Below are 72,089 nucleotides of genomic sequence, written 5' to 3'. Positions count from 1 at the left end.
AGTTTTATCTAAACCACGTTTCTCTAATTCTTCACGAAGATCTGATACACGTAAATCATTCAAGTTACGACTAGTGTTATCTGACGCCATTTTATATTTTTATAAAGATTTTACCTTGAATTATCACTTTCATTGAAAATATTTTTTGTCATACTAATGTGTTGAAACGTATGTATTGTTCTCCACAATAAAAAATAATCCAATGAACGATTTAGTAAATCTATGAATTCTTTTGTTTCAACGCAAAACGTTTTTAAAGTCGAGTTAAATCAAAACCAAAAGCCAAAAGCTTTCAAAGGGCGTATTTACTTCGAACTGACTTCGAACAAAACAGCGACCGGTTAAGTATTTCGTGTGTCACACACGCAGCGCTAGTGTGCCGATGTAAAATCCTAAAATCCATTGCCTTATCTATGGATCGATAGTTACGATATGATTACGATATCGATAAGTTTATGAACAACAAAAAAACTTCTTTTATCGAGCTCGATTGGCTCGATTTGGCTCGATTCCTGTATGCAGAAATCGATATTATGTGCAAAGTTTTTAATCTGTCAAATAAGGGATAGGATATGGGACTTCTTAGTTTAAAACATTATTTGATAAAATATGACAAATTGATAGATATAATTTGTTAAAATGAATAAATAAATGGAGTGGAAAGTTTGTATCAAGCATGTTATTGTAAGTCAATCAATTTTGTGAAAATGGTAAGTGTTTTAATTATAAAAAATTGCACAATACATTTAATTAGTATTAATTATAAAAGAGCAATAAATGATTATTTTTATTGCAGCTCACTTTAAATTCAATTTGTAAGCTGATGGTGAATGGTTCTAATACAAAATGTAGTTAAGTCAACATAAATTATATGGTGGTGGGATTTTATTTCTTGTAGAGATCACTTTGCATTCGCATGATCTAATATGTTAGAACAGCTTAAATATATGATCAACATTCTAGTCTTTTATGCCAAATTTATACATTGAATAACTCTTGCCTAAAATTTTTGCATTTACTATTTGAATAAGTTTAACAATGACTAAAGCCAAAGAAAAGTCTCGACCATATGAGTGTGGTGATTGTGGTAAACGATTTTTAGGAAAAAATGATTTGCGCAAACATAGTAGAACTCATTCAGGTGAACGACCCTTTGCTTGCAATGATTGTGGTCGCAGGTTTAGACAGGCAGTAGCTTTAAGAAATCATATAACTTGCCATCATTCTAGTAGTTTGGACGAGAAAACTGAACTATTTATTTGTGAATATTGTAAAAAGATTTTTCCTTTAAAAGAAAGACTTCGTTTACATCTCCGAGTCCATACTGGTCACAAACCTTATCAGTGTCCTAATTGCCCTATGCGTTTTGCTCGTGGTGGTCAACTCAAACAGCATTCTTATACTCACTCAGGTCTGAGGCCTTATAAATGTAAACATTGTGCTGCTACATTTACTACTTCGGGTAATTTAAAGCTCCATGTTAACAGACATTTAGAAGTTCGAGATTATACTTGCCATCAGTGCGGGAAAAGCTTTATAAGGCCAGATGCACTGAGAAAGCATTTGACTTGTTTTCATGAAAATGTTAAGACATTTCATTGTGATATTTGTAATAAAGAATTCAAAGGGCATCTTCCACAGCATTTACGTACACATTTTCAAGAGAAACCACATGGCTGTTCTGCTTGTGGAGCTACATTTGCTCAAAGATCTCATCTCATAGTTCATCAAAGAACTCACTCTGGAGAGAAGCCCTATCGATGTCAGGTTTGTTGGAAAGCATTTGCACATTCAACAGCTTTGCGTTTGCATATTCGCAGACACACTGGTGAAAAACCTTACAGGTGCAAATTGTGTAAAGAGAATACTGTAGCATTTTCACAATTGCCCCATTTGAAAAAGCACATGCTTTGTATTCACAAGACTAATAAACCATATGTTTGTGATAACTGTGAAGGATTTTTTCGTACCAAAATTGATTTGAATGAACATGCTTCAGAATGTAAAAAAGAAGAATCAATAGATGAAGATTTAGACCCTGCTGAGGCTATAGATCGTGCACTGCGTGAGCGCCACAAGCCTGTAGAACCCCTATGGCCTTAGAAAAAATGCGCTTGCTTTTATCTATTTTACTACAAAGGATATCATCACCAGACAAATTGCAAAAACTAGGTTTCAATAAAAATTTAATTGATGATGTCCTTATAGCTTCTATAAAGTCTTCAGGTCGAGAGCCTTGCATTGAATCAAATATCAGCCAGGCTGAACGTTTGAAACGTAATGTACAAATTTTACTAGATTGGACAGTTCCTAAACAATACATGGAGGAATTTCGAAAACAACAACGAAGTACTGAAGAATTACTACAGGAACTTACCAGTTGAATTCATAAGATTTGCAATATTTAATATGGGAAGCTGCAAAATGAATATAATCAAACTTTTTCATCATTAAAAGATTTGAATGTTATAAAAGTGTGTCTTAAAGGTATACACCATTAATGTGATGATTGCAACTTTGATTTATTTGGAGTTGGCTTTAATAATTCTAAAACCACATTTGTAAAATAACTATAGTTTTTAAATATGATAACTGTCACTCAAAAATAAAGGCTGGGTAACTTTATATTGGGGTGAAAATAAGTTTCATAGGATTTTAGTTATTTAAATGCTTTTGTATTCTAATTATATTCACATTTGAAATATTAATATTTGTAATTAGCTCTCTAATTCATCATTATAATAAAGATATGCATGTCATGGTTTATTGATGAGAGTTTATAACTGGTTAAAATTCTTATTTTATATGATACTAAATAGACCATCTATTGTTTAAATTTAAACACTCTGATTGCGTAGTGGTTGTGGCCATTCTTAACTACAAATGTTGTTAGATAAAACATCACGTTCTTTAATGTTTGTAAGCACAATGGAATATAAAATGCTTCAAAAATGAATAATGCTTCTCATTCACATTATTTATTGAATCTATTTATTATCTAAATATAAATTTTATAATACAATGTATCAATATATTCATCATTTGAACACGAAAATTTCATTTAAGATCCGTTTTGAACTAAGTTCATATCTCGCTGCAATGTTGATAGAATATGTGCTCTTTGTTGAGCTTTGAAGGCTGTCTGATTATTTTGTACTTTATTGAAATGTTCTAGTAGGTTTTTAAAATCTACTTTTGAGTCAAGAGAATCTTCTTCAATTCTGAAAATATTTTTTATTCATAAGTTTAAGGAAAATCAATGATAATATTATAAAATTCGTAATATATCAGAATTACCTTTTATCTTTATTGGGCAGGCAACATATGTTTAAAGCCGGTACACAATCTAATCGTGCTTTCAGGATATGAAACGATTTTGTCTGTGGCAGAAGCATTAAAATTCCATATAATGCGGATAATAGTGGTGCTCCACGCGAACTACTCAACAATTCAAGTCGCAAAACTGTAAAATAAATTATTGCAAAATTATGATTAAATATTAATATTATAGAAAAATTAAAATATGATTGCATTACTCTTGAAACGACATAAATTACATTAACTGTATCACACAACTTGATAAAAGGAATAATTTAATTTTTTTTTTTTTAATTTATTTAGCTGTGATCTTGAAAAGGTTGCCTTTCAACTAATTTTTGAACATTAAAAGTGAGCATAGTGATGCTATATTAATTGTTTGGGTAAAAACCAACCAGGTCTGGCAGATATGTTAATTATTTTACTAATTCATTTTAGCCATTTTATTAAATGTTGAAATTCCTAACTATAAAAATTTATATGCAATCTGGCAAGTTCTTTTTGATAATCCCTAATCATGCTACCCAATAATTTGTTTTTTTTTAACAGTTCTTTCTGAAAATCTTTTTATTTTTAATGAAAGTAGATATAGTTCTCAAATTAGAATTATTCCATTTGTTCATTTTTTGTTAACTGGCTTCAAATAAGATTATTAATTGTAGCTCAAGGTATAATTTTAAGTGAATGTACAACTTGATTTTTCAGGATTTTGAAAATAAAAACTGAATTCTTTATATTTTTGAATAATTAAAAACATTTAGTTTATTTTTATTTTTTGATACTTTCTGAAGAAGTGGCATATACTCAAAAAGTTGGATAAAATAAATGACAAATTTAAATTTTTTTTTCAGGAAAAGAAAACTTCTAGCACAGAAAAATAAATCTGTGTCCAAAATTTATCAACAATTTCATTGAACATTAATATACAATGTGAACTTACATGCAAATATTGGCGATTCTATAAGTTGTATCAGTTTATCCATTTCTATCAATAAATCAACTGTTAACTCCAAATTACCGCTATATAGAAAGTAAAAAAAATATACGTATTAAAATTTCATCTAAACGAAATTGTTTTTAAAGGATACAATAATTTAACCAGGACGCTGACATGTTGATAGTTCTGAGACAATAAGCATAGGGCAATAGTAGATACGGGACTGTGGGCCCAACACTTATAAAGACATACAAACAATGAAATGCTTTCCTTAAAAATAAATCTGATTAAAAATGAATTGCATTATCACTAAATTTATGTACATTCATTCAATACCAACCTTTGATTTCAAATTTTTCAAAATATTTCGAAGTGTATATAATTCACTCGCAGTCAACAGTAGCATATTCAGTATTTCAACCATTGTGGAAGTGAATTTCAAATTTGTTTCATGTAGAAGAATATTAGCTAAAGTTCTATAAATATCTTCCGCGTTCAGAAGTACACATAAATGTCTAGAAATGGTTAATTAATATTAACATAATATAATTATTATACTAATGCTTAAGCATTATGAAACATGTTAGTGTAACTATAAATCAGACCTTAGAATAAAAGAACCACGCTCATCTAGAAGCTGCTTGTCAGACCTAAATAAATCTAGCAAACACTTCAAAAAGTGTTCATAATGCAAGTCTCGCTCCTCGTGTGTTACAACTGCCAATAAAATGAAAATATTGCGATTAAATCATTATTTAATATAAACTGTAATATTATTACTTTTCCGAATTTGGTCTCATTTGATTCAAAATGACTTGAAACGTTGAGAAAACATAAAATAGGCATTTAGCAAATTGGACTTTTTTGCAAAAACATTTTCACCTTCGGCGAGTTAATAAATATTTCATTATAACCAAAATCTATTTACTGACAATATTTTATAAACAAATATTTGCTTGAATATTTAAGTTTGAATAAAGTACCAAAATAGTTTAAACAATTACCAGAGAGAACTTTTTGATTGACAGGCTTCTTAGCAACTCCTTCAGCTAAGACAAGAAGGCATGGAACAACAACCTCATCTGACTTGTCTGAGAGTACTTTAAGTAATGCTGGAAATATGGATGTACTGGTATAAGTTTCCATCTGCATAAAACAAATATTTTCAATAATTATTACATGGTAGTTATTACGATTATTATATTACCCGCAATGGCATTTGTGTATACAGATGATGAATCCACTCAAGAACAGCTACTTTAGTTTGCACAGATTCATTTATCAGATTATTTAATAATACTTCAATCACAGATGCCATATTAATATCGGTTTCCGATTTTCCTTCTATGTGATGAAAATATTGTTAACTTGGTAATTTCTAAATATTAATATATTCTCACCTCGACTACAATTATCACCAGCTTCAATGGCAACTAATTTTAGAAGACTTAAATTCAATGCAGTTGCTGTCTCCTTTATATCTAAAGTAAAAATAACAAAATATAAAATATGTATCATTTTAAAAATTATTTTAGAAATTAAATATTACTTCTCCTGGAATCTGATTCATATGCTAAGCACGGTAATATTACACCTATGATTCCTGACAGAAATGGTAGCATACATCGACCAGACAGTTGAACAAATTCTTTAATCCATGTTATAGCTATAAACTGAAGTAAGAACAGTTCTTCAATTTTTAGTTTTCTGGATTTTTTAATCTAATATGTACCTGAGTTATAAGCTGCTGTTGTTGAATAGGACCATTCATTGAGCATTCAGCTTGCATAATCACAATATTTGCAAATTCGGTGAAATTAACTCTATTTGGATTTTTTTTAATACTTCGAAGAAATTGGTCCAATACTGTTTCGCACCTATTGTCATTAGTAAATTAAAAGTAGCAAATAATTTAATGTTAATTGGTTATAATCTAATAGCATACATCTTTCTAATTTCTGGTTTATTATCTTGTAGCATTGCAAATAAACCATCCAATATATCTGGTAAGTACATTACTAAATCAATATCAGGCACAGCATCAAGAACTGATATCCATGATATTATGAAAGCATGTTCATGACTGCTTGTTCCATACATATGTTCCCTGATTAGTGGCATAAATGAAACTAAGTCAAATGGCATGCCTTCAGTCACTATATCCTAGTTATATTATATCTCTAATTAATGCATAAATTTAATTATAAAAATAATTGTAATTCAATTAATTACCTTTAATAAACGATCTAATAGTTCACTTGCATTTTTAACTTGAAAATCAGGGTCTGTCACTAGTTTACTCATTGAGCTGAAAATTTTATTGAACTGAGGAAGGATAGCACATCTCGCGGACTAAGGAAATCAATTTTCAATAAATATGTTAGTGTAAATTAATAAGTTAAATTGTTTTCTTACCTTAACTACATTATATAAAGACTCGCAAGCATAGTAGCGGACCTTTTGATCTTGATCTTTAAAACAACTAAGAATAGGATCAATAAGTTTATCTATATATAAGGCGGAATCCTGAAACAAAAATATTTACATTAAAATTAAATTAAATAGTATTATATATTGTTGCTACAAACATTATTTAGCGACACAGCTGCTGCAGCAAGGCCAATCAATGCTCCTTTTTTAGCATGTGCATTTGGAGTACTAGCAAAATCTTCTAATACCTTTAATAATTTTCTAATTTGTGCACTGTTATTGCTGGCATGAAATTCTTTAACCATTCTGCAGTAAATTTTTAATAAAAATATATATTAAATATATGTAAGAATAATATAAACAATAAACAAATTGTATGAATATGTACTTTTCTATTTCTGATGCGGCTTGCTTTCTTTTGTCATATGTTTTATCAATTAGAGCGCGAGCACAGGCAATGCTTAAAGGAGCATGATCTCCACTCGCCATAGTTAATTACTTCTTTAAACGTAATATTGCTTTATAATTATGTCAAAAAATGATTCTTGATCAGTATGGTTTTATTTAATTAAAATGTAAATCATTAAAAATATTAAAAATATATATAATGGGGACTTTACATAAATATTTGATTAATGAAAAATTACATTCATTTTGTTTCTTAATCTATTTATTGAAAAAAACTTTATCGTGTATTTGAGAACATTAAATTACATTAAATATTGTTACGATTGTTACTTAGTATTTGAGAATTCTGTCACCATCTGTCACATTGACGTTGGTTTGTTTGATCACTCCATAGATAACAGAAGAGTCGATTACTCTCTATGGGGTTGATGGCCATGATCATGTGGTTTTGAACTTTACTTTTTTATCTATGACTTTGATTTTGATATCTATGTTGATACTCTTTTTGATTTTATCTATGGTTAGATATTTCAAAGATTGTGTTATTGAGTTTCCGACTAAAATAAAACCATTCAAATCATCTATGCTTAATTATGATCAACTGACAATTTGTTTTACGGTTATTTGTTATTTTTTGAGATAGGTCTTGTACGCTCTCATGTATCATTGTTTTATATCACTAGGTTTTTAATCATTTTTACAAGACATATATATGTTTTATATCTATTTTATATCTAGTCTATCATGTACATAAAAAAAATTATAATTGATGGTTTTAAGTCTTATGGAAACCGCACAGAAATCGGTCCATTTGATTCGCAATTTAATGCTATTACTGGTTTGAATGGGACTGGAAAGTCAAATATTCTGGATTCAATATGTTTTGTGCTAGGAATTTCAAATTTAAGCAATGTACGTTGAACAAAGCAATTAATTACAATTATTCTAAAAAGATGCAATGTTGTTTTCAAATCTTAAAATTTTGTTTTCAGGTGCGGGCTTCTTCTCTTCAAGACCTGGTTTACAAATCTGGCCAAGCAGGTGTCACAAAAGCAACAGTTACGATATATTTTGATAACACAAATAAAAAATGCAGTCCCATCAATTACGAACAATATGATGAAATTACTATATCAAGACAAGTAAGAAATTTATGAGAGTTTTTCAAGCTTCATTAGTAGTTGTTTGTAATGTATTATGAATCTTTTTAGATACAAATTGGAGGAAAAAATAAATACATAATTAACGGGGTGATTGTCCAAAATAAAAGAGTAATTGATTTCTTTATCTCTATACAGCTGAATGTAAACAATCCAAACTTTCTGATTATGCAAGGCCGGATCACAAAAGTTTTAAATATGAAACCAATTGAGGTATGGTAAATGCTTGTTTGCATTTTATACAATATATGCACATGTTTCATGTAAACATTTTATCGACGCTTTTTACTCATGAACTGTCTTTCTATTTTTTCTTTTTGTCTGAAAATTTATTCTTTATTATCTTATTGCATTTTATATTTTTATTGTTGAATGTGTCAAATAAAGCATAATTCATTTATATAACAATATTAAAATATCAGGTCTCTGTAAATGGTTCTAAACACTGAACAAGTTTATAATATAACAATAAATAAATGTAATGTAATTGAATATAATTATTTTAGATTCTTTCACTTATTGAAGAGGCTGCTGGCACCCGTTCATATGAAACGAAAAGAGAAGTGGCTAATAAAACAGTAGATAAAAAATGCCCCAAATTACAAGAAATGGCTTCAGTAAGTACTTGCAGGCCGCAAATTAATTGAATCTTTGAATTTTTATGAATAATTAAAACATTTAGCTTATAGAAGGTGAAGTTACACCTCGTCTGGAGAAGCTTCGCTCAGATAAAGTTCTTTTTATGGATTATCAAAAATTGCAACGAGACTTAGATGTATCTACACGTATATTTGTAGCCCATAAATATTCAAATCATAAGAAAATGATAGAAAGCATTGCTAAGGATCATTTAAAGTTTGAAAATGATATTCAAGCATTTCAAGATAAAATAAAAAATAATAAAGATGAATGTGTGAATATTGATCAAAAAGTGATTAATATGCAAGAACAGAATACTGAAGTAAGTTAATATTTATTTTACATTACATACAGTGGTGTTGTCGAGCCGGAACGCACCGGAACGTCGTTCCGGCAAAAAACAATTTAAAAATCGCTACACACAGAAAAAGATTTAATAAGTGAATTTTATAAATTATAATTCAACTAATTTTTATTAAATGTTTCTATTATTGTAATAAACATACACATGTGTGCACAGAATGGGTTTTGTAATAATTTTTGTTTCTTTTCTTTTCGAACGGAACCGGAACAAACATGAGAACCGGTTTTTGAACCGGTTTATGAACCGTTTTTTTAATTTTAGCGTTCCGGCAAAAAAAATATTACCACAACAACACTGATTACATATTTAGTTTTCCAAAAAACACATTAATTAATTTTTTTAAATTGTACATCTTTTTTATTTATTTATTTATTTAAATACATGCCTGTGATGAAATTTACATCCCTTTGCGCAATATTTATTAATATAGTTATATTGCTAATCTTAAGTTTAAAAATTGCCATACTAGTCATTACAATTATAAAGTGTTCAGTTATAAGATTTCAATATAATTGGATTTTAATGGCTTTGATTTTTTAATTCATTTCATACTCTAATGACTTACTCTTCATTATTGTTAATCCTTCTGGCTATAGGCACTATTAAGTAAAGTTGACTTAAATTTTGTTGGTTCTATTATTTCATTCTTATTTAATTTTTAGGACAATGAAGAATTACGTAAACTTGATGCGGAAATCAAAGAACATAACATGAAGGAGGTTACTATAAATGCACAACACAAATCTGTTTCATCTTCAATTAAACGTGAAAATGAAAGCAAAAATTTGGTCATGAAATCATTGAAAGATGACCAAGATCTTCTCCAAAAAAAGGAACAATTAATGGGAAAATCAGATCAAATTTTTTCAGATTTGAAAAAGGCAGATGAAACTGATTCAAAGGCTCTTGAAATAGCTGAACGCAGATTAATGGTAAATGTATTATTTTTCTTCTTTTAAAACATTTGTATACAGGTAGTAACATTCCAAAAAACTAGTTGTTATGTTATGGGAAATCACCTTAAATGAAACAAAGAACTAGTTACAAGAGGGGTTGCATTCCAGAAATTAATAATACTTGCTATCATATTTTTATAATGAAGATAAATGTTTTTATTATTTTTTTAAAGAAGTAATATGTATTAAATGAATGAAATGATATCTTCTTTGTCAGAAGTATGTACTATTCAAAGCAAGAGTTTTTTTTTGCTGATAACCTTATCCTCTGAGCATTTTGCTTTCACTACCTTTATATCCATGTTCTATATTTAGCAAATAATTGTTATTTTCAATTTACTAAAAGAAATTTTCTTCATATGATACTAAGGATATATGGAGCTCTCTCTTAAATTTAGGGCATAAGAAACATTTTCATTTAAGAAATATAATTACATGTTCCGGTAAGCCAAAACTTTTTTTCCAATCGAATGTACAGACTCAAATCAGGAATATCAAATGATATATCCTTTGCACTAGTTTTATTATGATTATTATGCTGTTGTATAGTGATATTGCCAATTAGATAGTTTTTTTTTTTAAGGGATTGCTCAATTCTCAAACTGTGTTACAAAGAAACCGTGCAGTAAAAGGACCATTGTTTTAATATTTTTACTGGATATCATAAGGGAGATAGTTTTAATTATCAAACTGTGTTAAATTGGTGTTACCTTTATATAAAACCTATTCTGAGTGGTTATATATTAATTTAGAAATATGAACAAACAGCACTTTTTTGCACTAATTTATTAAATAATATTAATTTTACAAACATTTCGAGACTAGGTTTGTCTCATCATCAGTGTATTATAATTAGAATCTAAAATATGAAAATCTTAAATAGCACTATGTGTTAACAGTTCTAACTTGTTCCATTATTTAATAAATTAGTGAAAAAAAGAATGCGGTTTGTTTATATTTCTAAATTAATATGCATATATATAAATATATATATATATATATATATATATATATATTTATATATATATATACTTCTACTCTCAAGCTAGTTTTTTTTTATTTGTTTTTTTAATCTTTTAATGATCTAACTCACTCTCTCACTCAATTTAGGCTATATCTGCTGGTTTATCGGCAGATGAGGAAGGCAATGCAGTTGCTGTTCAAGATCAATTGACAAAAGCTCAGGAGACAGTTATTAATTCAGCATCATTGTGCAAACAATACGAAATGGAGTTAAACCATTTCCAATCAGAACTATCTGATCTTGAGAAGGCAACATGTAAAGCAGATACTCAATACAATAATGATAAAAGTAATCTGACTAGACTTCAAGCAGAAATTGATAAATTTAAGGTAATTTTATCTTAGATTTCACTAATTACCAATTAAAATCACTAATAATTGCTACTGTCTGTGATTTATCAAATTAACAATGATTCTTTTTTTTTTTTTTGTGAAAGCACTATAAAACATTTCAGAGTTTCTAATATTTTCCAAAATAGATGTGAGATTTTGCACCATTTCATGGTATTATATATTTTTAATACTCACTTAACTTTGTACTAAAATCTAAGTTAAGAAGTTTGTAAATGGTATTGTTTTATTAATTTAATATACATGCAAAAAATATACTTCTATTAACTTTACTATATTTCAATTATAAAAAAATATTTATATGTATCTGCAGGTAAAAATGCAAGATATAAATTATTCTGAAGAAGAATTCCGAAATCTTTCGCAAGCACAAAATGGACTCACTCAAGAATGTCGAGCTAAGAAGTACAAGTATGAAAACTTGCGAGCAGCAAATGAAAGATTTAATTTTGATTTTCAAGACCCTGAACCTAATTTTGACAGAAGACGTATTCATGGTATGTTTTGCAAATTGTTTAAACCAGTTTCGGATGACTACAGGCAAGCCTTGGAAATTTGTGCAGCAAGCAAGGTGAGTTTGTTGAACATCTTTGTTTTAATATTTTTACCGGATAAGGACTCTGCAGGATAATTCCATGAGACCATCGGTTGAGCCGTTTTTCTGAACATCTTGAACCAATTTAGAAAATTTAGAAACGTTCAAAAGATATATATATATATATATATATATATATATATATATAATATTTATAGATATAAGGTATAATATTAATCAACATTAATATTAATCAGACCTTTAATTTAAATTTATTTAATAGCTATACAATATAGTTGTCGATACTGAAGAGACTGGTAGAAAACTTCTCAAAAATGGACAACTGAAGACCAGAGTAACGATAATTCCTTTGAACAAAATTTCTGCACGATCAATTGATAGAAGAACAGAAGAATTTGCTAAAAGTCTGGTAAGCTTTCAGGCAGTGTGCTTCCTTGTCATGTAGTTCCCTTATAATAAAAATTTTATTTAGGTGGGTGCCAATAAAGTTCAAGCAGCTATGAATTGCATAAGATTTTCGGATGTAGATGAACCAGCAATGAAGCATGTTTTTGGTTCAATGTTCATTTGTGAGGTAACTGTTAAGTTTTAAAAATTGTCTTTGTCTCTATGTACGTTGTATCTAAATATATATATATATATATATATATATATATATATATATAAAAAAAATTAAGCAAAAGCCTCAGAACTACACATCTACCAAAGTAATTACATATTGTGTTTTTTATTGTCATCTTTTGTGATTTAGCAATATTTTAAATTTTGTTGCCTTACTTAGTGGTTTTGTTAAACAAAATTTATTGTATTTAACAAAACGAATTAAACTAATAACTTTGAAATGTTTCGGGTACATTTTTTTTTCAGTTATGATAATTTAATCTGTATTAAATTTGTGTACTAGTTTATAGACTCTGAATTCTGAAACTGGCATTTATATACCATTATTATTTTTTAAGGATTTAGATACTGCAAGGAAAGTGGCTTTTCATCCCAAAATTAAGCTTAGATGTATCACATTAGATGGGGATGTTATGGATCCAGCTGGAACACTTTCTGGAGGTGCTGTTTCTCGTGGAGCATCTCCTTTACAAGTTTTATATGAATTAGAAAATCTTGAATATGATCTTAAATGCAAACAGGAAGAATTGCAAAATGTTAATGCAAGATTAAGCAAAATGTCATCATTGGCTGATAAGTAAGTGAAATCAACTGAATTTGATTTTTAGTATTACTTTTAATTTATTAATTTATTATGAAATTTCATGTTTAGCCACTTTCATTGAATAACTGTATAATTTTCTAAATATTTTATGGGGTGTAAAAAAGAGAAAGAGTGTCTATTTATGTATATCTTTGTAAATATATATACATAAATTAAAGCTCCATTATCAAATGATATTTTGAATATCAATTTTTTTTGTAGATCTTTATTTGAAATTTCATAAAACTCATATTTTTAGATATATGGACCTAAAGCATCAAATAGATGTCAAATCTATAGAACTTCAAACAGTGCAAAGACGATTAGAACAAACAGATTTTCATCATCATCAAGAGGAAATGAAAAAACTTAGGAAAGACATAGGTAATAATTACAGGCATCAGTAATCAATTCTTTTCATTCTAAATTAGTAATAGTTTTGCAGTTCTTCTCTCAAAATGTGAATAGAAATTAACAAGTAAAAGTAAATCATAAAGTATTATATACATTTATGATTTTTTTTTTTTTAAGATTTCAATCTATATCTCATAATTCTTTTAGCGTCTCACTTAAAGTTACTGGAGGAAACAAAAACTACTCATGAAAAAGCTAAAAAGGCTGTTACTGAATTAACTGCAAAAGTTAAAGATTCAAAAGGAAGCAGAGAAAGAGATTTAAAACAAGCTCAGCAAGATGTTGAGAATGCTAGAAAAAAAGCAGATAGTAGTAAGAAGAAATGGCAGGCTCGGGAACAGGCATGTCAATCTTTTTTACTTACTAACAAATACTTCAATTAGCTTTATATTTTAACTATCTTTAGGAAAACTTCATGAACTTTCCTACTTTAAAATGTGTTATGTAGTTGATAAGTAAGAATAGAGTTATATCAAAGAGTTCTTAAAAATTTCATAAGAATTACTTTCAATACTTATCAGCATACTAGTAAATAGCATTGACAATCGATTCATACCAAATTGTTTTTATATTTCTAAGAATGAATGACAAAAATTATTGTGAGCTATGAAGAAGTAATTCAATTGAAATTTAGTAGTGTAAATTTCAAACCAACCATAGCTTAGTTTCTTTATATTATGCTATACTTTTATATTGTATTGTAAACAAATATAATTTATCAATCTTATTGTATTTATTGCTATTATGCTTAATATTAATTATAACAAGAATTAGTTTTGGAATGAGATAGATATTGTCATGTTTTGTCATGTCCTTAATTAGGACTTTATTTTATTGCCAAATATTGTTAACATGTTTGCTGTATTTTCAGGAGTTTTTGTGCATGACTATAGAGATTTCGGAACTGAAAAATCATATTAACGAATATCAAGAACAAATTAAAAAATCTGATCAAATAATTGAAGAAATTAAGAAAGAACTCCAGAATTTAGAAGCAGAACAACAGACACTACAGCAGCGTTCCAAAGAGTTAGAAATGTTAATGAAAGAAAAGAAAAATCTTTTAATTCAAAAGAATAGTGAAGTTCAAAAGATTATTACTCGAAAGGAAAACCTTGAAAAAGAAAACGAGGAAATAAGTTTAAATATTAAGAAAACTGAACAAAGTCTTAAGAAGAAAAAGAATGAATTGGAAGATAATACAGAAAAGGTAAATTTGAAACTGTTTTTCATATGCTCTTTTTAATACTTAAGTGGTGATATTAATTTATATATTATTCAAAACCTGTATCTTATCTCAAATTAATACTTAAAAGATGTTTAAATTATTTCTATATTATAATGTTTTATATATAGAACTATATTAATAATGTTTTATAAATCTAAATATAAATACATTTTTAGAAAGATGATCTTTTATCAAATTATCCTTGGATCAAAGATGAAGAAGAATTATTTGGAAAACCTGGTACATGCTATGATTTCAGAAAAATAGATATGAAGGAACTTGCAAGAAAAATTAGTATTATGACTGAAACTAAAAAAACCATGGAACGTAATTTGAATCATAAAGCCATGTCTATGCTGCCCACTGAAGAATCTAATGTGAGTTCTAATAGATATACGAATACATTTTTTGCATAATTTGCATAACTTTTTCAATTACGTAATTATCTGTTAAATCAAATAACGGTTTGAATATCAAGATTTTTTAAAAAATAACTAAAATTTCTAGAAAATCTCAAAGATAGTTAATTTTATTTTAAATCATGTGGTACTATCAATTAATTTAATAAAACTTTTCTATTGCCTTTGTTTATGTTGAATAGTTGAATATATTTTATATCATCATAGATTACTTGCTTTGATATACAACTAAGAAATTATTCAAACTCACAACAGGTTATTAAAACATTGGAGAAACAAATTAAGCAAAAAGTTATATTTTTAAAATTAATTTATAACAGCTATATGAGCTTAGTTAATTTTTATTTGTTTAAGAAGTATGTTAAATTATTTCTAGTTCAACAATGCAGTACAAAGAAAGCAAATGGTTGAGGAGGATCAACATTGGCTTAAGGGTACACTTTCACGATTAGATGCTGTCAAGAAACAGACTATTGAGGAGGCTTATAAGCATATCAACAAAGATTTTGGCTCTATATTTGGTACATTACTGCCTGGTACTAATGCAAAACTTCAACCTGTTGAAGGAAAACCGCTTTCTGAAGGATTGGAAGTAATGTTTCATAAAATAAAATATTTAGTTATTGTGTTTCATATTCTATTGCTACAATTTTTCTATGCTCATTTAATAAATTTCTGTTTTCTGTATAATAGTTTTAACATATTGACCACTTATTCAAACTGCACAATATTTTGTTGTGAACCTTAATATGATAATTAGTAGATTGATACACAACAAGATAGAAGTATTGTTAATCTTTCAATTTTTGTCTTAATGACTTAGTTCAATGTTGACAAAATGTTTATTTGATTTATTTTTTAAGGTAAAAGTCTCTTTTAATAATGTTTGGAAAGATTCTTTGAATGAATTGAGTGGAGGGCAAAGATCTTTAGTTGCTTTGTCTTTGATTTTGGCTATGTTGCTCTATAAACCTGCTCCTTTGTATATTTTGGATGAAGTTGATGCTGCCTTGGATTTATCACACACTCAAAATATTGGACAAATGTTGAAAAATCATTTTAAAGGATCGCAGGTAACTACACACAGATATTCACACACACACTACTTGTTGCCATAATGTAACTTTTTGTTTTGCAAAATTATATAACAAATGTTAATTAAATGTAATATTCGTGCAATGTATATCAGAGTTACAAAGTTATATAAGAAATGTTAATTAAGTGTAATATACAAGCAATGCATATTGGAAGTTAACAAGTTATATAGAATTGGTACCCAATGCAATAAATGTGCAATGTTTTGTTAGAAAACATTTTTGTCATTTTTTATTGAAAATTCGACTATTTAAATTTAATTTTTTCATGCTATTTCCATACAAAACTTTGATTGAATTGATTGAATATATATCAATATAAATATTTAATTTAATAATAAATTTAATAAAGCTTTTTTTTATTTATGTATTATATTTAATTTCAAATAATTGGATCATTACTAATATTATTGCCATCAGATATGCATTTGTTTTAGTCATAAAAAATAATATTATTGCAAACAATTATGTTTAAATATAAATATCTTTAAAAAGTAGTAGAAGATATTACTTAAATATAATATCTACATATAATATTTTTAAATACATTCATTAAATCTTTTCGATTTGGTGCACATATATTAAAAAATATGTAAAATACTCATTCATGCTCTATTAAAAATGCCACTTCAATATTCAACTATGAAATTTTACATTGTGATGTATAATAAACTGTACAGTATTGTATCACCAATTTTACATTCCTATATTGTTTTCAGTTCATAATCGTCTCTTTAAAAGAAGGAATGTTTAACAACGCAACAGTATTGTTTCAAACACGGTTTGTGAATGGAATGTCAACAGTTATTCGAACTACTCAAGAGTCAAAGAAACGTCACATTGAAAGAGAAAATGATGATGAAGAGCACTCAGGAAATAAGCAGAGAAAATAATTTGTATGTGGAACAGTATTACGATATTTGAATAAGTTTTAACATTTGGAGTCAACTCTGAGAGGTAAAATAACTGATGGTTCACAGGACTTGGGATTATCATCATATATGGCCCATGTTCTCTCTATACAGTCAAAAATACCTGAAAAGTGATGATTATTTATTGCAAATATATATATATATATATATATATATATATATATATATATAAATTTTAGTTTTAACTTTTGATATTATTATAGCTCATATCATGTTTTATGATATAGTTAGTTTATTAGTTTATTAGAGCTTCAGAAAAGTTTACATGTGGCATTATTAATCGGTGAGCTATATGTTAATAATATTTTTATACTAAATTGTTTTAAAATATTTAAATATAGTTTTATAATCCAAATATAGTTCTTTAAATTTGTATCATTCTTATGCATAGTATGTAAACTAGATAGATTAGTATTGAAGAATTGAAGGGTGCTATATATCTGTGAATGAAACGGTTTAAAATATAAACTTATTACATTTACATATATAATATATATATATATATATATATGTTAATTTTTTTTTAATAATTTAGATGTTGAAATATGTGAGATTAAATCTTCAGGGCAATACATCAATTAAAAACTTGTAGGAACTTATAACATTGTTTTGTGTTATCTTCAGTGGACTAGTTTGAAAAAACAGATTAAAACTCTTAATTCAAACTACTATATAAAGAAAGTGATATGGTGTAAAAACTTACATGTAATTGCATGTAATTAAATTTTAGTAATAATTGTTCACAATTGCACTACTAAAACAGTTTTTGTGACTTTAAATCGGAACAATTTTATAAATTTTTAGAAGAATTTCTTATTGTAAAGAGCACATGTTGTAATGTCGATGTCCGATGCGACAGTTAATCAAAATGTGCAAAACACATGTAGATTAGGTAAAAAAAGGAACAAGCGGAGGGTGCATATAATTAAAAAGATGTCAATTGTGAGGGTGGACATAGTTGGTAAGAATTGAGATAAAAATAATTAAATAAAAATAATAATAATAAAAAATACAAATTCGTCTACTGAAGATGACACAACACAATGCATCGAAACATATGGAAACAATAAAAATGTTATAAGTTCTTTCAAGTTTTTAATTGATGTATTGCCCTGAAGATTGAATCTCATATATATATATATATATATATATATATATATATGTCCAATAAGCAAATTTGTAGCAGTACATACATACCCACAGCTATTGTTTTAACATAATCATCCGGACCATTATCTTGAAAAATATTATGATCTGTTCTACTTTGATCACCGAGTGCATTAATGGCATCCAATTTGCATTTGGCAGTGCCTCTCTTGTCCAATTCATCCATTCGCGCTTGTGAATTTTCTATTATGAAACCTTCCACCTCTGGAGTTTTCAACCGTAAGAGTCTGCAATTTTTTTTTAACTTCTGTATTATTTTATTGCAAAACATAAGAAGTTTATTAATCCCTTCAAAATTCTTTGAATGTTTCATATTAATAAAAAATAGTACTATTTAGGCATATACGCATAGGCCTAAATGGTTATTGCATATTTGTATTTTAACAGATATAAAAAATTAATGAAGATATTGTTGAAATGAGTAAACATAATTAGTGGTTTATCTAAATACATTTCTTCTTACATTATTTTTAAGAATAGTTCTTTGTACAACAATAAATAATGTAGATTGTTATAATTAAAAAAAAATTGCTGACAAAATCATTATATTATTCACAGTCGACGATAAGTTTTTGTGATGAATTTGTGGCAATGTACCTGTTGCAATGCACAAGATTTTTTCCCGGTCCAGCACATGTAGCATCAATCAAACTTTGGTCCTGGTCATCATCTGCAGGTGCAACTTCAATATTATAAAAAACCCTAGGTTTGTCATCCAAAAATGTAGCATTTACAGAAAAGGCATCGGCCGCGCCGCAACCTGCATCTTCTAAAATGCATTTTACATCGCGAATGGATTTTGCAGCTAATAATGCACGTCCGAGGAAATGGCGCGCTGGTGGAATGAATAAATAGAAATTGAATATCCGAACACATAAAAGATGTTGAAGGACAGTTTTATGAATATTTTGAGGTAAGTCAGTAAGTTCATGATTATTTATAAAAAGGTTGGGAAATCTAATTTTGTGTTGTCTCCACATTTCAAAACATTATGAATAGTTTAAGACTAAATTAGAAAAAAGTATGTGTTTGCTCATGTTTGTGTATATCGGCCAATTTTTGAATTTTACCGAAGTTTTCACAAAAAACGGCTGAATCAATTTAAAAAATGTCAATTTAAAAGTCATTTGATGAAGCCAGGAAATGGCGCGCTGGTGGAATGAATAAATAGAATTGAATATCCGAACACATAAAAGATGTTGAAGGACAGTTTTATGAATATTTTGAGGTACAGTTTAAGTTCATGTTTTAGCTATAAAATTTGGGGAATCTAATTTTGGTTGTCTCCACATTTCAAAACATTATGAATAGTTTAAGACTAAATTAGAAAAAAGTATGTGGTTTGCTCATGTTTGTGTATATCGGCCAATTTTTGAATTTTACCGAAGTTTTCACAAAAAACGGCTGAATCAATTTAAAAAATGTCAATTGAAAAGTCATTTGATGAAGCCAATGAGCACTCGCTTTGGTTTGTTAGTTATTTGTTTTTTAAACTTAAGTATTTATGCAAAACTGAACGATGTGCATGTGAATCAATATCTGGTTTTTCATATCATAATGCTCTAAAGCAACTCGGTATAGTTATAAATCACTCATAAAATAATTTGTTGATTTCTTGTAGATTAAGTCGATTATTTACTATATCGGAAAGATCATGCAACTTTTGGTCTATATTTTTTACAAGTTATTAATTAACGTTTTGAGTAACAAAAAAAAAATTGGTACCTGATCTTTGCTCTCCAAATTATCCGAAGAAAAAAAAAATAATTCAGAATAATAACGCTATTGCATGGTTTACGGACAAGGTGAATTAATTTTTTCCACAAAATAGCAACTGTTTGAAACAAATTTACAACGTTTTTTGATATTCGAATATTGAAATTTTGAAAAATATTAAAAATCGGAATTTATTATTTATACTGAAAAGAAGTTTATACTGCAAAGAAGTTGTATAAAGAATATTATGTAAAAATAGTAAGTCTCTCGTTCTAGTAAAAATTGAGCAATTATGGGTATAGTATCGAAAGACAGTTTCGAGAAAAACTCGTTTAGAGTTTTGCAGAGGAAGGAATCAAAGGAGGATTATTGTGATCAAATAGTTTCATTCCCAAAAAGACTTTAAATTTTGAAAAATCTACTTGTACACATATTATTGAATAGTTAAACTTTAAAATATTCAAAAAATAAATATTCAGTTTTTCAAAAAATTTTGACCATAATATCCTCTTAAGACAAAATGATATTTAATCCTAGTATATAGCATTGAGAAGGAAAATATTACTTCATACTCTAAACATACGGGTTGAAGGATTTTTCATGTAAACCATGGTTAACTGATTTGCAAATCAGTTAAGTTTTTACTAGCTAAGTAAACGTCTTAAGTTTTCTATGCTAGTAATAAATGAACAAATTTATATTCATCAAAATATAAAAATTATTATATTACCTTATCATATGCTTTAGTGACGATTATTTTTATGCATTTCTGACATACACATAATTTAATTTACACATAAGAAAGGACGTCAATTATTTTTGCTGTTTAATAGGTTTGTCAATCTTTTTCCATTCGTTGCATTTTATTTTTGCTTGATAAGATTAGGCATTCAGCGTTTTTCTTATAATTTTGGTCAATAGTAAGACAAAGAAAACAATATTTCTACATTACGTAGATTTTAAATTATTTTATTATGCAAATTATTTACTTATTACTAAAAAACCACAATATTTCTTGAATAACCTTGACCAAGAATTCGCGTAGTTCAGTATTTATTACTCTATTAGTTTTTAAATTTATACCGCGATAGTCGATTGCATAAAACATCCTTCAAATTTAATTGCGAATTGTAGTGGAAAATAACGCATTCCATGGTTTAATGTTGTTTCATTTAAATTTTTATATTGTTTCACAAAACTCTTCTCACTCTAAATCCTATGTTTATAAGAACATAATTCATTTTTTATATAGAAGTTATATTTCCACTAGGGGTGAGTGGCATTTTGTTCCGACATTTTGCCACTTGTATGAACTTTCCGGTATGTGTGAATAATCGACTCAATACAAAGCGAGTTTTATTATGGTTTTAACTATTTCGATAAAATTTTTAACTGTTTATTTCGAAAATAAAGTTTGGCTTTCACTGATCATACAAGTGGCAAAATGAAAATAAATTATATTTTTATAAACATAGGATTCAGAGTGAGAAGAATTTTGTGAAGCAATCATGATTAAAAATCAATGCGATTTCCTCCTGATATTTTTTAAAAAGTGTTAAAAAATTTGAAATTTAGAGTGCAAAAAATTATAGTTCACACATACGTAACTAGTATAATTTGAAAGCTAACTCATTATCTCAAAAATTAATGAATTTTTATAACTTGTAACTTTTCGTAGGCCTTTAATATTTTAGGATGGGTTAAACCGATTAGTTTTTCGCAAAGATCGGCCGAGTCGTTTATTTACAAATAGCAGCTACGTGCAAAATTTTTTAACCAAAAATACTACTACAAGTTTAAAATTTCGACTAGTGTGGCATCGTGCCTTAAGGCAAATTGCTGGAACTTACCGTACCAAAAATAAAATTAAAAAAAAAAGATTAAATATGTTTTAAACTTTGAAAAGATTACATTTTCGAGAAATTTTAAATTTTTGAAAAAAAAACTTTTTTGGAAGAAAATGTTTTTTTTAGTTTGAAATATTTTGGAAATTTTGAACTTTTTTCAAAGCTTTAGCTCCATAGAGATGCAATATCGAAGCGCGTAAGCGCCGCGTCGCCGTCTAACGGGCAAACGAAACTCATAAAAATGTAAACTTGATTAAAATTGGTACACATTATTAAAATCTCCATAAAATATCTGATTTGATGTGCATATGTCTAATGATCATTTTTGACCTCAAAACTTTTTTTTACTAGATCTCCGAAACCGCTAGACATGTCTTCCCAAAAGTTTAATCAGCTTTTCCTCTTGTCAATACAAGTAAAATGTTTTTTGAATAATTAAAATCGGACGCTCCGTTCTCTTAAAAACTGAGTTACCGTCTTTGGCACCATTTGCCCCGTATTTTCGAAACGGCTATACCTGTCTATGCCAAAAACTAATCAGCACATCTCCTTATTAGTAGGAATCGAATGTTTTTTGAATAATTGAAATCGGTTGAACCGTGTTCCCGAAATCGTCGACAAAAATTTGTATTCGAACACACATACATACACACACATACAACATACATCCATTTTTTCTAAAGTATGCCAAAATGTTCAGAAACCTCTGAAACGTAACGATATATAAACATTTTCATTTTCGATTTTTTTGCGATTACTATATCTTGCCCTACAAGAAGTTAAAAACTGTTCTAAAGATATCAGATTTAATTAAATTTTTGGGACGTTTTCAATACACCTTATCATGACGATAAAGTTCATGATCTGATCGAACATTTTTAAATATTATGTTCAAACAAAAAATGAGGCTAAAAATGAGTATATTATAATTGTTTGAAAGATATCGATTGTAAATAGTATTGATTAGTTTTTAGTAATAAAAAAAATGATTATTTTATTTAAAAATCTGGATCTCAATTTATATTGATTGAGTCAATTATTTACACGTGTCGGAATATTTATTCAGCTCGCCTTAAGATAAAATAACACTCACGTCTAGTTTTAAATTGAATTGCGTTAAATTGAAACCGCATTAAAATGACTTTTCTTAATTGAGTATAGGAATGAGGATAATCTGCAACATTTACTATTTTTTCTATTCATAGGAATGTAAATACTGCCATCGTAAAAAAATAATATCTCACGTGTCTTTCCGCTACGCAGGTTCAATGCCTGGATGGTGTTAATACTGTAGACTAGGCCGTGCTGGTTATAGCCCATAGTATAACCAGGCAGATGTCCAGCATAACACAGAGATGTAAATTTTTCCTTTGTTCCATTCGGGCCATCAATATCACAAGCTACGAAGTAAAAATGGTTCAAATCTTCTGTGAGAGCGTCTTCAGTGTGGCACAATAGTTCCTGCGAATTAAATTCGTAAATGTTATTTTAAATCACTGGACGCTAAAAACGTATTTATAGAATTTTTTTGTACGATTTTGATTATTGTATTTTTTTAGATAGGTACTCACAGCTCCCGGCTGATTAATACAAATTGTAGTGCAACCATGATTAACATCCACATTGTTGTTTCTCTTCTCCACAACATTTGGAAGTATGTCATCGGAATGGAGCAAAAATAACTGAAAATAGATAAGTTGAAATTGTTCACTTGAACAAAAAAGGTGTGAATTGAAACACATAAAACCAGAAGAAAACAAGAGAAAAATACATGAAAAATTAAAAAGTGTTGGCGCTTATTCGGCATATTATGAAATTTCTCTAAAATTGCGAATTATTCACGTAGGGTAAGTTATTGTAATCGTCCAAAAATCGAAATTAAATTTTTTTGCATATCTTTACGAAGGTTTCTGAACATTTTGGCATACCTTAGAAAAATGGATGTGTGGTGTGTGGATACAATTTTTTATCTTCGATTTCGGGCGTTCTGATCAATTATTCCGATCAATTATATCCGATTTCAATTATTCAAAAAGCAATCGATTTCTATGGAAAGGGAGTCGTGCTGATTCACGGAATTTCGGAATTTAATTTTAATTCTAGGTAAAATTCAGTTTATACAATTCTTAAAAATATGAGATGAGGTTCTTCATTGTCAATCTATTTAAAAACATTTGAAGTCTCTCGAATATTGCATTATGGTATGGGAAGTTCCAGCAATTTGCCTTAAGGCATGATGCCATGCACCACTAGTTTCGAAAATTACTATATCGAGAATATTTTAAGACTTACAATTTATAGTAGCTTCTGTTAAAAATTGATTTAATTATTAAAATATGATGGGAGCTAAAATTCGATTTTTCGTCGAAAAAATTGCCGCACTATCTTCAAAAATTTCGAACCCCGCCAGAGTCATTTTTTTTTATTTTATTTTCACATCTATCTGGTTAAATATTATTATAATTAATAATTATTACTAATTTTTTGCATATACTACACAAATATATGATTGTTTGACATAAATATATGACTACGTAAATATTTGATTTGTTGCTTATACTACATAAATATATGATTGTTAGTGACAGCACTTCAAATGGATCAAAACGCAAATTTTTAAAAATTTAATCTTTTGGATCAATCCACGGACATCAGAATTTATTTGAAAGGTATGGTTTATTGAGCAAGGTTTCCAATTTTAATCCCCAGAATCATATGTTCCTAAGCGACTTTTTTTGCTCTATATGAATCGAATTTAGGGTGGTCCTTAATATGGATGTTTTCGAATTTCCTTGCTCCCAGTGGCTCAAATGCTTCCAAATTGATAAAAAAAAATCTCTGAAAGTTTTAGCTCTTAATATTAACTCTAACATAGTACGCACTCCAACCAAAGTTTCTTGGTTCTTTTTCTTAAGTAAATACATATGTTATGAAATACATCAAATTTTTATTGTAATTCTTTTATTCGTGATCAAAATAAGTAAATACAATGCTATTCTCAAAAGTTTGATTCACTTGTCGCTAAGTTTGGAATTTTACCCATGTTATTTCAATAGAAGCTTTGGTTGGAGTTTCATCTTAAAGTTAATATTAAGAGCTAAAATTTTCAGAGATTTTTTTTATCAATTTGGAAGCATTTGAGCCACTGGGAGAGATAAAATTCGAAAACAACCATATTAGGGACCAGCTTCATATATTTATATATTTAATAATTAGCTTATTGATGATTTACCTTGTGAAATGGTACTTTGGCTCCATCAGCAGTTCCTTCCAGTTCTTCAATGTATTGAGGCATTCGTTTCTTAACGGCGCATAGAGTATCATCATACACCTTTCTACCAGCAGCAGTTTCATACAGAGGCAGATAAGATTCATTTAATGGCACGGAAATTTCCAATAATGATGCTATCAAACTGGAAAATGTTCTGCCCTTTATAGAAAATTTTGTGTAAGTAATAATGTATGTTCTCAACCTGATATCATGAAAGCTTTCATGATTTGTTTAATAAATTTATTTTTATATTATTTCGCGAGCTCGCCCGTAGGTAAGCGGTTAAGAGCGACGGGACTTGTTTCAGAGGTCCCGAGTTCGATACCCACTTCGAGCAGCCTGTTGTCAGGCAACATTGACAACGATTTTCACTTGGAAATATAGATAGCAATATGTTTCCTATTTGACAAAAAATCACGAAAAATCACATGGGGGAGTGAGGAGTCTAGTAAGATATCACGTGTATTTATTTTTTACCTAAATTTTCAGAAAAAACAAAAATTTTACGTTTTTAGTTATAGTTTTACTATTATTTTTTGCTATTAAACAAATTATGAACCCGAACATAAATGCTTCAAATTTAATTAAATAATTATTAACTACCCGCAGCAGAAGTTTGTTTTCGCCAGAAAAACCTATATGCTCATTTTTTTGTTTCGCGATGTTTCAAGTCATTCTGAATCGAATGAGACCAAATTTGGTAATAAGTATGTGCTTGTTAAATCAATTAAAAAACTATTCTAACGATACCATTTGGGAATCGTGCGATAAGTTTTTGGTAAAGATCGGCGTTTCTTAGATTGTTCTGAAAATTTTGTTTTGGCGATTTTAATTCAACTTTGTATGGCGATAGAGTTTCTGGTCTTAATGAATAAAAATATTGAGTGCCTACGGAAGATAGATTAGTATAAAAATTAATTGATGTTTGAATTAATCAAACGCGCTTTAGAAAATCATGTATGTTTTAGACACGTGTTTATGTTTTTCAATTATGTGCAATTTTTGAATTACCAAAGTATTTCAAAATTTATATAGAATAATTTGAAATATTTTTTAAACGACAGACAATTCAGTGTCTATAGATCGGATCGGATGACAGTTTTCCTAAGGCCCTCTACAATCTGAAAATAATTTAAGGGGTTTACTTTGGTTTGGTAGTTAGTAGTTGTAAAAAAATAAATGTTAGTGCCAGAAACTATTAGTGCCCTCGGTTCATACAATAGATTATCATGAAGAATGTTTTTCAAAATAAAATTTGAAGAGAATTCAATATGCCAATGTATTCTAATTTAGCTTTTTTCTGTAAAAATTAAAAAAAAAACTATTGAAATGCAATTCAATCAACATAATTTAACAAAATAAGATAAAGTATTTCAGATTCTGAAAACGACATTTATAGAGAATTTCATTAGAAATAGAGATATAGCTTCAATAGCCATTATGGCTAATAGAATATAGCTGTGGCTAATAGAATATGGCTAGATATCACATTTTGCACTACCATATTCAAAATACCTATGGCTAATAGAATATGGCTAGATATCATATTTTACACTACCATATTCAAAATACCGGCCATGGTGTTAGCATTTAGTCATTTCCAAAATATTTCTTGAGTTCTTTATTTTTACTTTAGGAGGCATCCATTAATCACGTGATCATTTTTTTGGGAATTTTCAGACCCTCATCCCTCACCCACCAAAAATCACGTGTATTTTTGTTACGTGAAATTAATTATTAATTTAGTTTAGCTGCATGATTTCATTAGGACGAGTTGAGATTATATAGATTATCTGTATGTAGGCAATTATGATATTAATCTTAATACTACATAAATCTTTTAAATTCAATGTTGTGCATATGCTTAACCTTTAATCTTGACATAATAATCATATATATTTAATTATAAAAATTATAATTCCGCGATATATGATATAAGACCGGACGCGTTCCGTTATTATAATTTTTCTATATCGTGATTCGAACTGATCGTAATTGTATTTGCACGATTATCTAATTGACTGTAAAGTACGAACAAGGCTATGAACAATGCTGGAAAATACTCCTATTATTTGCATTTATGCAAATTTACTTTCGTTTGTTTTCTGGAAAAGATATATGAGAATACAGTCAAGCGCCGATTTAAGGATTTTTCAAACGAATCACATCTGTTTGTTAGTAGTAAATACATTATTGTAATCTCTGTATGTTAGTAGTAAATATATTATTGTAACCATCAACAGCATTAAATTAATTCGTTTATGGCAAAATAAATGTTTGTTCATGACCAATTAAAATTAATCCCAAAGTGAACAAATTGGTTGATAATATTGTTTATTTATCTAATCCTTGAGATGTAACTATGTATAAATACGCATTGTAAGTTTAGAAAATCTATTATATATATATATATATTTCTCAGAATGTCCCACATATGACATGGGTTCACTAGTGGCTTGATCACTTTAAATTTAACTTCACGAAGAAGTTTGTTTTCGCTAGAATATTCGATTTGCAAAATTTATATTTTTTCGATGTTTGAAATCATTTTGAATCGTTTGAGATTAAAATTGGAAGTAGTATGTGTGTATGTATCCGAGCCAAAATTTGTCGATTTTTTGTTTGCAAAGGTCTTCAACGATTTTAAACAATTAAAAGCCATTAAACTCGATGCGAACCCGCGTTGATTTTAGATTGTTTTTTTGAAAAATCCTGAATCAATTTTGAAAATTTAAAAATCGTTCGTTTTTCGTTCGTTTACAATATTATATGCTATGTTTAATTATTTCAATTCAACATAGTGTGCCGTAATTTTATCAGAACAATTTGAAAAGTTATTGTTATGAATGTTATGATAAGTTATAAACATATGGGGGATATTTATACGTATGGGGGGTATTTATACATATGGGAAAGATCATACATCAGTTTGTCTCGAGGCGAAATGACACTTACACCTAGCTGGTTGTCTTGCTTACTTTAGCTTCTAGCTTGTTTTTAAAATTTTGAGATTTCTTTTTAATATCCTTATTTTAATATTACTTCCCTTAGGGTAAGTAATAGTAATCGCAAAAAAATCGAAAATGAAAATTTTCATATATCTATACGTTTCAAAAGTTTTTGAATATTTTGGCATACTTAGAAAAATTGATGTATGTGTGTGTATGTGCATATTTGTGTGTGTGTGTGCGGATGCAAATTTTTGTCGACGATTTCGGGAACACCGATCAACCGATTTGAATAATTCAAAAAACATTCGATTCGTATTGATAAGGAGACGTGCTGATTAGTTTTTGGCGAAGGCAGGTCTAGCCGTTCCGAAGATACGGGGCAAAAAATGCCAAAAACGGTAAAGCAGTTTTTAAGAGAACGGAGTGTCCGATTTTAATAATTCAAAACATTTCACTTGTATTGACAAGATGAAGAACTGATTAAATTTTTGGAGAGGCAGGTCCAGCGGTTATGGACTCTCAATAAAAATAAGTTAAAAAAATGTCATTTAAATGACAATGACAAATGACAACCGCCAATTGGCGGTTAAAAATGTTTATTGGACATATGTACATTAAATTATCAGATATTTTATAGAGATTTTAATAATGTGTACACATTTTGTGTAAATTTTTTTGGGTTCCGTACCAAGATTTTCTATTACGGTACGGGAAGTTTTAGCAATGTGCCTTAAGGCACGATGTCATGCACCTCACTAGTTTTAATTTTATTTTCTTTAGATATAGTTAATTTTATATGGAACATAGTTTTCTTTTATTATTTCAATCTAAATGTTTGATTCCTAATCAAGATGGTAAAGCCCTAACGTAGAAGCAAATCTGACTTAATTTTAGCGACATTTTATGATATGAGGTCTTTCAAAATTCTATGTTTAAATTCGAAATTGTCATAAATTAGTAGATATTTTTTTTAAATAAAAATATTTATTTCTTACAATGTCAAATCCCACGTCATAATGTGATCCTCTGGTGTAGATAATGGGAATGCAATGTCTTCGTCCCAATTTGTCCTCAGTGCATTTACATTTGCTGAAAAAGTTGAGCATTTATTGCTTAAGATTAATTTTTACAATCCCGATGATTTTTTAACAAATAAAATAAAAATTAATTTTCAACACAAAACTTAATTATTTTATTATTATTTTTTTTTTTTTATTTTGAAATTTAACACTAAGTGCAAATAACGTAATTGAAAAACCGTAATTGTTCAGAGATTACATGTTATGAACAATTAACATGGACGACTTTGAAATTTTATACTGAAGTTTAACGTTATTACATGCATATAGTGTATTGTTATATTGATATTTCCGATTTTTTTGCTCACAGGGGCTCAAATACTTTCAAAATAATAAAAATAATATTTAAGTTTTAGGTCTTTAATATTAACTTTAAGACAGTCCGAACTCCAACTAATGTTTCTTATGAAAATAACATGAGTGAAATTCTATTTGTTTTTTTTAGAATTTTACAACTTAGCGACAAGTGAAACAAAATTTTGAAAATAACATTGTAATTGCTTATTTTTTTTTCATAAATAAAAAATTTACAACAAAAATTTGACATATTTTATGAATAAGTAATTTTCTTCCTAAGTATTTACTTAGGAAGAAAATTCAAGTAACTTTGGTTGGAGTGCGGACTATCTTAAAGTTAATAATGAGAGATAAAACTTTGAGAATTTTTTTTTTATCAATTTGAAAGCATTTAAGCTTCTGGAAACAAAAAATCAAAAATACCCATATTAGGAACCACCCTTATATGGATATTTATATTTATATGTACTTATATAAATATAACATAATATCAATGAGAATAAAAGCAAAAAGCTTAGGAGCTAACAATATTTTTAATTCCAATGCACTATTTCCAAAACTAAGACGCCTGTTTTAGCTGATCCATGCACTTTGAAGAATATTGTTACTATATCGAATAATACACATCCGTTTTTGGTCCAGTTTCTGAACCAAAACTTATAGTAGATATGTACATATTCAAAAAGTTAATTTTTATTCAAATAAATTATTGATTCAGTTTACACTGAACCAATTATTTAAAATGAAAATAAAAGACGATTAACAATATTATGTTAATATATTGTAAGGATAAATATTGATCTAACCAATCCTTTATGACTCTTAAAAAATTTGAATTTATTGATAAATAGAAGGAATAGATGGCACATTTATCAATCCTATCCTCTAACGTTTTTCTCAAAATCTTTTAGATATATTTTAAAAATCTTTCAAAAAATTTAAGTTAAATGAAAATATATTATTTTAATAGTGGAATGGTCGGTCAAGCGATTTCTTTGCAGTTTCTATAACAATAAGTTAAAAATCTAATCAATTAGTCGAATTTCACATTAATTAACTTCTATTATAGTTTTCTTCCAATTAGAATATAAAACAGTCAGTTTTTAGCTCATTTCGAATGGTGTAAACTAATTTTAGAAACTCTAAATAATCAAATGGAAATCGCAGGATTAATTTTGTGTAAACACTTATTGAACTATTTCATCCTAATTATCATATTTTTTGCAGGTTCTGAAAATTTAAATATTAATTGGTTTGGTATTGATCTTAATGTACTTTTATAGTTAATTATTGATTTATAAGACAATTTGTAATCACGGATCTTATAACTACAACTGTAGTATAAGGTCTGTGAACTTAATGCCTAATTGTGAAAGTCCTTTGACACTACCTCGTTTTTTTTTTTGACTCATTACATATATTAAGTATATATAATGTCTAATATCAAATATTATTCGAATATTTCTATAAATTGTAGTTCGGAGTGTATTTTTAGTTGAAATATGTGCCCGATGAGCTAGACATGATTCTATTCACGATTTGCTTAACTAAGAATAGCTGGTACATTTAATAAGCTTGGCGTCATTTTTCTTTGAAATTTGGATATAAAAGTAACTTGAAAGTATCGTATTATAATATACTAATTCTAATTATAATATGTATATTAAATTAATTAAAACATTGTCACGTTTTTTTAATAATATGCGGTGAACAGTGTAAAATTAAATTTTATCTCATCTGTTTACCTTTCTTTTGAATCTAGGAAAATGTCCAGCGTCATTTTGTAACAACCTAAATTTTTGCACTTGACAAATATTTTTTTTTAATTTTTTATATAATGTATTAAAGTAGCACAGTATTAAGAAATTATTTGATTATAATTAGTGTTTATTATTAATTTAATAATATTACAAGAACGCAGATATACATCAAGTACTATTTGTTCAAATCAAATTGAACGTTATCAAGACTGTTATTTATATTCACAAGAGGTGCGTGTGTGAGCATGCGCAATCGTCTAATTTCTATTTATGTTTATATATATGTATATAAATCTATAAAATTATAAATCCATATATCTATATGTAAGATATAAAAATGCAACAAAGTGATTACCTACGAGAGCACCACATATATAAATGCAATATTTTACGCGGCAAGGCCAATACCACAATCAGTCAAATATCCGATTACTTCTGCTATTGCTTCAAATCATGCACGATTTTGCATAAATATTAGTTTGCATTATAAAACTACTTGCATAAATTTTTTTAATATGTTAAACGAAGAGCTAGAGCTAAACGTATTTTAATGAGTTCGATTGCGGTTAAAATGATTGATGGAAAGGTTTTTTTTAATTTTGTCTTTAAATTAATTGCACAATTGAATTGAAAATGCAATGAATAGTCGAGTCAATGAAAGGATTAAACAGGCACACTTAGAAAGTTTTCAGGAATAGCTCCGATTTGTACAATTTTTTTTTTATTTTTTTGATTTAATTTTATTCAAAATCAGGAACATTTAAGAAAGAGAAAATATTTTTCTATTGTTAAAAGAATATCTATGTTATTTATACAGGGTGTTCCAGAATTCAACGTCAAGTCAAAACGGAGTGATAGCATTTTAGCGTAACTATCATGAAAAAAATTAGAATTCGAATTTCTCACGTGATTTGAAAATTGAGATGTTTAAAGTGCAACTCAGAGCTTCGGTCAAAGTGTGATCATTTTTGTTTATTGTGGTTAATTTTATTTATTTTTGTTCATTTAAATTTTGGAACGATAACCGTGAATAACATTTCTAGGACCATAGTCAAAAATTGTGATATAATTGCCACTTTCCAAACTTTTTGTCAAACTTGACTTTAAAATTTCTTTATCATTAAATGCCCTCTTTCAAAAAAATTGTACTAAAGTGTGGTGGTAGAGTTCCATTAAAAGTTCACGCATTTAATAAGGATTGTAAAATACTTGATAGTTTTATAATAAAATATTCGAGTAAAAAAAATCAAAAATCTATTTCTTCTATAGTTACGATCAATGCTATCAAAAGAATTGAAGTTGAATTCTGGGATACGTTGTATAACGAAATAAGTCTCTGAGTGTTTTTTTTTTCTGAAAAAAATTTAGTGTTTTTAATTATTGTGTTAAGGGTAGTTATTAATAGTACAATTGTTATTTATAATTCAAAATTTACATCATAAAATTTTACTAAGTCTGTCTAAAAATATATATGCCCAGGGTTTGCTTTAGGACACATACTTTTTTCAAATGATGATTTTAGGAAATATATTCGACTTTTTACAAAAAACTATCTTATATTCATTATATTTCGAAAACTGTGCAAGATACGTCTCAAAATATAACGTTAACAAAAAATGTCTGAAAGAGACCTGCATTTTATACGTATCTTTTACCATTTTCGGGGTATTATGAAAAATATTTTGAAATAAAATTATAAAAATATATAATGCTTTATAACGAAACTTATTTCACTTCTTCAAAAGTCATTTGTTAATCACCTATAGTTTTATCGCAGGTAAACTTGAAATTAACGAAAGAAAAATAAAATGCGGTAATTGAATATAAGGATAACACTACATGACAAAATTGGTACTTTTGCTTTTTTTTCACAAACTTTTTTTTTAAAATCTACTTAGAATTGTACGTTGATTTCAAATATACATTCCGTTTTTTTTTGTAACAGCTCTGGTTTTTGAGTTTCAGGAAACTGCAGCCATTAGCCATTTTAGCTATGATGATCGCAGTTTAACAACAACAATTCGGTATGGCATCGACTCCAAGACATTATATGTGCAATCCTAACAGTTTTTGATACATCTGCATTAAATATGTTTTCGAGAAATACCGAAAACTTATATCGAACTGCGTAAAAACAGCGTATTTCAATCATTTTAAAATAGAATTACGCAATTAAGATAAATCATGGGTTCTTCATACTATGTGCCAAAATTTCGTAGTGTGTTTACAACAATGTTCAATAGAAAAAAACATAATTTTAATTCCGCCGTCATATGTAATAAACTTCAGAATCACGAAGACGACTTTGCCTTCTCTGTGGTAAATATCAATGGAATAGACAATAGAAGCAAATTGTAATACTCCACGGCTCCATTGGTCTTGGAGCCTACTTTTCATCAGCTATACTACTCCTTTTTATGCTAATGATGAACAGTCTAGACTAGAACATCAACATCTACTGCCTACCATATAATGGATGAGATTTTAGCGTTGAAAGAGAAGACAGGATGAGTTAAAAAGTGATATATTCCATGATCCCTAAATTAGGCAACTCATAAAAAATCCACGATTTGTGAATTCTACGAGTATATCAGTTCAGAAGAAAACCAGGAAGTAATTCGTTTTGGTCGTAATAAATTTTCTAGGAAACAAAAAATTCAGTAACTTTATTGAGTTTCTCGATAACGAAACTTAAATTTAAACGCATGCTATCCAATTTAAAAAATCTAGGATGCAACATGAACATTAAAATTCATAACCCGCACTCCCAGTTGGAATGGTTTTTGGAAAATCTTGGAGATATGTCAGAGAAAGGCAGGGCGGAAGAATCCACCAAGACATGGGGACTATGGTAGACCGATATAAAGGTAGGTGGGACTTACGACGAAATCAGTCGTAAATTTAAGAGATATACCAATGTTACCTAACAATAATCAGAACATTGGTATATCTCGTAAACTAGATCTGTTGGCAATTTTCTGTTACTTTTTTGGGATCAACGTCCTCGAATTACTTAAAAACGATCATAACATCTGTGGGAACAAATTTAGTATTATGCAGTGTTTGGGCTCGCCCGTAGGTAAGCGGTTAAGAGCGACGGGACTTGTTTCAGAGGGCCCTGGTTTGATACCCACTTCGAGCAGCCTATTGTCAGGCAGCAGTGACAACGATTTTTACTTGGAAATATAGATAGCAATATGTTTCCACTTGTCCTATTACAGAGATTGTAATAAAAATTTATCATACAGAGATGTGACAACTGTTTGGGTTGCCATCTGTAATAAAACAAACGTAGTTAGATATTAATCACAACAGCTGGTTGAACCCATAAGTTCTGATCGCTGTTCAAATAAAATTATAAAAAACGCAGTGTTTAGTATCACGCATCGTACGATATTGGATTTAATTTTATTTTGAATATTTTTTCAAATCATAATACGTATTATTTATTTTTGGAGTAACATGAATGAATTTCATAATCACAAATTAAAGTAAAAACTTATCATACTAACTTGTTCTGCATTTTAATAATATCAATAACTTTGATTAAATTTCAAATATCTCAAATGATCCTTTCCTTGCGCAAAAAGCACGATTATTCTATTTGTACTTATACTACTCATTGATGATCCGTTACATTATACAAATAATTTTTAATATGAGAATACTACATACCTAGATTCTGCCATTGTCAATTGGTTTAATTAGTCCTCAAATATAAATACCGGAGATTGTCAAGTTCACGATCGGAAGTACTATTATTGACACTGGCCGCCGCCGATATTTTACTAGTTTTGTCTAATTATCGTGTTTACTTACGAATTGCTTTGTAAATTTTTATGTAAATTTACGATTGTATATTCAAATACCGCAAATTAAAATGTTTATTTATAATTGTAAACTATAGAAAGCATTACGCTTTGATTTTTGTTTCAATTTAAAATTAACTAACTAGTTATTTAGTAGAAACAGGTGAATGATTTGTTTTGACATGTGACATAATTTTAGATTTAAAGTCTGTAAGTAGATTAATTCTTATCAATGCTTATAAGTATTTACTAAGGCATCATAAAAATGTATCTTTTACAGATTAATAATGAACGCCAAATTAATTTCCTAAAGGACATAATTACTAATCAATCAGTTAGCCAGAAATTCCAATTTGCTTTGCTTGTTGTCCCGACGTTTCAAGCCATTCTAAATCGTTTGACACTGAAATTAAAAAGTGTATGCGATGTAAGACAAGCATATCATATAAATATTTTTTTATAACTAATCATTTTTTTCTTCTTTATTGATATATTATTTTCATATCTCATTCAGACAGGGGTGCCTGGTATAAGAGATTATGAAATATTTTTCATATTTTATATACACATATCATTTATGTCTATTTTATTATATATTAATAAGCCTTATATTTAAAATATCTTTAAATATCTCTTTAATCTTTTTCGACTTCAATTTCTTCATAATATTTCTTTATTAACTTCCCGTGGGGTAAGTTATAGTAATCGCAAAAAAATCGAAAATGAGAATTTGTATATATCTTTACGTTTTAGAGGTTTCTGAACATTTTTGTGTGTATGTGTGTATGTGTGGGTGCGTGCGGATACAAATTTTCGTCGACGATTTCGGGAACACGGTTCAACCGATTTCAATTATTCAAAAAATATTCGATTGCTGTTGATAAGGACAAGGCTGATTAGTTTTTGGCATAGGCAGGTCTAGCCGTTTCGAAGATACGTGGAAAAAAGTGCCATAAACGGTTACTCATTTTTTAGGAGAACGGAGCGTCCGATTTTAATAATTCAAAAAACATTTTACTTGTATTGACAAGATGAACTGATTAAATTTTTGTGAAGGCAGGTCCTGCGGTTATGGACTCTCAATAAGAATAAGTTAAAAAATTTGACGGTCAAAAATGTTTATTGGACATATGTACATCAATTTAGCAGATATTTGATAATGTGTACACATTTTGGGTAAATTTTTTTGGGTTCCGTACCTAGATTTTTAATTACGATACGGAAAGTTTCAGCAATTTGCCTTAAGGCACGATGCCATGCACCCCACTTGATTCTTCTTACTATTCTATTATGTTCAATGTGAAAATTTTCATATTGTCTAGTGCGTAGTGTTCATAAATATATCTTGATTTATATCTATTGTTGTACTTGTTTTAATTCTGTTATATTTCATTTTGTGTATTAATTTGCAAATTTTTATTATGTTATTTAGTGAATGAATATTTGTTTCTGTGTAAAATTATAAGATTGAATCTAAAATTGTCACCATTACTCAACTGATGGCGCTTCAACCCTTAGCGATTAGCTCGCGTTGTAGAGTATAGCGAGGATGTTTAGGTATAAATACAATTTGGGAACGTCGAGAAGTGTTCTTGCTTCGGCAGAACATATACTAAAATTGGAACGATACAGAGAAGATTAGCATGGCCCCTGCGCAAGGATGACACGCAAAATCGTGAAGCGTTCCACATTTTTTTAGCAATTTATTTCTTAAAATTAAATTTTAAATATTTAAGGTGAAAGTTATTAACTTTCCGTAGGGTAAGTTATAGTAATCGCTAAAAAATCGAAAATGAAATTTTTTATGTAGTATTACGTTTCAAAACCTTCTGAACATTTTGGTATACATTAGAAAAAACGGATGTATGTGCGTGTATGTGTTTATGTGCTTATATGTGTGTGTGCGGATACAAATTTTCTTCGACGATTTCGGGAACACGGCTTAACCGATTTCAATTATTCAAAAAACATTCGATTGTTCTTGATAAGGAGACGTGCTGATTAGTTTTTGGCATAAACAGGTCTAGCGTTTCGAAGATACGGGGCAAAAAGTGCCACAAACGGTAACTCAGTTTTTAAGAGAACGGAGCGTCCGATTTTAATAATTCAAAAAGCATTTTACTTGTATTGACAAGATGAAGAACTGATTAAGTTTCTGAAGGCAGGTCTAGCGGTTTCAGAGATCTAGTCAAAAAAGTAAATAAAATGTCATTTGGCGGTCAAAAATGATCATTAGATATATGCACATCAAATTATCAGATATTTAGAGATTTTAACAACAGGTATACATTTTTTTTACGTTCCTATGGGTTCCGTACCAATGTTTATTAGTTAGACGGCGACGTGGCTCTTACGCGCTTCGATATTTTGTATCTATGCAGTTAAGCAGTACGATTGCTTTGAAAAAAAGTTCCAAAATATTTCAAAATAAAGCAAACATTTTTTTTCAAAAAGTCTTTTTTTTATAAAAAAGTAAATTTTTGTCAAAAATTTATAGTTATATTTATAGTTAGTTTAGACTAGTACTACTAGTCTAAACTGGTGGGGCGCATGGCATCGTGCCAAGGCAAATTGCTGGAACTTTCCGTACCAAAAATGATTTTTTTTAAAGATTAACATCATTGAAAAAAAATTACTTTAAAAAAAATAGATTTTTGAGAGAGTACTAGTCTAGTACTTACAATCTTATAAACAAATCACTGCACAATTACATCGAATTTATTGATACTATTTTTCGATTATTTAAAAGATATTTTAGTTAGACATTTTATATTTTTATAAATTATTCAAATTTATTGATAACTAGTGGTGCAGGGCGTCGTGCCTTAAGCCAAATTGCTGAAACTTCCCATACCAGAATTAAATATTCGAGAGAAAAAAATCAGTAATCAATAAATATTGATCACAATTGTTTTAAACATTTTCAAATAGATAATTATAATCACTATATATTTTTTCGTTCATAAAATATACAGTGACGATCTTATCGCTCAAAACGCTTGAGAAAGTTTACATTAACAACAAATGCCGAATAAATTCTTCTGAGGATATATTTCTTACGATTACCATTTGAAATATATACATTTTAAAACTGAATTGTAAATTTGAAATTCATATTTACGAGATAAAACTTTGTATATTTTTGAAAATTTAAAAAAAAGTTTTTTCTGAAAATTTTGAAATTTGCTTGAATTATAAAGAGTAGAATATAATGAACTGTATAAGTAAATTTTAAAAACAATCTTGGTACGGAACCCGACAAAATTGTATCAAAATTTGTACTCATTGTTTAAATTTTTATCAAATATTTGATAATTTGATGTGCATATGTATGCCAAATATCATTTTTTTTTACTTTTTCTTCTGTACCTCCGAAATCTCTAGGCCTGCCTCTCCAAAAATTTTATTTAGAATTAGTATTTTGAATCATTCAAATCGGGTACTCCGTCTCTCAAAAACTGAATTACCGTTTTTAGCACTTTCTGTCCCGTTCGAATGTTTTTTGAATCATTCAAATCGGTTGATTCGTGCGCCCGAAATCGTGGTCGAAAAATTGTATCAAAACATACATACACACACACACATACATTCATTTTTTAAGGTATGCCAAAATGTTCAGAAACCTTCAAAACGTGAAGATATGCAAAAATTTTCGTTTTTACTATAACTTACCCTACTGGAAGTTAAAAATACTGTTTCTAAATGTAAATTTCTGTTAAAATTACAGAAATTAAAATTTCTTAATTTCTATAAATTAACAGTACAAAATAACTTTTTTATATAAAAAATATAAGAACTAATCATTATGTAAATGATTCTGATGGGTATAACTATTTCAATCAATAAAAATATAGTAACATAATAATAATAGTAATTTTTAATATAATTGTGTTCCAATAATATTCTAATTTAATACAACAATGAATTATAAAAGTTTTCGTAAATGCATTATTAAATCAATTTATTAAAGTGTACATTTATTTTAGGCTGGACTGCAACTGCTAAGTTAGTAAAATCTTGTAAAAGCAATTATACGCCCATGAAAACAAGATACAGTGTGTAAAATGCATCGCTGTGCAGAAGTAACAAAAATAGCATAATATCCGTCGGATTTGATTGTGAGTTAATAAACAGTATTAAAAGCAAATAACCCAGTTTCCGAGTGTATTTTCATAACTGGGATAAACTCTCTTTAATGTCTTGTTTAACGATGTATTTACATTTTTCTCCAGACCCGCTGATCTATTTTTGTCATTTTTTGTGTCACTAGGATTAAGATATTTCACAACATCCTGCGTTCGAGAATATCTCGCGGATTTGTGTTTCTGGACTTTGCGAGATTGATAGGCGTTCTGGTATTTTTGGCTACTGGTAAGCGACGTTGATTTATATTGCATAAAATACCAACTGGCTATTGTCACTTGATGGTATAACATAATACTCTTACGTATCCATCTAATCTAATGGAAAAATTATCAAATAGTCAGTTACATTTGAAACTAGTGGGGCGCATGGCATCGTGCCTTAAGGCAAATTGCTGGAACTTTCCATACCGTAATGAAAAATTTGAGGAATATTAAATGTTTTCAAATAAATTATTATAAATACTGTAACTTATTTATGTTCACAGAAAAGTAAATAAACAAAACTTAATCAATCAAATTTAAAATGAAGGGCCTTGTATAATATTTATAAGAATTATATAAAGTGAAGTGCAAAGTTAAAACTATTTATTTGAAGTATATAATTGAGCTTTAAATCTTCAAATTTTTAACAATTCAAATTGAATGCTTCGTTCTCCCAAAAACTGGATTTCTATTTTCTGCACTCTTCGCTCCGTATCTTTCAAACAGCTGGATTTGCCTTTTCCTAAAACTAATCAGTACCTCTCCCTATTAATAGGAATCGATAGTTTTTTGAACCATTCAAATCGGTTAATCCGTGCGCCCGAAAACGTACACAAACATCCACTTTTTCTGGGGTATGCCAAAATGTTCAGAAACCTTCAAAATGTAGAGAAATGTAAAAAATTTAATTCTGATTTTTGGACGATTACAATAACTTACCCAAACGGGAAAGAAGCTTTTATGTTTGCTTAACTAGTTATTATACAAGAGTAATGTTATACTTCACATATAATCGCATATAATTTACAATGCTCGATTGCTTCTGCCAGTACAATTGGAAAAATGGACTTTTAATTTCCAAAATAAATCTGCAAAACATTTGTTTTATGGTTGTTAACAAATCAACAAATATTTGGAAAAAAATTATGAAATCAAAAATATTTCAATTAATTACTAAAATTAAAAAAGTTGTATGTAATCGCTTTGTAAAGAGATTTCATATGAAGTATATAGTGCTCTTATTTATTATCTCATGCATTATGATTCAAATTGTCAAAACTTAGCAAGTAAAATTTAATACAAAAAATAACTTCTCGCAGGAAATAAGATCTTCAAACTATAATGCAGATAATGTATTTTAGAGAAGTAACTATTTTTATTTTATCCCTTACTTCTAATGTTTTTTTATTTCCATATAAATTACAATCTGTCTATAGAAAACCCTGGAGTAATTAGTTTGATAATACTCCTAATGTATAATATACAAATCCTCAATATTTACCGATATATTAGTATCATTTACACATCTATCTACTCGTAAGAAATATATATCCTCAGATGGATTCATTTGGATTCATTCTTCTCAATGTAAACATTTTCAAGTGGTTTGTTGATACAATCGTCACTGTATATTATTTGAACGAATACGTATATAGTCATTATAATTATCTCTTTAAAAATATTTAAAACAATTGTTATTAATCATTGATCAATACTTATTGATTGTTGATTTTTTTTAGTTCGAATATTTAATTGTGGTACGGGAAGTTTCAACAATTTGCCTTAATTTGCACTCAAAGACAGGTCCAGCCGTTTCGGAGATACCAAGCAAATAGTGCAGAAAATGGAAATCGAATATTTGAGAACGCGGAGCATCCGATTAAAAAAATCAATTCTTACCGATGAGGAGTAGCGGTGATTAGTTTTTCGGGGGCGTCCATTAATCTCCTGAGTATTTTAGTGGGAGGGAGAGTCTGACAAAAAATCACAAAATAAATATCACTTGGGGAAGGGAGGGGTATAGTAAGATATCACGTATTTATTTTTTACCTGAATTTTTTTAAAAAAAGACTGGATATTTTACAATCTTTTCTCGTAACTAAAAATTCACGTGATGTTTGGCGGGGGAGGGGGGTAATTTTGAATATCACCACGTATCGCCAAGGGGGAGGTGGGGTAATTTTGAATATCACCACGTATCACCAAGGGGGATGGCGGGTCCAAAATTACTTAAAAATCGATCACGTGATTAATGGACGACCCCTTGGCAAAGACAAGTTCATCCGTCCTGAAGATGAAGGTGCAGAAGATGGTAGTTTTTGAGAGAACGAAGTATGGACGATACGATTGTTTTTGGTCATACGGTGGTATGACCCCCCCCCCCCGAGCTTGTCTTAAGAATTAGATAGAACACTAATTCAGCAATAAAATTCCTTCATAATGATTTTATTTATGTATTTTGTTACCAAACACATTTTATAGACACTCTCTTTACATCTTATATATAAAAATGGAGTTCTCGATCAAATGATTCGGTAAAACTCGAAAACGGCCAAACCGATTTGTCCAGTTTTAGTCTTGAAAAATTCGTGCCAATTCAGAGATGGTCGGAAAGGTGAGATATTATTTCAAAATCGCGTGTAACCTTTACATTTTTTATTTGAAAATTTGAAAGAAGCGTAATTTAAATAAAACAATGGACGGTGGATAATACGTGAAATGTCAAACGTTTTTAACAGATGATGTTCAATTACGTTCAATAGGATGTTTTACGTGAATATTATTAAATTATGATTAAATTGTAGTAAGTAGTTTTGTTTGTAGTTTTATTTATATACAAAAACGTTAGTAAACGGGCCGCAAGTGTTACTAGAGACTCAAATTATCAACTTTTTTGAAATGTTAATATGAAAATGCACTGTTTTTGCATATTTTTCTCAAACATGGTGCTCTGAAAGATCTCATTTGTTATATTATTTTTTATTCATATTATTTAAATTCAGAACGAAAAGTTGGTATCGATCAAAGGGACCTTTTGTCGAATAACATTTTCCCAGTTATAATTTTCCAGAATTTATCGAAGAATAGATAGTAATAAATGAAGTTCCGGGGTTAAAAAGGTCCGCCACCGATGTGTCAAAACCAATAAAGTTATGCATTGTTTAACAACAATATTTGAAAGTAGAGGGAAAAAGATGTATAACCAGCTATAACCTTAATTATTATGACTTTGCTATTTGAAAATCCATAATAAAAGTATTTTCTGTCGTTGGTAGTTTTTTTAGCATTAGTTAAAAATGTAATTATTTTGTAAAATGCCTTTTAAAAAAAATAAGACATTAAACCTGGTTGCCACCTGGCCGTTCCAAGTTACTCCAAGGGGTAAAAAGTTCTAGATAACAATTTTTTTAAAGATATCAAAAAAGCACATTTCTACAATGATGAAGTAGCTGGCAGTTTTACTGAACGTAGTTAGATAATTGTTCGTTTGATATGTGTTATTTGTTGTGATATAATTGTTATGGTTTTCACAGTATAGTTTATATTTGCTCAAAGTCAAATTGGACCTTTGTGCCTCGCCCTGCTCTACGTATTTACTAATTTAATTCATCGAATGTTACTTGAAACTTTGCAAAAAGCAGGTCAAAGAAGAAATACTTAATTCATTTTCTATCTCTCCTCGCAAAAATTTGAAAATTTTGTTTAAGCTCAGTAGTATTATTTACAATTATACACCAAATCCAGAAGCCGAAAAGAATCTGAAAAACTTGAAACGTAATCAATAAGTTGAAAGACCAAAAAATACTTGGACTAGATTATATCATGATTTTTATAGAAAGTGTTTAAAACTTTCTGTTTGATTGTATTGACAAAATATAGACAAACTAAAGGGGTTTATTGTTTTTATAATACCTTATTGTATATAGCATTCGAACAACACATCCTTATACATCTTGCAGTATTAATATTTTTGATTCTCTAGAAATTGTTTAGAATATACCTTGCTTAGCAAACAACGTTTGCCGGGTCAGCTAGTTTGTAAATAAAATTCTGCACGGTACAAGGCAGTAATAGAAATATATGTATTAAATTAACCATATTTTCCATGTAATTTTCAGTGTGGAATGCGAATCCTTAGGTTTCGGGGCGCCTGCAGTGGTCTTGCGCAAAGCTTTGGCAACCGAGCGCGCATGATTCGTGGGATCTTCGTATTTCATGTTTTCAACTACTCTGATCGACTTCGCCAATGCCACCAGGCGAACGCTGCCAGAACAGGCACTACTATAACCTGTAAGAATTCGCAAAATAAACAATATAGCATCGACAAAAAACATACTTTGATAGAATTAGATCAATTTCAGTGTTGCTGGTGTTTTGCCGTGATTGCCATCAAGAAAAAGTAATAGATAATGTGATTCTTTTTGCCTGTGTTTACGTCGGTTTGTGGAAATTGTTTTGTTTCATTGTGGGTGGTTAAATGGTTGAAGTGGACGTATAATTACTGACTGGATATTTGTGATTCTAGGAATATGTAAGGGGTAAGTTAATTACAATTTTCTTTTTATACTGCATTTATCTTAGTTGTCACATCTATAGAATACCTTATGATAATCCCATTCATTAACTTTTGTATTTCAATTTATCTTATAATTAGTTAAGGCAAATATAATTTCAATACAATTATATATCAAGACTTTCAGTCATTTGTTAAAATGAATGTTAAAAGCACGATTATGATTATATTTATATTTACTTATTATGTCAAAGTGCGTAAAAATGTTACTTAGCTTTCTAGATAAAATAAACCACTGTACAGTAGAACTCCGTTAAGATAATCATATTAAATATGATTTAGTCTGAAGATGTTTTCAGCATAAAGAACATATTAGTTAATATGTTAACAGTCATCACAAATCAAACATTTTACAGATGTATTTGAAAATTTAAAATCCATGGACTTTTATTTGAAAAGTGCACTTTTTTTATTGTACTAGTAGAAGTACCAAATATTGTGATTTCTAAAAGCGATGACACAAAATTATTGATATTTTACTAGTTATTTGAAATATTCAAAACATTATCAGCATAAAGATTATATTTGTTAATTTGTTAACTAACATAAATCAAAGAATTTACACTTTTATTTTGGGAATTTGAAATCCACAGACTTTTAATTTCAAACTTTTCCAATTGTACTGGCAGAAGTACCGAGTATTGTGAATTCCAAAAGCTATTATACAAAACTATTTTCATTTTACTAGTTATTTGAATTATTTTTTCCATAACATTTAATCAGCATACAAAACATCTTGATATATTTTAAATAACATAAATCAAAGGTTTAACACATTTATTTTGTAAATTAAAAGTCTACAAACTTTTAATTTGAAAGTGCACTTTTCCAATTGTACCGGTAGAAGTACCAAGTATTGTGAATTCCAAAAGCGATTATACAAAACTATTTTCATTTTACTAGTTATTTTAAATATTTCATTCCGTAACATTTCATCAGCATAAAGAATCAATCACAAATCAAACATTTTTGTAGATTTACTTTAGAAATAAGGGTCTGCCTTTCCTACTGTTCTGGCAGGAGTGTCAAGTATCGTATCTTAAGGCAAATTGCTGGAACTTCCCGAACCGTTATTAAAAATCTTGGTACAGAACCCAAAAAAAATTACACAAAATGTGTACATATTATTAAAATCTCTATAAAATATCCAATAAACATCTGAGTTTCCGTTTTTGACACTTTTTGCCCCGTATCTTCGGGATCGTCGACAAAAATTTGTATCCGCATTACGCACACACATACATCCATTTTTTTAAGATATGCCAAAATGTTCAAAAACCTTTGAAACGTAAAATTATATAAAAATTTTCATTTTCGATTTTTTTGCGATTAATATAACTTACCCTACGGGAAGTTAATAATAATAATTATAATATAAATAATAATGATAGTGATTATGATAACAGTAATAGAGAACATATTCGTTGATTTGTTAACGATCACAAATGAAACATTTTTTGTAGATTTATTTTAGAAATAAAAGTCAATCTTTCCCATTGTCCTGGCAGGAGCGTCAAATATTGTGAATTCCAAAAATGATTATTCGAAACTATTTTTATTTTACTAGTTATTTTAAATATTTTATTTCATAACATTTCATCAGCATAAAAAACATTTCTTTTTTTAATAAACAGCAATCAAAATTACATATAATTCTATAAGCTATACTACTATGATTTAACAACAAAAGTATATATAATAAAAGGAATAATAAAAATAATTATAATATAAATAAAAATGATAATGATAATGATAACAGTAATAAAGAACATATTCGTTGATTTGTTAACAATCACATATTAAACATTTTTGTAGAATTATTTTGGAACTAAAAGTCCTTCTTTCCCATTGTCCTGGCAGAAGCGTCAAGGATTGTGAATTCCAAAAGCAATTATACGATTTGATTTTCATTTCAGTAGATAGTTTAAATATATTATTTCATATCATTTCAAAAGCGATTATACGAAACTATTTTCATTTTAGTAGTTTTTTTAAATACCTTATGTTATGACATTTCTTCAGCATGAAGAACATATTTATTGATTTGTTAACTAACATAACTTAAACGTTTTGCACATTTATTTTGGAATTTAAAAGTCTACTTCTTCCATTGTACTGGCAGAGGAGTCAAGTAATTGTGAATTTAAAAAGCTATTTTAGTGTTATTTAAAATATTTTATTGTATAACATTTTAGGGGGCGTCCATTAATCACGTGAGGTTTTTAGGGGGAGGAGGGGTTTGACAAAAAATCACGAAATATCACGAGGGGGAGGGAGGGTATAGCAAGATATCACGTGTATTTATTTTTTTACTATCTTATATATAAAAATGGATCGCAAAATGTGTTGGTAAGCGCATAACTCAACAACGCATGGACCAATTTGGCCAATTCTTTTTTTAAAATGTTTGTTAAAGTCCAAGGATGGTTGTTACGGCGAAAAAAAAACGAATTATTGCCGGGAAAACCCTCAAAACAGCCCTTTTCTTCTTTAATCGAGTAGGCAACGCAATTTGTAAAAAAAACAATGATTTATGTCATGACATTTTGTGTAGTTTTTGATAATCTGATTTTGAATATATTTATATAAACATAGAAATATCTTTCTATTAATCAAGCTATATTGGCAGCCAAAAACATTGATGTAAATTAATTAAATTTCAAAATTCAAGAACAAATTACAGACGAATCAGTTGATTCGGCAACTAACCAAGACGATCCACCGGAGTTTTTAAACTCGCTGGATTTGCCAGGATTGTTACCTCACAATCTTCAATTAAAGGTTGGATCGGCAATTTATAATGTTGCGAAATATCGACCAACTATATTCAAAGGATAGTATAAAGCAGAAGATGTTCTCGCACCATGCATCCCAATGCGTTTCCAATTGTATGTTGTCTGTTCCCGTATTGGAAAACCATCAGATTTGTTTGTCTATGCGCCAGGTAATCAAACAATTAACATCGTTTATCACAAAGCACTACAATGAAAATTGAACTGATTTTTGAATTATGATTTACATTATTAAAATTACTTACTTTTAAATGCTTATAGTGTTTTATTTAATTATTTTTAATTCACACCGAATTATTACCAGGGTGACGGTTCTGTTCAGGATAATTTTTTGCAAAGAAAAGAAAAAATGTAGGCACAAAACACCGCCACATTACGATTTTTTGACAGGACGAAGTCTGTTGGGTCGGCTAGTTTTTTATAAAAAAGTTCAAACATTTTCAAAAAAAACTCAAAAGTTTTACAGTTTTTTCACGTAACTAAAAATACACGTGATGTTTGGTGGGGGAGGGGGGGGTAATTTTGAATATCACCAAATATCACCAAGGGGGAGGGGGAGTCTGAAAATCCTCAAAAACTCGCTCACGTGATTAATGGACGCTCCCTTATTAGCATAAAGAATATATCCCTCATCAACTTAAAATTTAAATAAAATTGACTAAAGTGTTGAAAAAAAGTATATATAAAAATAGACGAAACTTTCAAGGTGTGCCATTTTTTAAATTGTACCCTTTGTTCATATTTTAGCTTTATATAAACTTAAAGCTTGAAAGTATTTTACTTTTGACATTACAATAATAAAATGTAATATATAAATATTATCAAAGAGCAGATTTTTTTAATTTATTTATAATAGAGATAATAATCTGAATATAGTAAGGTGACCATACACCCCCCACCTCGTGTTCCGGGTTTTTCTAAAAGCAATATTTAGAATGATTTAATAGGTCAATTAACAAAAATTATGAAATCAAACGAATAAGTGCTAATTTTTTTAATTAAGTAAAGAAAATTGAATATAATTTTATACAAAACTCAAAAGCGAAAAACAGATCGAAAAATATAAGAAATAAAGTTCTTACTAAAAGTCCATATTTCTGATTAAAACTAATATCCATATAAAAAACTTTTTTATTGTATCCTTAAATAGCATTTTTTATTTCAAGAAACACCCCCTCTTTGCCCCCAACCCCCCCCCGTCATTGACCAGCATAAGTAAAAAATTGTCGTCCCGATTTTGACTTAAAAAAATATGGTCGCCTTAAATAAGGGCGTCTAAATTTAAACAAAATTTATACTCCTTTACAATATCTTTTGCTATGTTTTTCTTCTAATATTTTAAGAAATCTGTCGATGCATTTGGTTTTCATTAAATGACCTGTAATCAGGCTTAGTAATCATTTCTTAAAATCATAATGATTCAAAATGACTGTAAAGGAGAAGGTGCATTTCTTGCACTATAAATAATGCATGCGGTTTCTCGTGAAATTCTTAAGCAAAAGCTTATTAGTGAATCGCTATAAATAAAATTGTTCGATTTGCGTTCATGTTTACATAGTTGAGTCTACCGCATCATATTAGATTCTTGATCACATCCCGGTGTTGTAGTAATTTTTAAATTCGATTCTTTTTGAATATATTGGTTAACAAAACAGCAAACAAGCGTTTTAAGCGGGAAATTGTTCAGTGGCCGGTGTAAATGACGTATTATGCGAGCAATCGCATTAATCATGATTATTAACTTCCCGTAGGGCAAGTTATAGTAATCGCAAAAAAATCGAAAATGAAAATTTGCATATATTTTTACGTTTCAAAACCTTCTGAAAATTTTGGCATACCTTAGAAAAAATGGATATATGTGTGTGTATGTGTGTGTGATTTGAATAATTCGAAAAACATTCGATTCGTATTGATGAGGAGACGTGCTGATTAGTTTTTGGCAAAGGCAGGTCTAGCCGTTCCGAAGATATGGGGCAAAAAGTGCCAAAAATGGTAACTCAGTTTTTAAGAGAACGGAGCGTCCGATTTGAATAATTCAAAAAACGTTTTACTTGTATTAACAAGATGAAGAACTGATTGAATTTTCATGAAGGCAGGTCTAGCGGTTTCGGAGATCTAGTAAAAAAAGTAAAAAAAATGCCTTTTGGCGGTCAAAAATGATCATTAGAGATATGCACATCAAATTATCAGATATTTTAATAATAAGTATAAATTTTGTTTATATTCCTGTGGGTTCCGTACCAATGTTTATCCGTTAGACGTTAGTTTTCAATGTTTCTTCAAAAAGTCTTTTTTTTTTTTCAAAAAAAAGTAAATTTTTGTCAAAAATTTATAGTTTCTCAAAAATCTAATTTTTTCAGAGTAAATTTCATTCAAAAATGTTAATCTTTTTAAAAAAAAAAATTTTTGGTACGGGAAGTTTCAGCAATTTGCCTTAAACACGATGCTATGCGCCCCACTAGTTAGACATTTCATTTATGATTGTTGATAAGGTATATATTCTTTATGCTAATAAAATGTTATAAAATAAAATATTTCAAATACGTACTAAAACAGCTTTTTAAATTCACAATACTTGACTCTTTTTTCGATTTACGAGTCATCGTTTAATTTTATATTACACTTTTTTCTGAGCAAATAGTTTGGACTTTAACTTGGAGAAACGATAAACGAATCCAAAACATGAATGTTATAATATGTATAATGTAATTTTATACATTACTATGAGCATATTTTTTTAAGAATATGCAATTACAATTTTATTTATGTGATCTATCTGACTCTAATTTATTTTAACACAAAATAAAATTATTAAAATATGTCGTTTAACTTATTATATGTGTTTACAAACAAACTCTATTTTTCGTGTAGATAAAAAACTCCCTTCTATCATTTTTTTAAAATAAGATACATAAATATTTACTAAACAAGATTCACTTTTAAGATTGACTAAAAACAAGCGAAAACTTCCGTACGGCCTCGCAGGTCACTTAAAATTTACCTTTGTTATAAATTACTAAATAAATATGTACCTTTGCCGTTTCTGAACAAACTTTAATTTAGTGACAAATTAGACAACACAAAATATTAGTATATATTTTTTATATTAACAATCTTATACCACATAGGTATTATCATATTAATTATATTTAACATAGACTATTTGAACCTATTTAAATTATTAAAATAAAATGAAAATATTCTCACGTTTATAGGTATATTTCAATTTGTTATTTTAATAGTATGAGTATAATACTTTTAAATTTTACGTTTATACAGGGTGTCCCAAAATTTAGCGTTAAGCCGAAACGGTGTGATAGTATTGACCTTACTGAATATTTTACTGAAAATTTTCAATAATTAAATGATTAAGTATTTTACCATTTTACAATCTTGATTAAATGTGCCAACTTTTGATGAAACTTGCCAATAGCACTTTTTTATAATGAGGGCCTTTCAAAGTAGATCGGTTTAAACATTTTAAATTCATAGTTCAACAAAAAGTTTCAATTTTTGAAAACTTGAGGCAATTGTGATATTATTTAACTGTAATCCTAGAAATGTTAATCATGGTTACAATTCCAAAGTTTGAATGTCAAAATTAATAATAATAATCACATTAACTGAAAAAGATCTTAATTTCACCAAAGTCTTAGGTTTCACTTAAAAGCTCATAATTTCCAAACAAGGTGAGATAATGTTTTTTCTGGACAGTTAAGGTCAATATTAAGACTTTAAGTTCTGGGACACCCTGTATAAAGGTAAAATATATAAAGGCTAATATAATATATGACAATTTATTAATTTCTTCTTGTAGAGTAAGTTATAGTAACCACAAAAAAATCGAAAATAAATTTTTTGCATATCTTTCGTAGATTTCTGAACATTTTGGGATATCTTAGAATAAATGTATGTATGTGTGTGTATGTTTAGATACAATTTTTCGTCCACGATTTTGTGAACATGAATCAACTGATTGTAATATTTAAAAACACATTTAATCCCTATTGATAAGGAGGCGTGCTGATTAGTTTTTGGCAAAGGAAAGTTCAGCCGTTTCGAAGAAAAGTGGCAAAAAAGTGCCAAAAGTGGTAATTTAATTTTTGAGACAACGGAGCGCCAGATTTGAATGATTCAAAAAACATTCTACTTGTATTGACGAAATGAAGAATTGATTAAATTTTTGGAAAAGCAGGTCCAACGGGTTCGGAGATACAAAGGAAAAAATAAAAAAATATATATTTGGCGGTCAAAAATGATCATTAGACATATGTTCATCAAATTGTATTTTATAGAGATCTTAAATGAGTTCTAATTTTGTTACATTTTTTTTGGGTTCAGTACCAAGATTTTTAATTTTTAAAATTTATTTATACGGTTCAACCTAATTTCAAAATTAGTAGAATTTTTTTTTCAAGATTTTCGAAAATATACTAAGTTGTATACTTTAAATATAAAATTTAAATTACAGTTAAATTTAAAAATGTATATTATTTCATATGTGTTATTCTAATCGTAAGAAGTCTATCCTCAGATGGATTCATTCGGCATCTCTTGTTAATGTAAACATTCTTAAGATTTTTATGCGATAAAATCGTCGCTATATAATATATGAGCGATAAAATATATAGTATTTATAACTATCTATTTGAAAATATTTGAAACAATTGATATTAAATTTTGATCAATAATTATTAATTACTGATTTTTTCCTTCGAATATTTAATTCTGGTACGGGAAGTACTAAAACTGCCTCAAGTCCTGTACGATTTTAGAATCATTCGCAGTATTTTTATAGAATTATCCTTCGCAACCTTAGTAGTTTTGTATCCACCTTGAGCTTATTACAAAACAAGGGTGCGTAAAAAGAAACACGTACAACTCTGAATACATATTCATATAAAATTCGTGTGTGAGTATATTAATCAGAGTAAACACATTTCTATATAATTATCATTGATGTTTTTACGTGAAAGCTCTCACACATGCTCTGTATCGACCTAAAGATAATATAGCTATCGACAGTAAATAAGGAATTATCAAAGTTTAACTTGATACAATTTATTCGGTTCGTTATTTTTATTTTGTATTTTACTATTTCAGTGTTCAGTTCGTTGTGTGGACATGTGGAATAAAAATGTTATGCCCGAAAAAATCGAAAGTGCCTTCGCCCCAGACGATGACCAGGGAATGCTATCAAGGGGGTGCATATGAAATTCACTTAATTAATACTAGTGAGGGTAATAATTACTTTGGAATTCTTTCGAAGAAGTTTTATGCCGAGATATAGGATTGTACGCACTATTTGAAAGGTGAGAAATTTAGTTATTATTGATGATTAATTTGCTATTTATAAAAACCTGTATTAGAATTTTAAAGAATAATTTACTTTTAATTTAAAAAAAACATGTTAAATTAATGAAATCAGTAACAGAAATACAAGTTGTACTTGTTAGATTCACAATACATAATAAAAATGCGAGTAAGGACGCCAAATTTAAATTCTCTTAATTGATTCATTTTTATCAAATATATTCATTTATTCTACTACCTGTACTACTACCAACTCAATTTTTAACTTCCCGTAGAGTAAGTTATAGTAATTGCAAAAAAATTTAAAATGAAATATTTTATATATCTTTACGTTTCAAAGGTTTCTTAATATTTTGGCATACCTTAGAAAAGATAGATTTAAGTGTATGTGTGTGTGTGCGGATACAAATATTCGTCGACGATTTTGGGAACAGCGATCAACCGATTTAAACAATTAAAAAAAACATTCGATTCATATTGATAAGGAGACGTTCTGATTAGTTTTTGACAAAGGCAGGTCTAGCCGTTCCGAAGATATGGGGCATAAAGTGCCAAAAACGGTAACTCAGTTTTTAAAAGAACGGAGCGTCCGACTTCAAATTCAAAAATCATTTCACTTGACAAAATGAAGATCTGATTAAATTTTTGGGAAGGCAGGTCCAGTGGTTATGGACTCTCAATAAATTTAAGTTAAAAAATGTCATTTGGAGTCCAAAAATAATTATTAGACATTTATCAAGTTCTAAGATATTTTATAGAGATTTTAATAATGTGTATAAATGCAATAAAGTGCAATTTTTTTGGGTTTCATACTAAGATTTTTAATTACGGTACGGGAAGTCACAGCAATTTGCCTTAAGGCACGATGCCATGCACCCCACTAGTTTTATTTAATTTTATGTTTTTGGTCGTTTTTTATCACAACTTCGGTAATACTGATTATATTTTCATTTTATTGAATCAGTAATACCGAGCAAGGACTACTTTTGCTTGAAAATAAATCTATATCTTCTATGTTTTATTTATCTGCTTGACATCAGGCTGTCCGAGTCCAGTATTATAACTCGAATATAAAATTATTTTGAATGTTTTAGCAATAAATTATTATTATACAAAATCGTTTTTACATACACTTACGAATTCATAAACCCATAATCAAAAATCAATATTGTATATCAACCATAAAGTCATGTGTTCAAACAAGGGTGATATAATGAACTTCTAAATTTTATTGATATTAGTTTTTAAAAACTCAAGATGTAAATACATTGCAATATTTATTTCAAAATTAATTATAATCGAAAAGTTATTTACTATTTGTAAAAAAAATTGATTTTGATACTTAGAGCTAATTTCATTCAAAATTCATGAGTTATGCAAAAAAACAGTGTTTAAATATATAAATTTATTGAAAAAAAAAATACATAAGAAAAAATATAATTATTTATTTTTTTCCCTGTTTTATAAAACAATAAAACATTTTTAAAGTTCTTAATTATTTGTTCAAATGATTAATTATACACAATATAATAAATTTCATATTCATAAACCATGTATATATAAATCCATAATCAAAAGTCAACTTTAGTCATAAACCATGAAGACATAAATTCAAACATGTCTATGATATAATAAACTACCAAATGCAATAACAATTATTTTTAAAAAATCTCATAGTTCTAAGAAGAAGTCACTTTGCAATCTTTATTAAAATCTATAATAATGGTGATTTGTTTTGTTTAATTTTGTTGTTTTAATTTTTTGTGCTAATTTAAGCTAATATTGTTATTTTGTTATACTTATTATTATTTGTCACTTATTGTTTTTAACCTACTTTATTGTTTTTCTAGTATTATTTTTATTATTCACAAATTTTATTTATTAATTTTATTATTATCATTATTCGCTTTTATTTTATATTAAATCATCATAATACGGTTATCATTTTAATGAAAATAATATCCTTTATTTTGTACTATATTTTAATTATATTTATTTTACTATTCACTTATGTTGCTATATGTTATATTATTTAGCAGTTGTAACAGATATAGAAATTAAAAAAAAATTAGGCGTTTTGGGATAAAACAAAGTTTACAAAATATCAAAATTCATTAAAAAATAATTGCAATAATATGAATATAAATATTTATAAATTTCTAAGTTTATTTAGATGATATGATGATAAATTTCTATTTTATTTAGTTTTTATGAATAGTTTAAACTCTATTTATAAAACATTACAACATGTTTTAATTTCTAAAGTAATTATTAATACAATTAAGTAATTATACACAAAACATTAAATAGTTTTTTTTTGTTGAAATGAGTGTGTGATTATTTACTTAATTAAAATTCAATTCCCAATAAAAATGATACATTTTTATTTAACCGGTTAATCATTAAGATACGCTCCCTTCTGTTTACTTGCGATATGTCGAAATATTGATCAAACCTAATTTGATTCCAAGAATTATTATAGTTGCCCAATACACAGCATTTGATTATATTTTTTAACGTATATTTATTTATTTATTCACCAGCTTTCTTATCAGAAATATTTTGATCAATTTTAATTACTCACAGTTGGAGACATGCGGGTTGCAATAAATGAATTACTTGCAATAAATGAATTACAATTGTAATTTGGTCAATTATTTAATTGTTTTCATAAAGGGGGCAACGCTTAAGTACTATTTGTGTATTATCCAATTAGTTGAATTGAATAAGTACTTTTTGTCATGTAAGATAAATTTGATTTTTGTTCTATTTTTTAGAGTAGCCATGGAGACTTCTTCAGAAGATGTAGCGATTTTCGTGGTCGGAAATGACCAACAAGGTACATGGAGATTGACTGCAGATCGACAACGTCTTGCTCGGGTTCATCCATACTTTCAGGTAACAAATCTAAATGATCAATTTTTTTATTATTAAAAATATCTTTTTTGTTGTTTTTGCATATTTTAATTACGATCCGTCAACAGTAATTCAGTAATTATTTTGACTTTATGAATTTTTGAATGGATGGCAACCCAGCATGCAGTTGTCCAATCCAAATATGACTATGATTAACTATACTTGAAGTATTTGTTGGCATATTTATTATATACATAAAATTTCTGAGGTCACCATTCTTCTCCTTATGTAAAATAATAAGATTTTTGGTATTGAAAGTATGGTTTAAAAACTAATGACATGTTCCGAAAACATTGTCTTAAACTGATTTGGATTTTTCGAATTACAAATGTGTTGATTAATTCTCTTGTAAATATATATATATATATATATATATATATATATATATGCAACTACACCCACGAGAGGCAATTTTCACTTGAAGCTATATTCAAGATCAGTGGCGTCGGAACCAAATTTTTGATGGGTGGGCTCGTTTTTTTTTTTGAGATAGACAGCCCATATAATTTTTTGAAATTTTGATGGGTGGGCTCAAGCCCACACAGCCCACGCGGTTCCGACGCCACTGTTCAAGATCTATAACCTCAAGTGGAAATTTGACATCTAATTTGCCTATAGTTTGGCAAAATGATCAATTATTTTTAATATGTATAAATATTAACGAACTAACGTCGTTGTACTTCTCAAAATATTTCATCAGTATTTAAAGTTTTTTGTTACATTAGCAATCAAAATACATGATAATATAAGATCTTATAGGCTATTGGTAATTTGTATGAAATTAGGGTAAGAAAAAATAATTAATATTACACTTCATAAAGATTGAATTTTGTTATTGATTCTATTTATAGTTAAATAGTAATTTCTATTTTTAACTTTTCGAAGGAAAAGTTCGTATTTTCGACAAAATACGACTTGCTAATTTTAGGTTTTCCCGACGTTTCAACTAATTAGGAATCTTGTGGGACTAAATTGTTTTCTAAAAATCGTCGACTAAAATTGAACTAGTTGCTGATATATGGAAGCAATCGACTTAAGTAATAGGAATTAAGATTTAGGTATTCAAATAATATTTTTAACTATTTATTTTCGTTTTCTTGGAAACGGCTATACCGATTTCAAGCATCTAAAAACATTCGATGAAACTTGATGTGGGCTTTCGTTGATTAGTTTTTTCCACGAGAAAAACGTGAAAGAAATTTTGCAGTCTGAAATAACACAATAAAATATTATAAGTGGTTGAATTAAATTGAAAATTCATTCATTCTAAATCAATGCCGAGCATATATCTATGTTTCGTATGTACTACTGGTTACAGTTGACGTTTACACTTAAATAAAATACATTTATAGAACAAAATTAAATAAAATGAAATGTGGTAAAACAGTGAATTTAATTTATACTATGACATCTACATATTATAATGAGTTTTTTTTTGAAAGACATCAACTGGAAATCGTATTCATTATTTTTTAATGAAAGCGGTAATTTCATTTTGAAATAAAATTGAATAACAGTTGAATATTTTACCTAAATATCTGAATCTGAATTCTTATTGATTAACATGGCCGAGCGTTTTTTTAATAATTAGCAGTCAAGTGCAAAATTTTCTTAGCCAAATATCTTGAAACAATGACCGATTGATATGAGGCTGGAATCATTCATTTTTGATAAAAATTGGCGGGTCGTATCTTCGTAATTAATTTTTGAAAAAAAAAGTTGATAATTTTGAAAATGTTCTTGATGGTAGAGTTTAGGGCATTAACAAACATTCTAAAATATTATAAGATTTGCAAAAGGGGTTAATTATAAACATCTATTAATGATTGGTATAATGAGCTGCAGCTCATGAGCAAATTATTTATTAACTCTTATCGTATCAATAGCAAATTATTTTTTTCAACTAGGTGTAAGTGGCATTTTGACTTAAGGCGGGTTGAAAAAACTTCCCAATATGTATTAATAATCGACTTACTTAATATAATAGAGATTTGAGAACTTTCAAAATTGTTACGCAACAAGTTGCAAATTTTTGCAACCTGTCTTAAATCAAAATGCCTTTAACACCTAGTTAAGAAATAATTTGCTTGAAGATTATTTATAATCAGATATAATCAAAATATCTTCTGAATCTCATTTATCCCTGTAATAATATTTGTATATTTGGCTTTCATGATATGTTAACGACATAAATATTAAACTCGCTAACGTACATGATAAATATTTTATTGCTCGCGAATGTACTAGTTAATTCAAGCTCTATTTACATTTTGCTATATTCACTCTTTCTAGTGTAAATATTTAAGTTTGTTTTCTTTTTGATTATAAATATTTCAGCATATAGTTTTTTCTTTTACAATTTACGATCTCATAATTTTAAACATGTCATAATATATTTTTATTACTGTTTATATCAATTGTAATTCAAATGTATATGTTATTCTAATTGTGAGCTTGATATTTTCAGGCGCTACTACTCGGTCCTCTCGCAAATTCTAATGAAACAATCTTGGTACCAGACGTTGATAAGAGGGCATTTGATCATATATTAAGGTAAGTCAGATTATAATTATGACGCTCTTTTACAAATATTTCTTTATAATTATCAGGCTATTATATAAGTTTTCAAATCAAATTACAAATGGCTTTAGAAAATCTGCTTTGCTAACCATATTTCGATAAAGTATGTCTGTGTTTGTGTATGTGCATATGTGCATATTGGAGCTTAAATTTGGCCAGTCGTGGTCGTTTTCAACTGCATCGATTACATCACATCAAAAACAAACCTTATTTCTCAAATCATTTTGAATGTCAATCACAGCGTTTCAATTATATGTTGTAGTGATTTGAAATTAATAAAACAGGTAAAAATCATATATAAATCAGTTCATTGAATGCCATTTAATTATTGTGAATATAGGTCAAAAATTAAAATTTAGGTATTTAGATACAACTTTCAATTCTTTGTTTTGAAAATATATATTTATTGCTAATTCTATTTCATTTATTTATTATTACAAAATATGGCAAACATTGCAAAATATTTTATTTTATTTGGTAGAATTGTTTGTTAAAAGATAAAACAAATCAAATTAAATGCTATACTATAGAAAAATTATCCAGCTTTATTACACCTTACTTTTAGGTATCTGTTGGATGAGAACCCCAAATTGATGTCCGTCAGCACTGCTAGGAATACATTAGAAGCTGCTCATAGATATGTAATTCCTGATCTGGTGAGGGATTGTGTTTCCTATCTTGATTTACATTTGGATGCAGATAATGTGTTGGAAGTATTTCGTGACTTACGATTTTTTTGCAATACCGCAAAACTTGCGGGATATGGAGAGCAAGTAAAACTTACAGGTAACAGAAGAAGTCAAAAATTAGTATATATTTTGGAAATTTATATTAGTTATTTTATATCATTATATTACCTAATAAATTTGTAAATTGACTATCCCTGACTAATTGAAATACCAACTACACTGCTTTATATACTTTAATATTTTGTAAATTGACCATACTTGACTAATTGCAATTACAACTTTACAACTTTATACACACTTATAAGATAAAAAGCGCAAGTACCTACATAATAATTTGATAAATCATTACACAAATAAATGTAGTTATGACGCAATGAATCAATCGTAATGTGAATTTTTATATTTTTGATGGTCTATTCCTAGATTCCGAGTCTGATCCGGCTCTTCTCATGGGCGACCATTGTTCTGCCTTACTCCATAACTGTTTGCTGGTAATAGACGAGCATGCGGAAACCATTCTGCAGCAGGAACGTATCGAAGAACTCAGTTTTACGGATGTAGAAATAATAACAGGTCGTCCTTGTCTTCGTTTGGCGTCTGAAACAACGCTATTTGATGCAATGCACCGATGGAGTCTTAGCGAATGTCGAAGACGTAAGACTGATTCAACTGCTGCCAGTAGAAGAAGGGTATTAGGTGACGTTAGTTATAGGGTAAGGTATTTATTGATGACTGAAAAAGAATTTAAGGAAGGACCGAAGAAAAGTGAACTTCTTGACCCTGTGGAATGTGAGTTGGTTCTGGCAAGACTGCGCGGTGAAGCTTTACCAGATCCACTGGATGCTAGGCAGTGTGATATGTTGACTTTATTTGCCAGCCCACGACCTCTGCCAACGGCTAGACCAGTGTATTTAAGTGCCAGAACTCAACCCCAGACTGATGAGCAAATGCAGAATGGGAAAAATGATAAGCTTTTAGAAAAACATAAAAAGAAAAAGCAGAAAAAGAAAGGTAATAAAAATAAGAAAGAAGTAGACAGCGACGATGAGAAAGAGGGGAGGTGTTGTTCTTGTTTTGGAGACTGCTTATTGGATACTGTCATGTGTTTATTTGATTAAGTTGAAGTCATGGTAAGTGTTTAAAATATGTTCTTCTTAATCCTTCTGCGAATAATAAAAACATTGACTCAGATATTGCTTTTGGTGGTATTTATCTAACTCAAAGTATCTATTACTCCACTTTCTATTTAAAAATTACATTATATTGACATATGTAGTAATAATAATGGACTATAAAATTTAGATAAACTTTTGAACCGTTTATTCAACGAATTTAGAGAACTAAATGAATTTTCATATCAACAAGCAATTCTAATTTGTCTAACAAAAAGTAGAGAAAACTGGATACGGTTGTGCCAGGGTACGGTAATGAGAGTCGTCATAACAGCTAAACTTTACTGATTTTGAGATAGGGTCCAAAGAGAGAAAGATGAAGTATAATTTTTCGATCAAGTTCCCTTCATTCTTTCATTAATTACTTTTAATTGTATACAGATATACCAATTTATTCGTTATTTTGCTGTATGTTGAACATTAGTAGTTATTTACCAGCAATTAGTACTTTATCAATTATTACTTACTTTTGTGTTATCCCTATTACGTGCCGCTCATCAAAAAACCACTCGACTACCTATGTATACGGGTGTCGTCTATGAACGACATGTTAGTCGGTTTTCCATCAAGATTTATTACTATGAGTTAAACTTTTAAGATTCTAGTTTGTTATTTGCAATTTTTAGTTATTTTAGCACAGCCATAATGATAATTTGTACCCAAGTATGCGTTGGGTACGGTTGTGACAAATTTTGTCGGTAAGGTAGTGACTTGTATGTCTTGTCCTTTTCGGAAGATTAAACAGATAGAAAAATCTAGCTTAACTAAGACAAAATATGAAAGAGAAAGGAAGAGGAAAATTCAATACAAGAAAAAAAAGATTTCATGAAGAATTCTTGTTAACTTTGTTTAAAAAAATATGTTTTGTTATTTATTGTTATATTTTATTCATAGGCTTTGTTTAAATGTTCATGTTGTGTTGTTATGCTCATTATTGTTATTAATGACAATAAGTCGTTATAAACCATTTTGATATATATATAGCTATTGTTTTTTACTTATTTTTATGCCTGCCACAACTAGGTGTGGACGGTTGTGACACTCTGTGACCTCTTCTTGTTGATTTGATTTCATCCATCATAGTTAAGATCAGTATTTCCATGAAGCCAAATGTTCAAATTACCATTTAATTTACTTTTCTCTCTGCTAACTGGTGAATTAACAAAATTGTTGCTGTTCAAAACAAAAATGGCACAAACGTACCCAGTCTCCCCTAATATTTTTTTGACATCAGAGCAGTATTAGTTATCTCAAACTGCATCCCAAGTAAATTATTGTAGTTGTAGAGCGACTCAATGCAATGTTTCGTATAGCATTAAATGTGTAATCAATATTAAAAGGAACTGATGAAAGTATTTTTATATCAATGTAGTTTTCGACGTCTTAATATAACATAAGTAGCTTAAAAAAGTTGCTTTAATGTTTATGTGATACTATTCCAATGATCTGAATATCTTATATTATTTCATTCTCATGGGCGCTGTTAAAGCTAATAAAAAACAAATATTAGTTTATGATATTAGGACACTGTATCCTATTCAATATAACATATCGATAGTTTCACTGTAATCTCTTAAACTAATAATGATAAGGATATTGAAGAAATCTTGTTGTTATTCAATTTCTCTATTATTACTTCCCAGAAGGCCGATATGCGTTACAGATACAGATAAATTACCATATGTTCTTCACATACATTGCACGATATTAAAGAAAGTGCCGCCTTATTAACACGAATAAAAAATAAATCCATTTGTGGATCAGTTATTGTTGGATTGATCATGTGGTAATTATCACCTGAGCAAATTGCATAAACGCTCTAAAATAGGGCTTCTTAAACTATGGGTCAAAATGGGGAAAAATTCTGGGGTTGCGAGTGATTTCAATGTCAAATATTTATATGGTTTTATAACATCTCGTCTTGATTTTTGAATATACATATTAAGTTTTTCATACTAAATATGAAGAATTTTGAACAAATTCCTAAACTATGTAGTTTCATACGGATATGTATATGTATATTGTTACCAAATATATAAATTATTTAAAAATATGTATTTATATTTTGATATCTATGGGGTCGTCAAGAAATTGGCAGTCATAAATGGGGTTGCCAAGAAACCCGCAATCGTAAATGGGGTCCCGAAGAACAAAAGTTCAAGAAGCCCTGCTCTAAAATATTTTATAGTGTCGTCAAACAGAGCGGGTTAATTAAAAGTTATATTTAAAAAATTAAATATCATATTTTTATGTTTACAATTTTTGTGCATAATATATACGAAGACTTTTAGGACATGTAGAAAATTAATTTGCTGCCAAATATGGCTCACAAGGGCGTTTTTTCAATAAAGCAATCCAATAAAGTTATTCGATGATGCTATATAATATTGCACGAAATTGTAAATGTTGAAAATATTTGCATAGGTCCACCGTGGACAATGTAAATGGAGAGATTAAGAACATGGGGTAGTATTTCCAAGTTTTCGGGTTCGATCCCAACCTTGACCAGCTCGATATCAGGCAGCATGATAACAGTATTTCACTTGTAATCACGGATCTTAACACGTTAATCGTCATGTCAGTAATTTGTGTTTGACGCTAATATGTTCTATAGAAGGTAGAAGGACACTTGTCAAAAAATAAAGTTTTGAGTCAGTTAGGGGGCGCCTATTAATCATGTGATCGATTTTTCAAGGATTTTTGTACTCCCTCCCCGCTTGGTGACACGTGGTGATATTCAAAATTACCCCCCCTCCACCATCAAACATCACGTGTAGTTTCAGAAAAAATGGTAAAATATTGATTTTTTTTTATTAAAATGTTTGGATTTTTTTAAAAAAAATCAAGCTATAAACCAAATACACGTGATATCTTACTATACCTCTCCCTCCCCCCGTAATGCTTAGTCAATCTCCCCCCTCATCCAAAAAACCTCACGTGATTGATGGACACGCCCTCACAGATGTGTGACATAAAATTGATATTTGTTTTTCTTTCATACATTTTATACTAAAATTATCTAATAAAGTTACCATGGTCTCTGGAAAAATGTTTCTGATATTATCGTGCCGATTAACGTGTTAAATATAATTTTGAGTGAAAACTGCCTTTTGAAGACATTGCTGTATAAAAATATGAAGCCAAAAAATGCTGTAAAGTCATAATATGTCACGACTATGATAGGACCATATAACAGGAATGGATATAACAATGTCTACAAATATCTTCTATACTAATAGCCCGGTCAATTTACGCACTCAAGGTTACTATAATTCATAATGGGCTGTAACTTGGCAAAATTGTTTAAAATACAATTATAAAAGAAATCTCAAAAGCCCTCATCGTCCGATGCGAGCTAAAAAAATGGCACAAGGTCAAAGGTAAAAAAATGACCCTTTTGCGATTTTTAGCTAAATGGTCAGTTTTATTGCAAAATTACCTGAGACAATATTATAGAGTATATAATTATCTACAAAAAATACACCAATACTCTTTTTGCTCAGAGCCACCGTTTTAAAGAAATATCACTTTGAAAAGTACGCATATGCTCTAAAACATTGCAAAATAAAGTTGGGTGTCAGAAATTATAAATAAAGCTCAAGAAAAAAGTCTGTACTGGATTTTTATTTATTAGATTTGCGTAACTTAATGCCGCGATTTAGCTAATAAGTTGTAAAAATATTATAATGAATGAACCAGATTTAGATTTTCTAACTAATTTTATCAAAATTTGATTGAAATTAAGTAAACATGACAACTTCATGAATTATTTTCAATTGGAATAGATTTTTTTTATAAAAAATGTGAAACTTCTTTAGAAAAATTTCAAAACCTTGGATCAAGACTATTAATTAAGTAATATTTGAATAAATAAACAAAATAATATTAAATTTAAATTATCGTTATTTTGAGAGTGAAGAGCTAGTCAATGAAAGGTTAGGAAATGGTGAAGAAATGATATATCAAATACATTTATTTTATCAAGTTATTTAAATGTTACTGTTTTTGTTGCTTTTATGTATCGATTCATAAGCTTTAATTGTAATTACCATAATCAATCAGTTAAATTGAATTGATACAACTAATTTAATATATCAAAACATCAGTTGTAGTTAAGCTGTGTTAGATTATATTTAGAAAAGTTATATAATGATTCCGATTGTTTGTATTTTTCTGTGATATTATAAATGTATATAGGTAAATAATGTTTGAGCAGTGTTGGTTAATAAAATCTTATAAAGATGTTAGAAATGAATGATATGATTAGTAATACAAGGATGAATTAAGTATAATATATTTATATAATGGATAGTTTGATTTTCTATGAATTATTGGGTTAATAGTTTATTGTTGTATTTTTGGCAAGGAATTTAGTGGCATTTTTAGTGACTAATTGAAGAAACTTTTGAGCACACATTAGGGAGCGTCCATTAATCACATGAGGTTTTTACGGGGAGGAAGGGTTAAACAAAAAATCACGATATATTTCATGGGGGAGGGAGGGGTATAGTAAGTTGTCACGTGTATTTATTTTTACCTGAATTAAAAAAAATCCAAACATTTTCCAAAAAATGCAAAAAAATACGATTTTTTCTCGTAAAAAAATACTTGTTATGTTTGGGGGGGGTTAATTTTAAATAACACTAAAAAGAAGGGGAGATCCAAAAATTCTTAAAAAAACGATCACGTGATTAATGGGCACTCCCTTAGTCCATATTTAAGAGAAAAAAATAAAAGCAGCATTACAGATTCTTAAGATATCAAGCAAACGTTGAGGATAATATTATTATTTTAAATTAATTACAAAATAAAATAAATTGTTAGTAAAATATTAAAAGAGTTAATATTAATGGCTGAATTGGATCTCATTACTACTATATAAATTTGTCACTAGATCTCTTACTGAAAAAACTAATAGTATACAATTTTTAAAAAATCTGTATTTTTTAAAGTGAAAAGTAATATAATATAACATAATTTTGTATTATTATATTCTACAATGTCTACGCATGTTGCTCCCAATTGCTATAAAAAGAAATCATAAACTGTTAATCAATAATTATATAATTGTCTAAATATAATCATATATATCACATGATAAATCGTATTTATTTTAAAATACTTGTTTATATTTGTTTGTTTGACACTTACAGATGTTTTATGAAGATTAATAGCTACATGATTTATTGCATACGTACATGACATAAAATTATTCTATTAGCTATGTTTAGCTTATTTAAAATAGCTACACGAAACAGTAATTTTGAAAAGTTTATTAACTTATAATAATTTACTGTAACTTACAATTAATTATTGTTTGTAGAATTAATTGTTTGTATGTTAATCATACGCCCAATCATAGCCAAAAGCTAATTAGTTTGTACTTTTTATTTTTTTAATAATTCAAATTTATAGTTATTTGACTGGGATTCTAATTTATTGTATATACATGCAATCCAAAAATATTAAATTTTAATAACAAGTTAAAATACTTTAGACATATTAAAATTATCGACAAATTACACTTATTACAAATTACTAACTTTTATTACAAAATATATATTAAAAACATAATTTATAATAAAAAATAACTTTTTGCAATTATAGTTGTGATTATAAATCGGTTTATATAATGAGGATTCATAATATCTTACATATATTCAAAGCATACTTTTCTGGTAATGTAGATCTATAATTTTAGATATGTTAACAATTACACTGTTGATAAAATATATATATATATATATATATATATATATACTTATTTATTTTTATATAATATCTTAATTATATAGTAAACTATTATGCAGTAGTGATATCAATTTTTGCTTGAAAATTTTGATCAAAATATGTTTCCAGGTGAAAATAGCTCAATTACTAACTCATTAGGGTCCAGTGATTAACTTACTGTTAGTAACTTATGTATGTAAAATTTAAGTATTGAAAATTATTATAGACATCCTGATTTGGTATTTATTAGTTTGTACTTCAGATAATACTTCATTTCCGAGGCAGTTGGGATGATAATCAACTCTTTTTTCTAGTTTTCTGGGACTATTTGCTATATATCAATGCTCAAATATATTATCAGCATAGCAAATACGTAGGACGACCGTTTGGATGCATTCTAAGAGCTAGGTAGGTAAATAGAGCACTTAGTTTTGATTGCTATTAAAATAAATATTATTAAAAAAATATATAAATAACACAAAAGCAACATATTTATGTTAAACATTGTCTTGGCCGTGAATTAGTGGTTGCAGTTATGGGATTTCATTCTTTGGTTTCAGGTTTAACACTTGCTTCGAACAGCCTGATGTCAAGCAGTAGTGACATCAGTTTTTACTTGAAAATATAGATTTAGAATTTTACAATTTTTTCTAGGTACTGAAAATACACATGATGTGGGAGAGCAGGAATGATTTTAAATATCACCACAATGATACTCTTAGAAATTGCTCACGTGAACAATGGACGTTACCTTTGGAATGGAAAGTTCCAAATCTTTGTCTTAAGGCACGACGCCATGCACCACTAGTTCCTCCGTATTTGGCGTCCATTAATCACGTGAGGTTTTTAGGGGGTTGGAGGGTTTGGCAAAAAATCACAATATATCACGTGAGGGGGGGAGGGGAATAGTAAGATATTACGTATATTTATTTTTAAAAAACTTAGACATTATCAAAAATAAGCTAAAATTTTACAGTTTTTTTTCTTGTAACTATAATTACAAATGATGTTTGGTTTGGAAGGGAGGCTAATTTTGTATATTAGCACGTATCATCAAGGGGAAGGAGGAGTACAAAAATTTTTAAATAATTGATCACGTGATTAATGGACGCCCCCTTCCCGTAAGGTAAGTTATAGTAATCGCAAAAAATCGAAAATGAAAATGTTTAATTATATTTTTATATTTTAAAGTATTCTGAACATTTTGGCATTCCTTAGAAAAAATGGATGTGTGTGTGTGTGCGGTTACAAATTTTCATCGACGATTTTGCGAACACGGATCAACCGAATTGAATAATTTAAAAAAAAATCGATTTGTATTGATAAGGAGACGTGCTGATTAGTGTTTGGTAAAGACAGGTCTAGCCGTTTCGATACGGGTGAAAAAGTGCCAAAAATGGTAACTCAGTTTTTAAGAGAACGGACCGTCCGATTTAAATAATACAAAAAACATTTTACTTGTATTGACGAAATGAACAACTGGTAAGGTTTTTGTAAAGGCAGGTCCTGCGTCTCCGGAGATCCAATAAAAAAAAGTAAAGAATAGTGTCATTTGACGGTTAAAAATGAATATTAGACATAAGTACATGATATTATCAGATATTTTATAAAGATTATAACATTAAGTACAAATTTTGTGTACATTTATATAGTTTCCGTGCCAATGTTTACACGTTAGAGGGCTACGCGGCGCTTACGCGCTTTTATATTTCAACATCAAATCAGCTATGCAGCGCGATTGGTTTAAAAAAATTATTCAAAATTTTCAAAAAAAAATCAAAATGCAAAAAAAATCAAAATACAACAAAAATCTAGTTTTTCAAAAAAATCAATTTTATCCAAAATTAGAAAATTTCTCAAAAATCTAATTTTTTCAAAGTTTTGCAAAGTTTTATTTAAAAATTTTGTTTTTGGTACGGAAAGTTCCAGCAATTTGCCTTAAGGCACGATGCCATGCACCACTATAGCTTTCACCTCATTTAAAAAAAAAAAAAAACTAACAAATTTTAAAAAAATACGGTTTTTTCTAGGTACTAAAAATACACGTAATGTCGTGTTGAAGAGGGGAAAGGGGTAATTATAATTATTACCACCCATCCAAGGAGGAAAAAATATTATGTGAATATTGCCCCCCCCCCTCCTTTTGGTAAGGAAAGTTTCCGAAATTTGCCTTAAGCTACGACGCCATGCAAACCTAGTCCACCTTATTTTCAAATAGTTTTATTGGACAAAGTGTGACAACTACCAGACACAGAAAAAGATTTACATAATTCTGATATGATCGATAACATTTGAAGACAATCGATCATATTTGTGAAAACAAGAATGAGATTTGTTAATCGATTTATCAAAAATTCAAAGTGTTCGAAACAAAAGACACAGTTAGTTGTATACCTACTTCCTACATCATCTGTTGTATATGTTCGCATGAACGTTGAACAATCGTAGTGATCGCCGCCGAGTTATTTTGGTAGATCAGTAGTCGTAGTCGTAGTCGTCAGCCCGCACGAGATGCGTGTTCACCTCCGTGTCCTAATAATTCCTCGTGCGTTCAAACATATGTGCCTTAGAGCATGCCAGTTATTTCCTACGATCCTAAGATTCACATCCAACGATACAGCCGATAAATAATATTCCATCATAATTCATTAAAATAAACATCTTGTTAATTCCTACCATTTATCATAACCATCAGTCGTGATGTGATTAAGAATGTGTGAAACTCCATGAATGATAGTTTATTTCATAGTGCAACCTGTCAAATTAGATATTTGAAAATGTTAGTGTAAATTTGTGGGTGTGTGGTCAGACACTCTTCCTTGGAAAAGATCCAAAAATTATAAAAAAGGTACAAGAATTCATATGTTTCTTATTATTGGGTGACTTACCTGGATGCGTGAGATGTTTATTTTTTGCATCCATGCAACAAAAAATGAATGAAATGTAGATCGAATTCATAAATATATTGTATAGTTATATTGTTTGCTTGATAAGTTGTTATAATTTACATCAACCAAAAGTGAAGCATCTTTTTTAAAGCAGAATAATGCCAGCCTTGTTTTATTTTTATACTGGCTATAAAATCAACCATTATGAAATGTTAGTGGTATAAATGTGTAGCATAATTGAATGATTTATTTTATGGGATCATTGGTTGTGTGAGCTATAAAAATAATACAAATATTTTCTTTTAACAATTTTTGTACGCGTAGGAATCATCTATACTTTTTGCGACAGGTGAATTGATGACCCAATAATGCTTTTATTCATTTATTTATTTATTTAAAATTATTACATAGTATTGATATTGCTACAGATGCTTATGCCTAAAGTTTAAATTTTTTTTTAATATATAAATATTACAATAAATTTAAGAATTACAATAAATTTAAGGAAAAAAGAGTTCTACTTGTATTTTTTTTTACTTTGTTGCTGGCGATATAATGTCATTCTTTAAACAGCTGTAATATCTGTCAAAATATTTTCCATTTTAATAACTTCAAAGATTTACAGAAATTACGAATAATATAGAACTAATTTCTAATCAATAAACTTACGTTTATTGTACGGCCCGAATGTTTAATTTGTTTTATTATTTTCAAGGAACAGGGTAAAATATTCTTCTGATTCTACGATGTAACTTTAAAATGTGTATTTATCTATGCCGATTTCCTTGTTGATATCTGTACGCATACAACGTTGATGCCGGTACGCATACAACGACAGATCCCTATTCACATACACGACGACTAATCACAATCGACCCGTATTGAAATGATTTCATCGAGAGCGAATGACATACAGTTCGGCCGTAACGCACTTCTGTTGCATTTGTACGAATTTACACCCTAGTCGCGCCTAAAGAAGTTCTACTTCAAAAAATTGTCTGAATATAGTATAAACTAATTATACCAATATTACTTCAATTTTAATACTGGCTCGCCCGTAAGTGAGTGTTTAAGAGCGACCGGACTTGATTTAGAGGTCCCGGGTTCGAGACCTTCTTCGAGCAGCCTGTTGTGACAACGGTTTTGCTGCACCAGTAAAGGGCCAGCCCTATTAGATTAATTATAATAATAAATCATCAAATAAGGGTGAATCAACCATTGGGGTACCTTCTAAAAATACAAAATAAGGAAAAGTTTCTGCCCAACAGGTCACAAGACGTAAAGTTCTGATTGCTGTTAAGATATGAAAAAAAATTTTAAAAAATAAATAAATTTTAATATTACATTTTAGTATTTGCTTAATTGTCTCGAAAGCGAGTTAGTGAAAAAAATAACCTGATTGGTATATCATTTTTATATTTATATAATAACTTGTTTGCGATAGTACTTGCCATTGATTAATCATTTTCTAAAATAAACTACATTGGCTTATTGTACGGTCATGATATCAGTCATATGCCAAAATTATTTTACATGTAATGTAAATAATACAATAATGTTATACCATATCTTAATAAATATTCTAATCTTTGTGGTTGAGTATAAACTGGCAGATTAATTTGAAAAAACGATATAAATAAAGTATAAATTATTTATTTTTACGAAGGAATTTAAAAATTCCAAATATGTGTTTTTAAATTACTTCTTTTGTATTTGACTCTTGGTTATTATAGCACTGCCGCAACATGAAGAAATTTTTTTTAATGGCAATATCATTCCACAGAGCATCCTCATGACCCAGTGGTTAAAACCTTGTTCTTTCAACCAGAAATTTGCTGATTCTATACCAACTCGAAATACTTAGATGTTTCAATAAACACACTTGATTTAAATATTTTTGTTTTCATTAAAATTCTATTACAATACATATATTTGAGTGTAAGCTAATTTATGCTTTATTATATTTTTTGTATTGGTGTGTACTGATGTTTAAATATCGTTCCTTTACTGATCTTATTTAATCTTTTCGCTACGAATGTCGTCCATAGACAACCCATCCACACGTGTGTACGGACGATATGCTTGATTTCGCTTCAAGATTTATCGCTTTGATTTAAACTACTGAGAATTCTAGTCCCCTACAATTTTTTAATTGATAATCATACAAATATGGTAAACCATATCGTTGTGCCTGTTCGTTCAGTAGTGCAACTGAGCGGCTCTGTTTTCGTACAGCAGGGACACTTCTGTGGAAAGCACTGTTGTTTCGTAATAAACAGTTCAAAATATAACATATAGTTTTTTTTCATATAATTCTTGTCTGATTTCAAAAGTGTATGAAAAAGATTTTAATTGAAAATAGTGCGAAGATTCGGTGAATAAATCGGCCAAACCATTTTAATGTTGTTGGATATTTATCTTTTATTTTTTTCAAAATATCTAATTAGATAATTAATTTTCTAAATACCAATTTTTGAAATGACTAACTCATGATCTAAAATATAAATTACATAGTACTTAGTAGAATAAAACATAATTTAGTATTAAGACTAATCAATATTTGCTGAACAATTTTTAATCTTTTTTTTTTACTAAAATTCGTATTTAAATTAATGGACCAAAAAAGAAAATTGCGATGCTTTGCTATTGTTATGTACAAATTAAAATATATTTACATTTAATTGAAAATTGGCATTGTAATTTGTGGTGTTATGATACGATACAATAAGTGTGGAAGAGTGGTATTGTGATACAATATAATAAAATAGTAACGTAAATATAATATTATATTTAATTTATATGATGATATGATTTATATGGCTCGCTCGTAGGTAAGCGGTTAAGAGCGACGAGACTTGATTCAGAGGTCCCTGGTTCGAAACCCACTTTGAGCAGCCTGTTGTCAGGCAGCGATTTTCACTTGAAAATATAGTTAACAAAATGTTTCCCAATGATAATAGCCCCCAACCGACATTTCTGCACCAATAAAATTTCAGCCCTATTAGATAAATTCTAATAATAAAATCTCAAATATGAATGGATTGACAATTGGGTAACCATCTAAAAATACGAAGTCAGGAGAAGTTTTAGTTCAACAATGTAAGGTTCTGATTGCTGTTAAAATATGTGAATAAAAAAAAACACAAAAAAATAAAAAAATATTTATATAATGTAAATGATTTGAGATAAATCATCATCTCAACATTGAGTTGACGAATTACCACATAAAAATCCATTTTATATTTATAGTACACATACAGTGGCGTCGGAACCAAATTTTTGATGGGTGGGCTCGTTTTTTTTTTTTTTTTTAGATAGGCAGCCAGTGGTCTCATTTTTTTTTAGAGATATTAGCCCATATAATTTTTTGAAATTGATGGGTGGGCTGAGCCCCCCCATCAAAATTCATGGGTGGGCTCAAGCCCACACAGCCCACACGGTTCCGACGCCACTGTACATATATGTTTGAACTGATCTGCCGAAATAATTTGGTGAAATGCATACCATCAGAATACTTAATTATAGTATTTCAAAAAGTTTAGTATTAAAAATTAACTTGCTGCCTAAATTAGTAAACACAATAACGTATTTATATTATCTTTGAACAAACAATTAAAATCTTAGCTGTATTATCACGCGATCTTGGAAACTTAATTCGAAAACACACCTTCAGAAGAAATGAGAACAATTGGAAGAAAAATTCAAGAGTCTTTATTGGCTATTAGGAAGAAAATAACAACTATCGACTTATAATAAACTATCAATTTATAAAGTTATTCTAAGTCAAGTCAATTTATATCCATTATTTTTTAAATTTAGGGAAGATTCAACTCTACACTTTTCTGAGCATTAAACAATTCATTTGCAGGCAGCTACTTTTTTGTAATTTTACTCATAAAATTTGCCTAATGTCTATTAGAAAGGTTTTACACACAATCAAAAAAAAATATCACTCTATCAAATATCGGGCTATAAATTT

At 28.6% G+C, this 72,089-nt stretch overlaps 6 protein-coding genes and 1 non-coding gene across 7 annotated transcripts in view; 4 read left to right on the top strand and 3 right to left on the bottom strand.

Moving 5' to 3' along the window:
• LOC113365743 (scaffold attachment factor B1-like) overlaps positions 1-234 on the bottom strand; it is a 3,116-nt gene extending 2,882 nt beyond the window's left edge. The window contains exon 1 of the mRNA XM_026607278.1: positions 1-234. This exon is cut by the window's left edge and continues 36 nt beyond it. Coding sequence (XP_026463063.1) covers positions 1-90 — 90 coding nt within the window. The 5' untranslated portion in view covers positions 91-234.
• Positions 235-960: 726 nt separating this feature from the next.
• LOC113368002 (zinc finger protein OZF-like) lies at positions 961-2,414 on the top strand. Its single transcript, XM_026609561.1, has 2 exons — positions 961-2,029; positions 2,077-2,414. Exons 1-2 carry the CDS (start codon positions 1,039-1,041, stop codon positions 2,382-2,384), a joined length of 1,299 nt encoding a protein of 432 aa, XP_026465346.1. The 5' UTR covers positions 961-1,038; the 3' UTR covers positions 2,385-2,414.
• Positions 2,415-3,061: 647 nt separating this feature from the next.
• LOC113367027 (protein VAC14 homolog) lies at positions 3,062-7,354 on the bottom strand. The gene is made up of 16 exons (XM_026608657.1): positions 7,074-7,354; positions 6,844-6,991; positions 6,671-6,781; positions 6,488-6,607; positions 6,201-6,418; positions 5,988-6,132; positions 5,805-5,928; positions 5,656-5,736; positions 5,463-5,599; positions 5,260-5,401; positions 4,861-4,972; positions 4,596-4,770; positions 4,407-4,525; positions 4,259-4,338; positions 3,298-3,463; positions 3,062-3,221 (listed from the first exon to the last, which is right to left on the bottom strand). The coding sequence occupies exons 1-16, from the start codon at positions 7,172-7,174 to the stop codon at positions 3,062-3,064; spliced, it is 2,139 nt and encodes a 712-aa protein (XP_026464442.1). The 5' UTR covers positions 7,175-7,354.
• A 390-nt stretch (positions 7,355-7,744) lies between these two features.
• Positions 7,745-17,522, top strand: LOC113365645 (structural maintenance of chromosomes protein 2). Its single transcript, XM_026607155.1, has 18 exons — positions 7,745-8,005; positions 8,086-8,235; positions 8,305-8,466; positions 8,760-8,870; positions 8,936-9,214; positions 9,919-10,188; positions 11,323-11,565; positions 11,900-12,157; positions 12,405-12,551; positions 12,615-12,716; positions 13,102-13,340; positions 13,606-13,730; positions 13,908-14,101; positions 14,632-14,970; positions 15,165-15,365; positions 15,784-15,999; positions 16,271-16,480; positions 17,221-17,522. Exons 1-18 carry the CDS (start codon positions 7,838-7,840, stop codon positions 17,392-17,394), a joined length of 3,588 nt encoding a protein of 1,195 aa, XP_026462940.1. The 5' UTR covers positions 7,745-7,837; the 3' UTR covers positions 17,395-17,522.
• On the bottom strand, positions 17,433-31,541 carry LOC113367026. Its single transcript, XM_026608655.1, has 8 exons — positions 31,507-31,541; positions 29,381-29,474; positions 25,396-25,593; positions 23,735-23,845; positions 23,408-23,624; positions 19,198-19,435; positions 18,631-18,827; positions 17,433-17,536 (listed from the first exon to the last, which is right to left on the bottom strand). Exons 1-8 carry the CDS (start codon positions 31,539-31,541, stop codon positions 17,433-17,435), a joined length of 1,194 nt encoding a protein of 397 aa, XP_026464440.1.
• A 5,377-nt stretch (positions 31,542-36,918) lies between these two features.
• LOC113368532 lies at positions 36,919-37,025 on the top strand. Its single transcript, XR_003366435.1, has one exon. It is a non-coding gene; the product is annotated as a U6 spliceosomal RNA (small nuclear RNA).
• A 17,704-nt stretch (positions 37,026-54,729) lies between these two features.
• Positions 54,730-59,484, top strand: LOC113367025 (BTB/POZ domain-containing protein 6-B-like). Its single transcript, XM_026608654.1, has 5 exons — positions 54,730-54,776; positions 54,913-55,033; positions 57,519-57,604; positions 58,197-58,417; positions 58,744-59,484. Exons 1-5 carry the CDS (start codon positions 54,730-54,732, stop codon positions 59,436-59,438), a joined length of 1,170 nt encoding a protein of 389 aa, XP_026464439.1. The 3' UTR covers positions 59,439-59,484.
• The last annotated feature ends 12,605 nt before the right edge of the window (positions 59,485-72,089 follow it).

The sequence above is a fragment of the Ctenocephalides felis genome, unplaced genomic scaffold, assembly GCF_003426905.1.
Source record: "Ctenocephalides felis isolate EL2017-DRISC unplaced genomic scaffold, ASM342690v1 CF-g0.4_SCAFFOLD_01170, whole genome shotgun sequence".
Lineage (NCBI taxonomy): Eukaryota > Metazoa > Arthropoda > Insecta > Siphonaptera > Pulicidae > Ctenocephalides > Ctenocephalides felis.
The sequence above is the reverse complement of the archived record's forward strand: the minus strand, read 5'-3'. Positions and strand labels throughout refer to the sequence as shown.

Excerpts from the sequence above, each read along its gene's own strand:
- LOC113367026 (XM_026608655.1), bottom strand. The coding sequence starts at position 31,541 with ATGACGCTGGACATTTTCCTAGATTCAAAAGAAAG. Across the intron at positions 29,475-31,506 it reads TTCCTAGATTCAAAAGAAAG|CAAATGTAAATGCACTGAGG; the intron begins GTAAACAGATGA and ends CAACTTTTTCAG. Across the intron at positions 23,625-23,734 it reads GTATTAATCAGCCGGGAGCT|GAACTATTGTGCCACACTGA; the intron begins GTGAGTACCTAT and ends TTTAATTCGCAG.
- LOC113367027 (XM_026608657.1), bottom strand. The coding sequence starts at position 7,174 with ATGGCGAGTGGAGATCATGCTCCTTTAAGCATTGCCTGTGCTCGCGCT. Across the intron at positions 5,402-5,462 it reads ATACACAAATGCCATTGCGG|ATGGAAACTTATACCAGTAC; the intron begins GTAATATAATAA and ends TGTTTTATGCAG. Across the intron at positions 4,339-4,406 it reads AGCGTCCTGGTTAAATTATT|CGGTAATTTGGAGTTAACAG; the intron begins GTATCCTTTAAA and ends CTTTCTATATAG.
- LOC113368002 (XM_026609561.1), top strand. The coding sequence starts at position 1,039 with ATGACTAAAGCCAAAGAAAAGTCTCGACCATATGAGTGTGGTGATTGT. Across the intron at positions 2,030-2,076 it reads AGAAGAATCAATAGATGAAG|AAGCCTGTAGAACCCCTATG; the intron begins ATTTAGACCCTG and ends CGTGAGCGCCAC.
- LOC113365645 (XM_026607155.1), top strand. The coding sequence starts at position 7,838 with ATGTACATAAAAAAAATTATAATTGATGGTTTTAAGTCTTATGGAAAC. Across the intron at positions 9,215-9,918 it reads TGCAAGAACAGAATACTGAA|GACAATGAAGAATTACGTAA; the intron begins GTAAGTTAATAT and ends TTTAATTTTTAG. Across the intron at positions 16,481-17,220 it reads ATCATTTTAAAGGATCGCAG|TTCATAATCGTCTCTTTAAA; the intron begins GTAACTACACAC and ends TATTGTTTTCAG.
- LOC113367025 (XM_026608654.1), top strand. The coding sequence starts at position 54,730 with ATGCGGGTTGCAATAAATGAATTACTTGCAATAAATGAATTACAATT. Across the intron at positions 54,777-54,912 it reads GCAATAAATGAATTACAATT|AGTAGCCATGGAGACTTCTT; the intron begins GTAATTTGGTCA and ends TCTATTTTTTAG. Across the intron at positions 55,034-57,518 it reads GGGTTCATCCATACTTTCAG|GCGCTACTACTCGGTCCTCT; the intron begins GTAACAAATCTA and ends TGATATTTTCAG.